At 35.6% G+C, this 63,516-nt stretch overlaps 1 protein-coding gene across 2 annotated transcripts; it reads right to left on the bottom strand.

The window, feature by feature from the left end:
• Positions 1 to 34,277: 34,277 nt before the first annotated feature.
• Positions 34,278 to 37,907, bottom strand: LOC113496149. Of its 2 annotated transcripts, none has more exons than XM_026875278.1 (4): positions 37,155 to 37,907; positions 36,239 to 36,505; positions 35,376 to 35,511; positions 34,278 to 34,873 (listed from the first exon to the last, which is right to left on the bottom strand). In XM_026875278.1, exons 1-4 carry the CDS (start codon positions 37,244 to 37,246, stop codon positions 34,715 to 34,717), a joined length of 654 nt encoding a protein of 217 aa, XP_026731079.1. In that variant the 5' UTR covers positions 37,247 to 37,907; the 3' UTR covers positions 34,278 to 34,714. The 2 variants fall into 2 exon arrangements, with proteins under 2 accessions (XP_026731079.1, XP_026731080.1); XM_026875279.1 differs by having other exon boundaries at positions 36,239 to 36,475; positions 37,155 to 37,904.
• Between the last annotated feature and the right edge of the window lie 25,609 nt (positions 37,908 to 63,516).

The raw sequence follows: 63,516 nt of genomic DNA on the forward strand, positions 1-63,516 counted from the left end.
AACGGATGATACCGTCAAAGAGTAAGTATCTCACAGAGGCGAGATATCATGTGACCGAACAACAGAACAAAACATCTGAAGCGTGTATTTTCAATGACGGCGTCAGCACGGTAAGATGTTGATAATTAAGTAAAGTTGACATTTTTGGTAATTTACCGAAGAGGAATTGGTAAAGTATTGCCCTTTGCAATTAACCTGCAATTAAGATAAAAATTGATGTATGGTAAAATCTCAAACACACTTAATCATATCACATCATCGCCCTCATCGTCAGCCCATATTCGTCCACTGCTGGACAAAGGCCTGCCCAACTGCACGCCATCGAGATCTATTTTCGGCTGGTCGCATCCAGCTCCCGCCAGACATCATGTCACACTTAATCCATAATGCACATAGCAAAAGTTTCGAAAAAGTGCACAATTAAGTGTTTAAAGTTTTGCCTCTGTGAGGTACTTAGTCTATGGCATAGCAAAGCTGTTTATGTTTATAACAATGAATGGACAAATTGACCTGATGGTAAGGTCAAGGGTTATTGGGGTAATAGTATTACGAAAATGATTTGTGTCGGTAGCTGACCAACATGACCTATGTGTGTTTGTATGAAACGTGAGTGCAATTGAAGGTTTGAAACAGATAACAAAAACTGTCGGTGCTAAGGAATTGTTGCGATGTTTCTTCTTCAAAGCCAAAAAGTTAGGAAGCAGTAAAGTTAGTAAGCGAGTGCATGTTGTCTATGAAATTAAGCTAATTTGAGACTGCACGGAGTGGTTGAGGTCACCTTGCCAAACCTACTGTGTGCGATTTGTCGGGGGTTTGATCCCCTCGTAGACAAGCGTTTGTGTGATCCACGAAACCTCCTGAATGTAGGTGTCTTTAAGCATGTGACTGGAACGTCTGCAAAACTGTCGCAAGTTGTTTAAAAATATACTTACTGTTTCGTGAGTTCTTCATCTCGAGCTTACAGACGAATTTTGACTTTAAGTTCGGCAAAGCTTTGAAATCTTATTTCATTTCTCAAGAATTTCCAACCTTGGGGTAGGACCTCGACAAAAATTAAAGTAATTATTCAAAGTGTAAACAAAGTTCCTAAGCATCATAGGTGAGGCTACAGAGATAGCCGACATCCCGCACATTCATGGTCGTTTGCGACACAAGACACAACCAAATGTCAAACTAAGGTCAAAGGTAATAATTGTAAACATTTAACGTACATATCTTATTGATTTATGCAGGAATCCAGTGATGGGCTTGTAGCGAACAATAGTTCGTATAACAATAGCGTTATTTAAATTGAGTGAGAAAGTAAGGAGACTATTCGCTAATGTAATTCTATTGTAGGCTGGTAATCGCTTGCTTTTATAATAATAGAGATTTATTAAGACAATTGTGGTCACACCTACGTTGTTTGCGAGTTGAATGTTGTTTTTTATCCTTTTGTCTTACATATTGTTATCAAAAGCGAGAAGATAAACTTAACAGACAAAATAAATCACTGACTTAAATTTTCGGAGTTGGGACATTTTTATTATGTAACTAGCTGACCCAGCAAACGTTGTTTTGCTGTTTTTTTTTTCTAGTTGTAGTATTTTAATGCCACATTATTAAAAAAATAAAAACAAACAATTTCGTCCAAAAAATATTTTTTTTTTTGTGTGAGCAACCCTTATCACTTAGGAGTATGAAAAATATATGATATTCTATTCTCAGACCTACCCAATATGTATACAAAATTTCATAAAAATCGCTCGAACCGTTTCGGAGGAGTACGGTAACTAACATCGTGACACGGGAATTTTATATATTAGAAGATTAACTAAAAGTTTGTTACTGATTCGCTACTTTAAAACTCTTCGTACTACATGCATCCCAAATCACCGTTTTTGAATATCGATGTTATTGTTTCTTTTCGTAAATATTATAACTAGAATGATTGCTAGGTAGTCTGTTCAACGCTATAAAGAAAGCAATACCACTTAATTACACAGATGATAAACATTTTCATTCATGTCATCCAAATGAGAACCCCAATCAATCTAACATTAACAAACTGCATTCTTCCTCCTGCCAATTTTTTTACATTTTCATATTATACCCTAGCAAAACACTATCCATACATATATCCCATACATCCATACATACAATATGTAAAGCTAGCAAATGAACGTGGCCGCGGCGAGGCAATGGGTCAGTGAGTCACGACGCTTCCTACAGGAAAGGGCAGACGTCATCCAACATGTATGTAAATAGAGATGTTAATACCGATATGTATAAAAAAAACATTTTGTTTATACTGAGCAAAACGTACAATATGTTTCTTCATTGCTGTAGTACTTTGTCAAAGATTCTAGTGCAGTATAAAGAAAATTTAGATTTTCTTGTTAGCTGCTTTTAATTTTTTTGTGTTTTTGCTGTTTCCAATTAGAATTTTAATACAAACAAAATAAATAACGGCTTACTCACGCGTGTTCATCGGGATTGTCTGACTTATTTTTTAGACAAGATAGGGCAACCTGCACGAAGTTTAATACAGGACAGGTTTAAATCGAATTTTATCTTTAACACGTAATTTGACAATGACACAAAAACCAACCCATACGCACCAAATATCACAAATGGAAACGAACTTGCCAAAACTAAGTCTCTTCCTCTAAACAGATTTACACTTATTAAGGACGGAAGACCAAAGCAATGTAGCTCACAAGTTTATGATAATCAAAATGCATTTAATTTCGCCTTTATTACAATAGTCATAAAACGGAAATTCATTTGTTTAATGAGTCTAATAAGTTGGGAAGCTCCTCCGGTCGGCAGTCCACGCGCTGTCCGCACGTTCATTGAGCTCTTCCCATGACATTATCCGTACACCCTACTTTGATTTCACTTATAACTGAATATCGCATTATGTAAATACAATCGTATTACAAAGCAGTAGGGTATACTTTTGCTTGGTGGACTTTTGTGTATAAAATGTTTGGAAATGGAGCTTAAAATAGCGCATCTGAGGCACCGATGGCCCTAGAGATGGACCTCGCGTTTTATTTCCACCAAGGAAGACACGACTTTAGTACGATGCATGGGGGAAAATATGGCCCCAAGTCCGTTCAACCGTATTTCACTGGGGTCGTGGTGGGTCACTTGCGCGGACATTATTAAACTGTTACTCGTAGAGAATCGTGAGACGTGACTTATGCAGATGTTTAACTAGTAGTTTGACTGATAGTTTCACGTGTATGCAGTGGTCGTTTCGCATGTGAATCTTCCTAGCACGATCCGCCGTGGAATTAGTGAGAAAGTTTTGTTTTGACCGTATTTGGATGGTGCTAGTTCTGTTTCCTTGGTCGGTACTAACAGTTATCTAAAGCTTTGGTGTTAAGTTCGAACTCCAAGGCTTATTAGCCAAAAATAGATAGTGAATTTATAAATACACGGCTATGCTGCAGATAATATTGGATAGTCTAAATATCAACTGTGCGTAGTATACTTCATGTTTTAGTAAAGCATTTGGTGTCTGTTTTTGGTACGGAAGGCTTAAATATCAAACACTTTTTCGTAGTCGAGTCCACGATCACAAAAATAAGGGCAGATGAACAATGAGAATTATCTAACGACGGAGACAATGTTTTCCGGGCCAAGAAAAAACAGCGAAGCGAACCCGGCGCGCTTGATGTATGAAGAATTCAATTTATACACTTTTTGCAAGTAAATCAGGAAGCCAAAGTGTAACTGTAAAAGGCGAAATGTGGGAAAATTGGCGGGAACAATGAGAGAGATGGTTGTTTTTTCGGTTGAAAGAACGCTAGTCGTTACGTGTGCGGGCGCATACACCAGCGATATGAGAAGGTAGGGTTGTACGATGCGAAGTTAACTGTTGTTGACTTGATCTGGATCAGTTGTGATTATTGAGGTAGACTTTGGTTTGCATTGTACCGTGTGATTAAAATGTTTAATTCGTGTTTATTCAATCACCATTGAAGAAACGAAGAATCTTTTAAAGCACTTTTAAAAAAGGCAATTTGTAAAAGATTCTTAAATCCTCTAACCCCAAATCCCAATAAGATATTTTAAACAAGAATGATTTATCGGCACATAAACGATAGAAATACCGAATGTGAGTTTAATGCCGTGACTTCGACGTAATCACAGACACAAATGCTATATGGTAATCATGTAATGGTAATTTAAATTTGATTTACACAGACTATCAACATTTGTTTGAAATTCACGATTAACTTAGCATTTAAACTTTTGGTGGATTCTATGATCGAGCCTCACTTGTAATGACAATTTTAACTGACTTCTAAAAAGGGAGGCTTATCAGTTCGAACGTACTGCTATCATTGTCACATGTTTTTTTTTTATATCACTCATTTCTATATAACATTAAGTTGCTTCAGCAACTATTTGATTCAAATTATCACCCTGAATCATAAATGACAGTTTGACAGAAGTCACATTACGATTTTGTTTCACCTTTATAATTATCAATGGAAGTGAAGAAGACATCACTTCATACAGTGACTTTTACTGCTTTATTCTGGAATACGAGCGTAAACCCAGATCAAGTAACTCCAGTTAGCGTGACGGTGCCACCGCCGCTCCGTATAGTTTTTCACGAGGAAAAGCGCACAATGCTACACACAAGAAGCTGAGAAAGCACTCATTACTGAGTGGACAGTTATTGTTGGGCGATCATCACACGCCGCTTTCCTCATTCCGTGGTTTTAATTGTCTTGTTTGGATGATAGCAGCCTTTGTCTAGCCCTTCCTTGTTCCCTAGTCCTTTATCCCATGCGACGGTTTGCAAGAAAGTAGGATGATGCGTCTACTGATTTTCCTTTATAAGATTTATTTTTTACTTTCGTAGTTATGCTTTAACTGTGGTATGGTTTTTAATTGGAAAATGTACATTTATTTTTAAGTTCATTCTAAACTTCATTTTTGTTAGATTTCTAATTTATTTCAGGTGTAGAAAGCAGATAGAAAAAATAAGTCTTAGATCACTCAAATTCAAATCAAATATGTTCATTAGCATACCTACAGTAACGATAATAACTAAGAAATCTAAGAACACAAACCAAATAGTACATTACGACCTTTTTGCAGAGAATTAATCAATTCATACACGTCACTCATACGACTGTCATCACCATTGCAAGTCAATGTCAAAATCTGACGTTCCTAAAATCTGTCGCCGACGTCATCGGACCTTGCTGATACATCCGTCAGTCAGCATCCTTGACTTGTCATCATCAGACCAAAGGTTATTAGAGTTGGAGTTATGAAACAGATTATTTAGATGCTGAGAGGTGACTTTTTGGAATCGTTTGAATTAATTCTATGACTTGTTAAAACCATACTCAAGCAAAGTGTAACGCGTTGCAAGAAAATATTAAACACGACAACGAACGAATTTTTGATTCGGGTTATTTGCCGCATTTTGTATGTACCATATTATGTACAATATAAGTTTTATAACTAAGATCTACCCTTTTTTTAAAGAGACAAGCCGGTCACACGTGCCCATCACTGCACCTTCATCAGATGTAGTGAATAGGATTAGATCATAGGACCACATTTGTCTTGTCTGTCTAGACCTTAGTACCGATAATGTATTGTTTTCACTAGGGTCTAGACAAAACGGTTGTATACACCAGAAAGAGATCCTTAAAAATAAAGTTCACAAAGATCCACAAACAATTAGATTGACCTTGTCAGTCACTTATCCGTACAATTCAAATGAACAGCATCAACTATTACGGAGTGACATTCGTCCTAACTGCTGACCTATGTCTAGTTCGTGATATGTCTCCAACTGGCCGGACACGTCGCCCACACAGAGGTTACACACATCCGCTATTGATCGAATGTTTCATACCAATGGTTTACGAAGCAAAATTTTATGTACCTAGGTTTTATAAATCAAAAAAATAGACGTGGTTGTTTTTCAATATTTAGGTTGCGTTTCCAACAGGTACCAAGTGTTTTTTTTTTAATTAGAGTAAATTCTTCTTTCTGTCTGTACACTGTACACTGTACATGAAGCGCAATCCCCAAAGAAATCCTTAGGTATATCGCTTATGTTTTATTATCTTGGTGTGAAATATATTTGTTTCATTTTCATTGACCATTTTATTTACATACAATATAATTAAAATACTTAAAAAATAATCTAAAGCATATAAACAAATCCTTATCTTACTCTATTTAAAAAAAAATGATAGCTTTTTGTTGGTCAATCTTTGAGGCATTTAAGTTCTTCCCTTGTAACTGCTTCCATTACATGACTAAAGCCATATCTATTCTATTTCTTGGTTCCAATAAACAATGCCTAATAATATTCGTGAATGCCAACAGCCGGACGCAGCCGAATCCGCCGTCCGCGGCCGTGTGAAACTACCGCAGAGGTTTGACATTTTCATGCGCCGGCGCAGTCGTTTCGTGTCGATATACGTCTCCCATCACGAACTGTCAATAGGAAAATAGTCATTTTAAGGTTATATGCTTAGTATTATATGTAATTTAGTGTTTATATAATTATGTTCTTTGTTGGTATTAAAATAAGTCACACATTTGCGCGTCACCATAAATCCTAGCTTCTTTCAGTTTTCATTGTCAATCTTTGTGACAAATTATAGGAGATTTACCAATAACAGTTAGGCACAGCTAAAGTCCACATAGAGGACGATCCAATTCTCTTAAAAACTTAATCATTTCCAACAATTAACGTGAGAAAATTAACCAGAATACCTTGACAAAGATATCTTAGCCACTAAACCTGTCTTAGATACAAATCAGTATTAATTAAATTGAAACTAGCCACTTACCGACCATTTAACCCCTTCTACCCTGTACTATGAACTATCAATGTAGTACTGTTACCATTGTAAGAGCGAGATAGCACTATATACGGCGTACAGTGCCATCTCGTTTCCACATCGATAATAATCTTCTTAAAGGTCTTCATAGTCTCGCAGAAGCATTACAAATTAGATCTCGATTATAAGTACTAACAAATCACGGCGCTCAAAACGTGTTTATTAACGTCAATTTGTAACCAACTTCGTGCGCGTACGCAACCAATTACTGCGAATTTTTCGAATAATACTCGGACAAAGTGTGAACGTGCCCTATATAGAGCGTCCCTTTTACTTTCAAGACTTCGATCTATGTATTTAAATTGATTGTACTGTTCGTCGTTTCTTTAGTTTGTTCATAAGTGGGATACTTACAGGTATGATTGTATCAAATGTAATGAATGTTTGGAAATAACAGATTTCCTCAAAATTAATATGAAATATGCCAACCTGTAACAAAAATTATAATAATAAAGAACTTATATAGAAAATGAAACCTTGGTCCACGTCAAGTAATTTAACGAAACTACTACACGATTCCGATACAACTTTCAAAATACTGTTGTTGAATAAATTAAACAAAAATTTTGGTCGCTCAATCAACTATGTCTAACTGCTAGACCTAGGCCACTCCCAAGTTGCGTTGCAACACCTACCGAATAAAAGAATCCATTAGAGTAAGCAACGTTGGTTCCTCAAATCCACTGTAGATGCAATCTCAGGTAATAACAAGTCAACGTCTATACTTTGTTTTAATTGGTGTTAGAATGGCTGTCGTGATCAGAGAACATTTAATTTCTTCAATAAACCTTATGTTCTGATGTCGTGATCAATTTCGGAGGAGACAAGCGTTTTGTTGTAACGTCTTGTAAGAAATATATAGTGTTGCCTAATTTAATATATTGTATTTCTAAGCAACTATACAAATCTATGTCTATTTGGAAATGTCCCTAGGTACAACTGTAATTTGGCACTCGCCAATACCTAAGAAATAGTCATTTTATTCGAATCACTGGATGACGTATAAATATTAGCAATTGTCGATAGATATCTCAATAATAACTTTGGTATGGATTAGTAAAGCACAAAACAACACTTGCAAACATTCAAGTAAATAACTTTCTGGTATTTTTGTCACCTATATACGAGTACATAATTATTTTCAGATTGATCATCACTTCAAATTACCTCTCTTTGTCCTTCAGTTAAGATTGCCCCTGTATTAGCCACCGTCCAAACGGTTCTTACTGTTGACACTAGCCTTTTCCCACAATGCATGAAAACTGAAAACATAATAGTATCCTGAGGCCACACCATTATATATTCGTGGAAGCTATTTGTACAAGTCATTAGGCGAGTGATGCGCCTCTGATATTTTGTCGTCCGCTGCGCTTGCGACACCCGCTGACACGGCGACTGCTCAGGCTACTAACTGTAGTTTAGAAAACTGGGAGTTTATTTTGAACTAAGTCAGTTTAATGGGCGTTTATCAAAAATATGCATTTGGAAATACAGTGCTACCCAATTTTATAATAGTAAACTTTTGTGTAACTGAATTAAACTACATTATATGTACCTATACATAATACGATCCTTTATTACGATTCCTTATGTTCATGTAAAATTCTATTCTATTAAATTCAGTCAGCTTGAAAGTCGAGTAAGATATGGTTTACCGATGTAGTGCGGTATCTCTTATGATTCGATGTTGGTAAGTATTATTATCTGGTTTTATCTATTAGCAGTCTTGAGAACTTTTGATAATTTGCTCTTGAATGCAAGGGCAAAGAGAGCTTTCCCAAGTATGAGCAAATCGCTTTCATGAACTAGCTAATCTTTATAGAGCTGTCTTCGCTTCGCATTCACATTGGTTAGCACGGATGTTTTTTTCTCTATCAATGATTTTTTTAATCTGTCTCTATACTATAAACCAAAAGTTTAACTTCTCACAGTGCTACTCATCTCTGAAGGGCTCCGCGGGCGGCGAGTTCGTGTGGTCGTGCCCACAGCCAGATTAAACTATTGCATTGCACCTCACCGACATTTCGGTCGCCATGGTAACCGAAAACACACGACTTTCCGTCACACCTCAATTAACCAAAAAGAAACCGTAAATTTAAGAACGTAAAGTTCAGTTTTGGTTATACTGAAGATGTTCTAAGTAAGTTTTCTTCGTGAGTTTATGAAATAGGTCGGTGGTGCGGGTCCTGTCGGCCGATCGTACGAATTTATGCTCGCTCGCTACAACTGGTTAGGCGTGAAGAATATGAGCATGTTGCTATGATTTAAGTACCCATTTTTCTGCTTACGATACATAAACCACTTCGAAAATTGACGTAAAATGTGCCAATAGATGATTATTGACTCTATAAGTGAGACATAGATCATGGAATCGCAGGTTGCAACCCTAAAAAAGAGCAAAAAAACACATAATCATCCAATAACGCTCATTGAACCCAAAATATTCATTTTTATTCGGTTACTATTGCTTTATGGTTTAAACCTTTGTATTGGTTCACAAAGGTTTAAACCATAAAGCAATAGTAACCGAAAAGAACAAAACAATCAGTGTGGGGCAGTTAAATAAAATACAATTGAAATCAAGACGATCCACATACATGTTAATATGTAAAAAAGTATTAACAAACCTACTAACAAAAAATCAATATCAAAAACATCGCTTCAAACAGTTCAAACATATAAAGCTAACCTAATTTCCAAATCCTAATGCAAAAATATCGCAACCTTTTAAAACGATTGAATAGAGCATCCAATTATAACTGTGAGAACAAAGATACAGAGACTATACAATTGAAGATCATCTTAGTATTCTGCACTTTAGCGCCTATAATTGAGCGAATTTATATATATCGCGAAAATTGCACCTCCCGAGCATTTCATCGACAATCGTGGATTGTATGCAAGCGGGTTAGGATGGTATGTTTTGGTGCAATTATGTGTGTTTGTAGAGTTGTTAATACCGCTGTGATTTGTTCGGTGTGTTGAGGTAAATGGGGAAATAATTTGGGAAGAGTTTTTTGTAGTGCATTGTGAGTTATAGTTTTATAATAATAGGTGCGATGCTGATGGTTGAGACGCAGGTTATTTTAATTTATCAAGTGCTATAATATAAAGTAAATTATTGCCCAATATGTTGCATTTTATTGACACAAAAAATGTTTGAATCAGAATAGTATTAAATAGTAATTTCATAAAGGCCAATTTATGTGTGTATGTTTCTTACTTTTTCACAAAAAAAATGCTTAAAATCAAAAGTCAACCAGTTAAAGTTACAAATTAAAATATGGTTACTAATTGAGATATTATCAACCAACTGTACGAAAAGTACTAAATCGATATCAAAAAGTTTTACCTACTTACCTAACACACCTAGACCATTCCAAACACACCAGCACTCATCTCTATAGATGTCCAATCGTGACCAAGCCCGCTAATGTGTGTAGCCGGCGTAGTACGACCGCAATGAAGATAGCACTGCCACTATTAATTCATTGCGCCTCGCCGCGAACACGCCGACACTCATTATCTCCGGCTTCCTATAGGTGTTCACACCAAGTCCCACGGATGAAGATAAAATCTTATTTTAATTTAATTATTTATATATTATTTTATAAATAAAATTTAATTTTAATCGGTTTTTAAAAATAAGTTTATCTAAATAAACTATTTTAATGAATAACTGGCTTCTTAATTTGTTGCTTCACTGAGAATAGTTCGACAGTCATTATTTGAAGCTTCTAACCCCAAAGTATAAACACCCTGTAAGTCCTGTAGGTTCAATTGGCTACTAAAATATTTATGTACAAATCCGAATCATTGAAAATTGCACCCTAGAATACCTAAAAATTTTACGGTGAAGCATTATATGTAATAAAAAAAAACATTTTTATAAAGCATACAAAATAACTGATTATTTTTCTTTGAGTGAATAATCTTTTACACAACTACCTAAACTAAAACATAAATTCATCAAATCATCCAATATTATTAACTACGAATAATATCGCATTCATTACATAAAATTTAGAGTTACGTAAAATATCGTTACACGAAGTTTGATAAGGTAGTTTTTGCATCAGGGTTCAGTAACACTTCGGTATCTTAAGCGGGCTAAGACGGACGATGGAATGCCCAGATCACAGCGCTGGCGATTTAAACACGATCCGCTGAAATGTATGACTACTTACCTAGGTTAGGCAGGTTACACACCTCAACAAATAAATATAAGACTGTAAGATGTTCAAATAAAATAGAAGAAAGTGGAACATGTGAAAAAAGGAAAGTTCAATTCAAGTAAGTAAAGATAAATTTTCAACTGACGTGTATGTTTTCAGTTTTATTAAGAGGCTTATAAAGAGCTGAGGGATTGACACTCATCTTTATTTTTATGCCTTATTTGTTGAATCAGTCACATAACTAGATCTTTAACCTAAGCGCTTCAATTTTACGCCGCTATTTTTTTTGTTTAAGCAATCCTCATAGACAAACGCCTCCTCGGGGGAGAGAACGGCTAGTGTCAGACTCTTTCTGACTTAACCTATACCGCCGTGAAACGTCTCTCGAATTTAGTCGGTGCGCGGCAATGCATAGCAATTCATCACGCACACTTTACCCCCTTTTAACTTTACCCCTGAATGAAAAGAGTAATGCTGCTTAGGCTGCAATCGCCATGTCTGGAACCGGCCTAACAAGTACATTTAAATTAATATTTCGCATTAGGTCTGTAATCACCAGTACCGTACATATTTATGGGGCGTATGGGAGTCGTGATCGTCGACGGGCTAAGTGCGAACCATCATTGGGGAACTGATAGCTAGCCGGACTTTGGCTAAGTAGCTCTGATTTTAGAATTTATTTACTGTGTATTAAGTAGTACTTAATTGCCAACGAATATATCTTTTAGTGTTTCTTTGGGTGTAAGTTCAGCGGACGCTTGATGGTAGATGTTCATACTAGATTTGTATGGTTCAAAGTTTCTGAAAAAATGATGGTTTTTCATTCACTTTCTTCATTTTTCATTCTTTCTTTAATAAAGTTCGGTTTGTAGTAACTGCGTCTTGTTCTGAAAAGTATTGTATCGGCATACTTCCAATTTTATATACGAGGTCCATGGAGTTATACAGATATCCATGGAGGTAGACGAAAACTAAGACTAGAAAAAAAGAATCCAAGTCAAGGATATAAAGACTTTACCAACATCTTTATGAACTTGATTGTTATTTTGCATTAAAACCCAAGAAAAGATTAAAAGATTTTTTGAATGAAATAAACCTAATTTAACTTCAAAACAAATTTCACCGCTAAACCAACAAGCAAAACTCAAACATTGAATAATAACCCTGATTGATTTATACGCGTCAAGATGGCGTGCGTGCGCCGGCGCCGGTCGGACACACGATAATTTTCAATAAACACGCCTCCATTAAATTACTCATCTCTCTTAGGATGGAGATTATCGAAGGGTATCAGTGTCAAGGGAAAGTCGAAAGGATATGCGTCGATGTGTGAGTGCGCGATATTCGTATGCGCTTGCGCCTACGCGTGTTATCGTTTCAATCAAGTATTGGTGTAGGATTGGCTTTGGCGGTTTGTTTACATAGGAAATTGAATGATGGTTGGAAGTTATATCGTTGCTGTATTGTATGAAATGGTTAAGCATTTTTGTAAATAAAATTTATAACCTCTGTTCTACCCATTGCACCCTGTTGAAAATATATTTTAGTTTTCTTTTAATAATCATTCCATGTGTGATAGAATTAATTTCATTTAGAAACTTCAAAGCAAAACATCTGAGGTATTATCTATACTAATTATTAAATTATTTTTGTGTTGAATAGACCATTCCTCAATTAAGGTTTTAGGCTATATACCATCACGCTGCGACTAATAGGAGCGAAGATACAATAGAAAATGTGAAAAAAAAAAAACAGGGAAAATTATTCATCTTCGAGGGCTTCCGTTCAAAAATTCCTAACTTATATCTTCTAACCACGCGGACGAAGTCGCGGGCAACAGCTAGTTTTTTGCAAATAAAAGTGCAAACTAACATAAAACCGACCTCAAATCTTAAGCAACCATTCCTAAACTTACAAAACCTCATATACACAAACGAACAGTTCCTAATAATTAGTCAAATGGGTATAAACAAGACGAATGGCGCGCAAGTCGAGCGTGCGTCCACTCACGCGCACGGCACCGCGCATGCGCGACCTCCCACCCCTCGCGTCTTGCAGCGTCGAGCGTCGCGATGCCAATTTGTTAGTCCCATCTAGAACTTTCCATGAAGTTTGGTAAGCTGAATATGTTTTATGATTTAGTTAAGTGTACGTTTGTGACACGTTTTTAAGGGTAATAAGTGAAGGTACCTAAGATTGTTCTTTACTAAATGAGATAGGAGTTAGAAATTTAATTTTGAGAGCTTTTGTATCTATACCACGTTTTTTTTATCTAGCGAAAAGGAAAGAAAAGCTACGTAACCAAAAATGCTAAAATGCTATGTAACTAACTAAAATTCTGTCCATGTCGCTAACTACTTATATCTAAATTCTAAAATTCCCTGTTCCTACATTGTATTACAAAACCACTCAATCTAACATATTTATAAAGTCACACAATCTAGACAACTTCTACAACTTCCTTACCATACAAAAAGCTGCAAATAACACGCTATGAATCATTTCCTCTCCGTGAAAATTAAAGTAATGGATTCATGCGTGGGCGCAGTGTTTGAGCGAGCGCGGCGGTCGGCATTGTGAGGCTGTACGCCCATCACGGGTCGTATGCAGTGTACTGGTATACCCGACTATTGAGTACGGATGTTAATTTTCTGGCTGAAAATTAAAAAAAAAAAGTAAAGAAAATATATCAATTCTATTCAAACTTGTGAAAAAAAACAATAACTCTATCTGTCTTGCCGCTACGGCAGAATGGAAAAAAAATCAACGAAGAATATTTTTTTTTTACATAACCGTTTTGTACATTGTCCAAAACAAAATGTTTTTTAAGGAACACATGTTTATTTATATTAAATTTAATCACTATCACACCCATAAACCAAAGCCAGCCATAAACCAAAACAGCAACATTATATCCTACATATACTATACTTCTTATACCACTATCATAGCCCTCCTAAACCAGTCTTCCAACAATAGGGTATACCCAGAGCTCGGAGACAGTGTGTCTCAGCCCGCTCATTTGTCCACAGTAATTACCATGCACAAATTGGTCCCGGTATAATTTATACAGGCTGGAGCAAGACTTAGGTATTATACATTTTGTCAGGGAAAGTGTTTAAACTATATTAAACGTTAAAGTTAGGTTCGGCGAGAATTTTTGGAAGGATAAAATGTAGAGAACTAGCCATGTTCTGTGAAACGTATTTATACATATCAGGTATAAATACGTTTGACAAGAATTAAATACATTTGAATTTTGATTTTATTAGACGGTTTGGATAGCCGAGTGGTATTAAACACTACTTTGCGCGACGTGTTGCAGGTTTGATCCCCGAGTAGAACAAACGTGTGTAATCTTGAAGGAAAGACTTGATTAAGGGACGGGATTAATTGACGAGATTAAGTTTGAATAAATAAATAAAAATATACTAAAAACACAAAATCATGCATTAAAACAGCAAAAATCTACCAAGTATAAGCCCAATGGTCATTACATCACAGACAAAAAAAAAAACACCTTCATATTTAACAATTGCCTAACATTGAATCAAGTAAAAGGTTATCCCAGCCCAACGTTTAACCGATACTTAAAACTGTAATTTTTTACCGAAAACATTTCATTATCTCCTGACATTTTTACCAATATTACTAAACTACTCCCACGCAGGCATTGTTCCTTTCAATCATAAGTATGGTTCTATTATTTGCACCTCAAATTCTCTTTTCACCAAAAACCTAACCTTAGTCACTACACATTAGATTCAAATTACCCTGCAGTATAGTTACAGAACAGTAAAAGCAACGCAGTCGATCTATTGCAAACATTTTGAGTTGATTTGCAAATTTTGAAACTGTGAGTCATAGGAGTAGGTAGCGATTTATAAATAGACCCTATAATAGATTTTATCGTCTAATTTATCACGCCATGGTGTAATTCAATAACCATTGACTACTTAAGTGGATGTTAAGTAGGAAGATATGAATGTATTACTGGGGGTCTACCAACATTTCTTTAAGTAAAACAGTGTCAGATGTGCGAAAGAGACATAGCTCTACATTCTGTAGCGCGCTATCCCGCATGCTCAGATGTCACTTGTCTCGCTTCAACCAGTGGTAGGTCCTCTGGTCACACTTACCGATTTACTTGAACCTATAAAGTTGAACTACAGACAGTTTTATTGGTATTATGCCTGTTTTATTGGTTTTTGATACATTCGGTTGAAATTGACAGTACATTGGGAGCATGTTGAGTAACGAATTCTGAATCGCTCTTGAATAACTGTTCTGAGCGGATTTCAATTTTCCTTGGTCCTTCCTTATATTGTGAATAATACTAAACATGCAAGAAAAACGCACTTCTAAATCAATACTATAAATAAATAAATAAATGTGGACAACATCACATACATTGTTCTGAACCCTGAAGAAGAACTTACCGAAGTAAGTTGCTGAAGCACTTGTGTTATGGAATTCAGATACAACGAAGGTACCACAAACACCCAGACCCGAGACAATGTAGAAAATGTGAATTTTTACATTGACCCGAACGGGGATCGAACCCGGGACCTCAGAGCTAGCGACACCTTGAAACCGCTGCGTACGCCACTCGACCACGGAGGTCGTCAATACTAATAGTAAGTTAACAATCTGTATTTGTTTTATTGAATGCCAAAAGCTATAACTCTATTTCGAGGCTAAAACAAAGAATTACGCTTACTAGCTAATCAAAGAATTTCATAAAAAACGAATGGTTTAAAAAAATAAAACCATTTTTGAACTACTCTCACATTAATTAATTTAATCCTCTGGTCGGGACAAACATTCAAGTCACGTGCACAAAGACACCCAGTTTCAGGACTACGGACTACGGAAGACTCGAACCCGCAACGTCGCGCTCAGTGCGTTTGGCGTGATGACCTCAACCACTCGACTATCCGTGCAGTCAAGAAATCATTTATTTAAGTACAGTCACAAACAAAACTGTTTATCATCTCATTATGTAGAGTAAGTAGCAAGTACAGTTATTGACAGTAACGAGTGTTTAAATGCTATCGTTGTCACAGACCGTGGTCAGATTATCTACCTGCACAAAACAAAGTAGATTTTTGCAGTTGTGGAAAAGAGATGCCGCTCTTCGCCGTGTACTGTTGTCACGCTTCTACGTTGCATCCTCTTGACTTTAAGATGTGATGGGAGGTATCTAGATAATACTTTGAAAATATTGCGCTTGCGCATATGAATATCCAATGGCTTAAAGGTACATATATATTTTCCGGATGATGGTTCTAAACGTTGATATCATTATTAGTAATTTTGATATAATGTTGTGAAGTCTGTATGCTTCAATATTTATTAATGGCTGTAGTTTATAATTTGTTTTACTGATAATAAGCTCTCAAAAAATAGTCTTATATAAACTTTAAACCCTCTTTTTCTAATTTATATAGCCTTGTTTCAGTTTCTTAAAACTATTTTCATAAATATACAAACAGTTCTCGAACTGCAGCAAAAGAAAAGTTATTGCAAATCTTTATAATGATATTAAACAAAAGAAAACTATTCAACACATCCAACTCAGTTTTCTTTCATTTCCATCCCACCTCCATTTCCCATATGAAAGAAACGCGCATCAAAATCAAAACGTATCCATTTCCCAGTGAGATTGTCCCGGTTGAGCAAGATGACCATCTGCCATCAGTGACCTCAGGACGGTCATTTATAAACACGACCATGGGAACTAAGAGATAACACATCGCACGTACCGCCACGATTAGAATACGTACGTTTGCTCGCAATTACCTTAATTCAGTTTCAGGTAATGAGTTATTGAAAGATTTACAGCACCTAAAATCTTTCATGTTTAGACTAGAGTTATATCTCCTATTGAACGTTTATTGAATTTAAATTAAAGAGAAAATACTGAGCCTACCCTTAAATTCGGAAATAATTCATTCATTTCAGCATAGGTTTACGATAAACGGTAATTTACTGCCTAATTAATTACTGAAAATTAAAAGAAATATTTGAATCAGAAAGCCTGTAGGTACTAATGGTAAAACGAAAATTACATTAATTGGATACGAAACAATAACAACAAAAAAAATCAACAATGAAAAGGAACACATTTCTAAATTACTACCAGAAACACTAGATTATTTTATTCACACCATTCACGATAAACCAGCTACATTCACCGAACCAGTAGCTAAGCAAAAATACAGTATAATATAGCATGAGCTATATCTAACAGCCTCTGTAAACAGTATTCGCAACACGTAGCGGTCTGCTAATAACGATAGCTGTACATTATCCTTAAACAATGACATAGTCCTAGTAAAAATTGACAAGAGCGTGCGCTCGCGCATGACACGTGTTATCTAGGATCGCGACGTGTGCGCGAGTGAGACGCTGATAGCATCTGTTCTCAGGCTCCGTGCGCCGCGCGGGATAGCTTACCACTTCCGAGCATCCTTGTCTTGGCGAAGATTGGAAGACCGCTAATATAGGCAGTTTAGGAAAAAAAGTCTCCTATAGGACGTAATGAGGTACAGAAAAAATTACACTACAAACAGCATTTATTCAGTCAATCTACAAAAAAAAAGGTTCTTCTGGTATATAATGTTTGTTGACGGTTACTTTGCTCAAAATATGTGTAATAACTTCCCTTGTTAAACAATTAGTAGATAACAAAAGGGAAATTGATTGATACTAAGCATCCCGAACAACACTATTATATTCCAATTAATCTATCTAAAACATGCATATAACCAATCTACTATCAATTTTTACTTAACAGGGTAAGCAAAAGGTCATCTCCTATATTTTTACAACCTAACCCGGCAGTAATTTCCCCTATAACTGAACAATAAAGTAATCCCGACAACCAGTCAGGTTGACAACGTCCTACGGAGTACAATATCATTAAGTTGTTCGAACCACGTCGCGATGACGGACAGACAACCGGCTTTCACGATGTCAACCCACATCTTGGTTAACGTGACAATACAACGATTGTACGACGCAATACATAAGAATAGAATACCTAGGGCCTAGTGACAGTTATGGCTGAGTGTGTTTCTTGGCGAAAGCCAGGGCTCGAGTTTCGAAATTTTTAGAGACAGGAGGCCTTATCCCCTTGAACTTTCTCAGCCCTGGAGACGGCAGAAAAGTATCTCACTCACAGTACTCACATATTCGCCTTTCCCTTGTACTAGGGACCACAGGCATTCGATTAAAATTACCGCGACCCTCGACAGAGACAAAATGTTAAATGAGCGATTTTTTCTTCTTTCCACCAATTGAGAGGCACGCGAAAGAATCGTGCGCGGGGGAAACCTCGGAGACCCGGAGAAGACTAATATTATGACAGTTGTCGAATTGAACCGCCTCTACACACCATAAAGTGAGCTGTCACCTTTTTCCATACAACTTTTACACACTATGCTTATTAAATACTTATTGTTTATTTAAATATTTACGATTGTTATAAATAGCCAAGGAGTATTAAGGGATAGCAAGACACGAAATAATAAGTCTTAAAGAAAACACCTTCTTGTATTCTGTACAAACAGTATTTAAAACCCGCCACCGCTCATAATTTGCAAATCTAAAACTAGTTTATTACTTCGTTCCTTTTTCTTAGATCACGAGTTTCTACGTTTTTATTATGTTAATAAGTACGTAATCCTTGTGAGCATTATAAAACACTAATTGAATGTACTGCATTTACATACGTGTAATAAACAGGCTATAAATAAGAGGTTATCTGTAGTTTTTAACAACTATAATTCGACAATTCGACCAATATATAATTATTTGTAAATATTTACATCGGAACATGCAAATGTGGAATCTTTTGTCTTACGTGAATATGATGTGAATAAGCAGGTTTTTAAGATTTTCATGACCCAAGTTATCTTTGCAAGATTCTAGAATAGTTAATTTCAAATTACAGTTAGACCAAAACATTTATGTCCAGAATCGATCCCACGACACAACGAAGATATTCCGTTAACGTGTTGTCTTTAAGCCAACCTAGATAAAAATATTCTTAAAAAGTTTGTTACAATGTAAACTGCCTTTATCCTTAACTCAATTCTGTTTAAAAATGGAACAGTAAACATGTTCGTCAACTATCCCCCTCAAAACACGTCATTGATAAAAATACTCGTCATACAATTGTCACAAATCTACATAACAATGTAACATAACATTGACCTGAGTCTCATGTTGACCTTTAACCCTCACACTGGTGACCTATCCAGCCTTTGGGACGTGTGTACGCTGGCATCCTTAAACATTATTCTTCAACACACATGACAAAAGAGTTCTTTACATTTGAATTGTCATACTGGGTGTTCGAATCGGATTTGTTCGGGATAATTTTAGACTGTGGTCGATAATATTGTGTTTGGTATTATGTGAATGAGTTATGGATCTCGTTTGCCCTTTGCCCTTAGATTTGCGTCAGTCCACGGAATAATTATGTCGTAGCTGTGTCTCTTGTTCATTACCATTAGTATAGCGGAAATGAATTGTGATGTACGATGGAAAATTATTGGTCGATGCAATTTTTGTTGTTTTGATTCCGCTTTGCTGTTTGGAGATAGGACATATTAAAAAAGTGTCATAACTATAACAGCCTGTATTTGTCCCGATGGTAGGAACAGCCTCTTCCTAAATTCGAAAGTTTTGAGCCTTAACAAGGAAGGAAGTTCGGAAGTCTGGTCCAATTTTTTCAACGCTTTTTGGTGTAAGTAAGTATGCATATATGTATGTAGTATAACTTTGAAAAATGTCTGCTTACCTGCGTTAGGATCAAACCGGCACCTCCTCTATACAAATCCATACATCAAACCGCACTCCCACTATATTATAAATTTATAAACATACAGATAAATAATGTAGACTTGGAATCACTCATTTTGAACAACAGCATTCAGCATTTGTTTAAATAAGTTAATTATGTTGACATCCCTAGATATGGTAAGTATAATATATTCATATTAAATATTCATTGGCCTAGCCTTTTCCCAACTATGTTGGGGTCGGCTACCAGTCCAACCGGTTTCAGCTAAGTACCAGTGTTTTACAAGGAGCGACTGCCTATCTGACCTCCTCAACCCAGTTACCTGGGCAACACGATACCCCTTGGTTAGACTGGCTGTCAGACTTTTTCAAGCTTCTGACTACCTGTAACGACTGTCAAATATGTAGGAATAACAGCCGGGACCCACAATTTAACGTGCCTTCCGAAACACGGAGGAACTCGTTATGACAAAGATGGTCACCCATCTACGGACCAACCGCATCAAGCATAGCTTAACCTGTGATCGAATCACTTATGCGGTTATAGCTTAGCCACGAGCTCCTCTTCATATTAAATATATAAGATTAAAAGTATTTATTACGTAGGTAGACTTTCACCACAAAATTAAATAACAAAGGAAAATCAAACAGTGTATCCAATAAAACGCATCGGAACTGATTACAAAGGGAAAGTGAGAAACGCATTTATATTTTACGACATCCAGGCCCCAGTGTAACCTTAACATGCTATAAACATTTATTTTATACCCATCTATTATTATAAACAAAACTTATTACAGAGAAAACAATGAAAAACGAAGATAGTTAAATAAAAAAGGAATTGATTTTCTAACCGTTGCCTGACGTTAGGCAAAATGTTTTGCAAACATAAGGATGTATTATAATGATTCGGATTTTGGTTAAGTATTTAAAAAGCAGCTTATGGCATAGCATCAACAATTTCATCACCATCAACCATATTCCATGAACATTTGTCATCATACGTCACATTTTTAATTTCTGAATTCAACTCGTATTACGTTCCAATTTTTTTTAATCAATTCTACAAACTACTTGTCGTTAAATAAATAAAAAATAAATATTATTTAAATTTCCACATATTATATTCGAATAGCCGAAGTAAATTCCTTGTAAAATTCTAGTAAACATAAAAGTAGACCCTAACCACTTATGTCAATAAATCACAAGGCAATTCCTCAAACCGTTTCCTTATTCCGTTCCATCTTGAGAATCGCAATAATATTATTATATTACGATAATAGGGAATAATAATCGGGTGGTGACCGCAGCAAGCAGAATAATAAGCATTCACCTTGCACACAATAGCGGCCTGAAAATATATTATGTCATTGTGGGGCTAAAGCCAATGTGGTGTTAACGGGAGTTTTAATAATTTGGTTCTGTTGACTGAGATTACTTGATTCGGGTATCGTTTTGACGAGATGAGGGAGATCAAAGACGAAGACAGAACAGAAAAAGAAGAAAAGGTGGAAGGTGAAATATGTATCCGCATTTTTTAGACGTATTTTCGGTCACCCTGTCATTGCACCACGGTGTGCAAATGCAATGCAATTAGTTGGACTTGCCATCACAGGTTGGATTGTTTTTTATTTGTGGCTTAAAAATTTCTATATCAGGTAACGTTGCGTTCCAGGTAGTCACACGTTACGACCGAAAAAGAAATAAGTCACATTAAACTAAGCTTAAGTTAAACTGCGTTTAAATTGTACGTGTAACCGCACCACCATTTTTAAACCGGGAAATGTTTATGTATGAAGGTGTCAAAACACTTCGTCGGACACAAATTGCCGACGACCCTCTATGGGCATCTATTTGAATAGCTTTTGGCTCAGCTACGATACAATGGTCGCTAACCCATGACCGCCTCCTTTCTGGATCAGATAGTTCCTATTCTGATAGCCTTCTATGAAGATTTATTGGTAAACTACTGCTTATTGAATTTTAATGGCACTAAGTCTATTGTACTCTATACAGCCGTATTAGCAGAAAGATTCCCTTGTTACTACAATATTATTCAAAACTATGAGAACGTTCAAAGGTCAATAGTTTCGTGAGACGAGTTTTAAAATGAATCGGATAGGATCCCGATGGCAATTTGTGTTATTGGGTTCGGTAACAATGATAAATCTGAGGCTAGTTAAATGTCAGCGGTCAGTTATGAATTGTAACAAGTGTACTGATCCTATCACGATCGTGTCAAAGTACGTACAAAGGTTTTATTTTGCACAGACCTTTGCAGAAAAAGATGGCGAAATATTGACAAAGTACTTTATTTCTAATGCTTTTGTAATAGTAACATAGTTCTGTTATTATTATAATCGACTTTACTTATGGAAATATTAGATGTATTATTTAGTTTAAGGTCAATGTCAACTGTTTTTTTTTATATTGTTCCGTTACCAGCGGGTGAAAATAAAATCCTATTATTGAGGCTCCGCTTTGATAGCTGGAGTGTATTCCTATAATAATATAATTAAATATCGAAGTTAAGCAACGATTGGTACGGCCAAAATTTGATTACACTTTTTTAAATAAGCCCGTTTGAACGAAACATTCAACAGCAGTTGAAGACCTGTTCAAAAATGTTTCATCTTTCGTCATACCGTAGCGAAATACCGAAACTATCAAATCAAACAGGTAGTACATCCAAACGGAATCCAACAACAGTAGTTTTGACGGAGCAAACTCTCAATCCGGTATTAAATCTGTAATAAATAACAAGTACCTTCAGTAACGTCTTAATATGGTAAGGCTTACAATTCCAATGATTCGGAATGTAACATCCTTAGCACGAATTACCCGGTGTACCGCGCTTCGTGGCATTTCAGGTTTATTTTAACAAGCTTTCGTACTTATTAACTAAGTCAAGAACTTGAGGTCCAAATAATTTAGAAGTGTTTCGTAAGTATATCGACACTGAATCGAAGAGAATGTAAAATATTTTTTTTTTCTTAAATGATGTTTGATGTGACTGAAATATGACACTTTTTTATATAGCCTCTGTCAGATCCGAAAGGCCTTACCTTTTTCGTCTAGACTCTTTACTTACTTTTGCGATTTGTGCTATTTAATAATAACTGTAAATGATAAACGTCAAAAGTGAATTGAGAATGTTACATTTTTTTCATTGTGACATGGTAATGTGTTGAATGGTACAATCTTCTGTAACAAGTCTCTTATTGCGTTATATCATCAATATTGAAATATGTATTCAATTCATCTTGTTCCGATTCTCAATAACAAAAAGAGTAATTTATTTGATTTGACCCTTAGTGAAACTGACGCTAGTTACGAGTACAAAATAATAGTAACAAGACAATAAATCATTCCTGTTAACACCTCTTTACTAACTGTCACTAAAAGAGTATATTAAAAGCCCATATAGATAGAAAGATGTACAATTGGATTTGAACATATCTCCCTATAGCTCACTCAAAATGTAAATAAGAGAAAGAATATTTTACTATAGTATGACACACCTTGCTGTAATAACAATCAAAAATAGCGCAAAAAAAACAGAATAAATGGCATATTTTAAGATACCTTAAATTTTAATGTTATAATCATGTCATACAATGTTATAATCATATGCATAGGCTACAGAAAAACATATAAAATATATACCATGGTTTTTATCACATAACAATTTATTGTAACAGTTAATATTGAAGAGGTAAGTTATACTACATACTATCTACGTCCACACCAACGACATTCTTAACATACTTCCCAAGTTTTCAGGCAGAGTTGTCTCCAGATAGGCATCAGGGAGCTAAGCGAGTCAACTTGCGGAGATACACCGATATTGTTCCGATCCAGCTATAGGTCAAGCGGCCGGCGCGGGCGCACAAATGTCACTGTCCCACTCGAGATGGGATAGTTTTATGCGAGGTGCTGTTAGCTCAAAGATTTATTGATGTTTTGCTTTTGTTTATAGTTTTGATAGTTGTAAGTTATTGTAGGGTTTAAGTACTCGATTGCTTGTTGTGTTGATTTGGAAAAAGATTTGTAGTATAATGCTGTTCGTTGCTTATTGATTGGTAAGATAGTTTTTTTCTACCAATCCATAATTTTGACAAACGACATAATAAGAAGGATATCAAAATATGGAAGATAGAAGGCAAATATGGAAGGCCATATAAGTAATAAAAATTTTCACGGTAGAATTTTACGGCAGTGTCTTTTTTTAAAGCACTTGAGACAATCATTTTGTAAACTCACCTTCAAAAACCTCTAAAAATAAAAACAGATATTCGTTTGTACTACAACAATAATCGTTTAGACAAACCACTTCAACATAGAAACTAACCTACGATCCCGCATCGAATAAAATATCTTAAAAATCATCGCTTTCCTAAAACCTCAAACATAAAACGGGGATTGTGCAAGCGAGGCATCTTCGCAAAGGTTGAGCGCTGACCGATAACGACTGCGGCCTTCTGCGGCCCGAGCGATTCGCTTGCACCACGCCATGGGGTTACTATGGGAACGAACTCTCTCGCCGAGACACGAAATGTGTTAGATAAATTAATGTTGCAATTTGTTGTAATGTTTATTAGTTTTAATACTTGGATGCGGCTTAGAAACTCTTGTTCGAAATCTTAATCTTATGGCAAAATATTCTTTACCTGATATCTGAATTTAGGACATTCGTGAAAGGGATTTTTTGTTGTTGGTATGCCTAATTGTAATCAGGAAAGAAGGATATTTACGTTTTTCAGGTTTGTTATAAGTTTTTTTTCTAAAGGCGTGGTTACCAAATTAAGTTTATACACTCAGAAGTACTTCTATCAAAATAGGTTTCTGTAAAATATTTGTAAGTTTCGATTTATTGGATTTTAGACAACTTTCGCTATAAGTTCACTTTCCTTTGTACAGAACTGGACTAAACAGTATTAGTACTTATTAAAACCAATCTATTTACAACAATGAAATCAAAACGACAAACCGAGAATGAAAGATCTCAATCTTTGAATCTAGATATGATATCTGTCTGATTAAAAGCCTTCATTAAGACCAGAATCGAATGATACATAAATACCGCCTAATGTGGTCGTATCGATAAATTGCCCGAGTGTGTTAATAAATAGTTCTTAACAAAGCTTTACATTAGACTTAATGGCTAGACCAAAATTTGAACGGCTTCAATAGCAAATCATAGTCCTTTAAAACGTATAAACAGCCGTTGAATATTCATAGTGTTATAATAAGACGAGTGTTATTCGATTGTTAGACCTGGACTACACGGGTGGCAAACTTAAGTGCTAGAAGAGAACCTAGATTATAAGGGTTTATGGTTATTGTTGTGTAAAAACCGAAGTCTTTAAAATTCAAACAGATTTGTGAAAATTTCATGATCAAGTACCTACATATATGTATATGCCGAAAAAAAATTTTAAACTTAAAACTAGATTTTGTACTCTATAGTCAAAACGTTTATTGCATTCCACAATGTGAATGTAAGTGGTCGGTACATAAGGATATACATTCGTTTTGGAGCATCGTGAGCCGTGTCATACATAGACATACTTGTTCAAGGCATACTTAACAATCTCAATGAACAAAAAACCTGTCATAATATTCTGTCAATATTGAGCAAGAAACTCACTTTTTAACCGTCGTTACGCATTATTTTAAGTATGTTCCCACCTTAAAGGTTCGGCGAGCGTCCTGCAGGACAATCACGTGGGCGCCGAGTCGTAAGCCCCGCGATTATGTACGCCCGCTATACAATGGCGAACGGTATGGATGTTGCTCTACTTTCGTATTAATATAGTTGGAAACAAAAAGTCTGAAATCAACGGATCCTTAACTTGTAAAGAAATGTAGAGTTCATTTGTCTTTAAGAGTCAGTTGAAGATAGATTTCCTAAGTAATTATTTTTTATGTTAAAATGGTATAAAGTAAAAGTGGAAATACTTTCTATTTCCTTGAATTCTCATTTCAAAAAAGGTATTATTATAATATCTTTCGTGAAGCGCATTCGTAATTATTTATTAAATAATTGTTGAAAATTGAACTCACTCACGTGTATTTATCGGGATAACCCGACTAATTTTGGGCCCAACTAGAGTCTTTAATCATGAGTAAATACTCGTAAGTACACCGTTGATTATTAAAAAATCTATGCCAAGTAGAGCTACTTACCAACCGCATCACTCGCCATAGTCCGCTCCATAATTGATACAGGCCGATGCTAAAAACCAATAGCAAGCCACAAATGATTTAGTACCGGCTAATGCGCATGTACAGTGACTTTATTAACATTTATTATGGTAATGACTGCTTGAATAATGTTTTAATATGCGTTTGTGAGCCTGTGAGGTATGGATGTGCGTGGGCTGATGTCCGGATGACCCGGGATGAGTTGATGGCTCGGTGATGGGTGATGGGGACAAAAGGTTGTCTGTATGTGTTGTGTGATAATCAATGGCTACCCTTTGAATATCACCATGTTGTATAGTAAATATCTGAAAGTAAAAATTTAGGCATCTGAATTTTTGGCAATATGAATTTTATTCTTATACGAGGGCCCTTAGTCCTATTATAGTGATAAAACTGTATATTAAAATTGGAAAAAGGTATTTAAACATACATCTTAAAGACCAAAAAATAATTATCTTAGAAAACAAATATGCGATACTTGGTAGAGTTTTACAGAAACCGAAATTGTTCAAAAAGTTATTACATACGAAACCAACACAACCACTAAAATTTCTCACCATTCAACGAAACACAACTCACTAAATAGTTGTTGACATACATTTCCAGGTGGTCAAATTATCCAAAATTGCATACAAATGTTGTAGTGACCACCTCGTTGTTTTCAGCAATAAGTGACAATAACCATTGATCACTCGGATTTATAGTAGAGCCGGCCTTAGATCATGGCATTGTCTGAATTCCAGCATTAAATACATTACGAACGATGATTACAGTGTCGACAAGTGGGGCTAAGAAGTTATAGAGCGTACATTTGATAATGTAGAGTTTGTATCGTGAAAATGTGCAATAATGTTCGAGATTTTGCGTAACAATGGAATGTAGAGTCTGTAAAAAATTGCAAAACCGAATGGTACAAATGCAGTCATCACCCTGAAGATTTTCCGTTCAACCTTTTATTAATAAAGTGTCTATTAGTAGCGACATAATATCATTTTTAAGTAATTCTAGAACTTACGACGTTGAAGGCATCAGCTAGAGTCTGTAAATTGACTGTGGTAATTGATCGTGTCTTGATACTTTTAAAAGTGGTAATTTTAAATTCAATAAAAAAAATGTTACTACAAACATGAAACACATAATTAGTACAAAAAACATACCTATAGCTTCAACCTTTATCTAAAGAGCAACTCTAACACATTCTAAACCCACCAATCCTCTTAATTCTGAATGATAATTCATTCATACAACATTGTCCTGTGTTGCACAACCAACAATTAGTATATAGTTGTGCCCTGACAGAGCTCGCGATTCGTATAACACCGATTAATATATTGTACGTGTCTCTACATTAATAACCGCATTGTTTGTCTGTCTGCCCACAGTGCCCACTGGCCACTGGGTTCGCTAAATATTACATTAATATTAATAATATTGGAGTATTTCGTGGGAATTTAGACGTATTTGTCGGGGTTGTAAGGTGTCAAGGTGTGTTGCGTGTTTTGTGTTTTAAAGTATTGAACAACAGCAACATTTCAATAATATATTTTCTTCTAAAATCACACCTATCTCCACCACTGACGGTTATAAAATTGTAATTGTGGCAGCGTGACAGTGCATAGAATGGTGTCTCTCTCTTATGACTGCAACAATATCATTTTAAGACAGCGGTAGGCAGTAGGCTCTAAAGCTTTTAGCTGTTAACAAATTGGTAAATTCCTGTTTAACATGTTTTTTTTTTTCTTTATTTCAATGTTCTTTGAAAACCAACTACATCTAACAATAAGCTCGCTAGCTTGATTTGCACTAAGTATAAACTATGAAGTAATTATATCATCTCTGTATACCACGGAACACATTTGTTTTTGCATAAGTCCTTCGATGGCTAGTCGTGACTCGAGACACATCCGCGCTGTGATCATGTCACGCCGGACCTCTTGTCCCTAACTATACATGAATGAGGAGTATCTTGTTAAAATGATATCAAAGTTTAGCAACGATATAGAATATTGCTAACATCTCAGCTAGATAGATACAACGAGAATCAAAATGATGCTCTTGTGGAGACATGACCTAGTAAGTGCTTATTTTACTTTGCATGGCGTCACAAACTGTAAAGTATTTGTACCTATGGCTTAAAGCTTAAACATATTTATAAAACAACCAAATATAACAATAAAAATATTATGTACTTTACGGGTTTTTGTTTTTTTTTTGTAATAATACCTAACCGGACTCCTTAATCAAGAGCTGATAAGCCGAGTCAGGCTAAATCCCCCTTACGAAAGCAAAGAAGAATCTGTGGCAACCGATGGACAGACAGAGGGACAAACGGACAGATAGCGTACTATCGTTATCACACATATTTTTACACACATCAAAAAGGACACCAAACACAATCTAAATAACATTTAACTAGATATACCAAGTACAGTACTCTAAAGTAGGACCAAACTCCCCACACGGCATGAATTTCAAACAAAGCGAAACGTGGTCTTGCGAAGTCACCACCGTTTCTGGAGTAGTTCAAAAGTTGTGGTTTAAAGAACTTTTCAATCAGGCCCGTATACGAGATCAGAGGGTCGTTCGCGGCCTAGCGACTGCCCGCTGGAGCTGTATGCATGGAGACGGATTTTGTATGTGAATATGAGAAATTCTTTTTGAAAATACTTTTTGATTGATTTTTTTTATATTTTTAAGGGATCCTTAATCAATATAGATTAACAGCAATGTAGGAACAATGTATAAAATAAAGCTCTTTCCAAATAATGCTCTGGTCGTTAATAATTGTTGCCAGAAGATTTTTCATTTGAGCAAAAGAAAAAAATCTGTATTTATTATTTATGTAAAGGCTGTTTTAGATCCCACTACTGGGCAAAAGGCTCCCCATTGCTCTTCCAGACCTCTCTATCTTTTGCAATTTCTGGCCACTGATCTGATCAAATGTATTAATGTTCTCATGTTTTAAAATTCCGAATAAAGCATTTACATAGTTCATATTACAATCTCCAAACATTACACACATCAGGGCTCACCAACCTTCGGTTAAACACAAAATTCGAATCCACACTTACGAGCCCCTTCAAACTAGCGGTAACTAAGATCTTAAGTCGAAAAACTTGGTCGTGTGAGCGAGCTAGCGTCGAGATAAGTGAATTTATTATCTGCCAGTACCCACCGGGTCACGCTTTGTGTTAGCGTGTAGTTGGACACTGCCCGTATGTGGTGGAGATTTAACAACACTTTGTACACACTGATTAGATTTGCCAGGGGTTGTGAACTGTTTTCTTTTTTTTGGTGGGTGGGTGGTAAATTTTAACAGATGTTTGGTGATTGATTTCAGATTTAGGTGTAGCTCTTCCAAGAACGTTTTTATTAAACTTATATTTTTATTCCATTAGCGTTGTAATTGTAAATCGAATAAGACTTAACGATTTGGTAGATCTTTGTATGCATGTAAAGCAAGTAATGGCTCAAATTTATCTAGCTAGTTTTAACTGTTATAACCGAAAAATATATTTAAAACAGCTCTGTTATTCATAAAAATCATATCAAAATATAAACAAAGATTCAGAAAAACTCAAAATGCGTCCAATTTCCTCGTTCAAACAGAAATAACCGTTGATCATAAACGCATCAGCGGTGGAAGCGATCAGCAAATATTTAGCGAAGACTTGCAACCGAATTCCGGCTATTTATTGTATGAGTAAAAATACATACATATTTCGGACGATGTTAATGCACTTTGTGTCACAAACAGTGGGTGCACTTACTTGAAAAACAAAAAAAAAAGATGAAAAAGAATTTTACTCAAAATAAAACCTAAAAATAACCAACTATATTTCAGACATCTAAACCGTTTAATGTATCACTGCGTAAAAATGTTTTTCTCCCCTGACCTCATTGTGTTATGCGACAGACAAGACACTTTACTAGACCCTGCTACTATAACGATATATAGGAGAATACTAAAACAGTTATCAATTTAAGCTTCTTAACTTTCATGAGTAAGGTTTCATGCTGTTTCTATCATTTTAAGAAAACTATAAAATAAATAAGTGTTTTACATGATTATACTTACAGCCCCAAATGCAACAGCTAGTAATAATATGTATTATCTTCACTATAATTGTCCTATAACATTGCATTTTTTTAAGAGTATTTATTAGCCTACGTTTAATCAATTTTCCCAACAATACGCGATCAATTAAGCAGCTAATTATCCACAGCCTGTATATAAGTGTGAGAGCGGCGGCGCGGCGGTCACTTGGCGCCGCGCCAACAAAAAACGGCGCGTACGCAAATATCGTCTGTTTGTCCGACCGGCCGTCCGCCGGTCAAGTCGGCCAACAAACCCGACAGTATTCGAGTTACTCATTCCTTTTGATACTGTTTAGGACAGGGTATCAAACAACGATCAATTATGTTAATTAAGAATATTTAAAAATGTTTTAGAATTGATTTCTAAAACTATGGTAATTTTAAACACCGTTTGCCTCAAAAAATAATAGAAAAGAAAATTAATCGTTAAGAAAATTGCGCAGTACGTAAAAATTTGAGTTAAAATGTCGTTTCATTGTTTGATTCATAATATTTTCCACAAAATTTACCAATTTAAAACCTCAATCGAACTATCCTTAACTGCATTTTGTGTTATAAAATATTTCAACATTTAACAATTCGAGATTCATCATTGGCCTAGCCTTTTCCCAACTATATTGGGGTCGGCTACCAGTCTAACCGTTTTCAGCTAAGTACCAGTGTTTTACAAGGAGCGACTGCCTATCTGACCTCCTCAACCCAGTTACCTGGGCAACACGATACCCCTTGGTTAGACTGGTTGTCAGACTTTTTCAAGCTTCTTAATAACAGCCGGGACCCACAATTTAACGTGCCTTCCGAAACACGGTGGAACTCGTTATGACAAAGATAGTCACCCATCTACGGACCAACCGCGTCAAGCATAGCTTAACCTGTGATCGATTCACTTATGCGGTTATAGCTTAGCCACGAGCTCCTCTCAACAATTAGAGATTGAAGGTGAGTATTTAAGAAGGACTGCCCTAATATAAGTCATAAACGTCAAGCAAAAACTTACTTTAAAAACCCTTGATTAAAGAGTTTTTTTACAAACATTTTACATGAAAATTAACATTTCTTTAAATATAATCCCATACTGAAATGCAGATACCATGTTCATCGTGAGCGTCCGATTGGGTTGCACTCTTTGTGTTCAGTCTGTTTGTGAAACCAAATGTCTTGGTATTGCACCCGTCGCCTTCTTATATAGCTTTATTAGTTTTTGTTCTGTCTGAAACGTCTATATTAGATTTAGAATAAACGCTTGTCTTTTAGAATTCAGCTGTCTGCAATGGTAATTGAATTGCTGAGTCCTAAGTGGAATACGTATTGGCGATATAGACTAAAATTTGTTGTAACACTTTTTTATCAACATCATTCTATTGATTAACGGGATAACTTTATGAGAAGTGACCTGGTCCTTTTTTTAGACACATGAGGCCATGTTGAGGTTTTATCTAAATTGAGATAGGGGCCTATCGAACACTACACTATGTTAGCAGACATGGACTAACAGAGGTACAAAATTATTGCCAATTGTAAAGATAATTTGGGCTAACCTACAATCATGTAAAATATTAGCGATTCCTTAACAAACTATGGAATATTATTGTACCTGGGTTTCAGCAAATTATTACATTTTTCATACCAATATTGAAAAACTGAGCGTGTAAATGTTGAATACTTTACCTCATTTATTCTTCCATGTTTAACAAAATAACCGTTACTACGATGACTAGGCATTACCAAACAGCCACAAATGTCACGGTCACAGACATAATGCGCAATATTTTCTATCATAAAGTAAAACGGTCAATATGAGAATCAATGAAGAGATGATTGCGCATAATTTTATTGATCCAAATCAGCGTGGATCATTGATCATTCGGTCAATAATGCATATTAAACTTGTCACTATTCGCTAGTGATGTTTCTGTTTGCTAGTTATCGATATCGAGAAACATGATGCAATTAAGATTATTTGACATATTTTTAAGACGATTTTGACGTACTTAATCATTGTGTGTCGTCTATGTTTGCGCTTTTCTAGAACAGGAGTGGATGGTAGATACCCCATCACATTATACATGAAAGTTCTTAACAAGGTTTGTGTATGTTGGACCTGCTTCCCCATGTAGAAATGGACTAAATCTCTTCCTATGAAGTTATCCCGTGAATGAGAAGGGATACATAAAAGTAAGAAGTTAGTATAGAGTAGGTACAATATCAACATTACCTCATAATGTGAAACGATCCCCCTTAACTTTTCTAACATATTTTTTGCCAAAGTTTAAATGGTAAATCAAGTGACACGAGAATTATAAAATACCGGGCTATTTGCCAATAAATCAATAATATCGATAACTTCGCCCACGTACCTACCACACGCATCACTAGTGTAGTGTTGTGCAAATCTCAGTGTTGACCGATGGTGCGTGCTAAATGAGTCGATCGATCATTGCCTCCGAGCCATTGTGAAGCGGTCCAGGTGCGACTTCTCGTTTTTAGCTCACTTACCGATATGCGTCACGATACGCATTTTATATTTCCGTAAGAAGCACGTGCGAATAGGATATAAATGTTCTAAAACACTTTTTGGAAGTTGATAGTTTAAATTTTGTGATTGATTTACTCAAAGTTGGCCTTTTTTCAGTAATTGGACCTTCTAGACCAGTAAAATTAAATTAAAAAAATAATGAAACGTATAAAATATTAGCTGACCCGGCAAACTAATTGTACCGCCTAAAAAAGTAAGTATATAGAGAAATAATTTACAATAACATATTATTGCGACAATAAATTGAGATGTGTCACGTTAATTCAAAGTACGGTTGAAAAATCGATTAAAATCGGATGTTCATGAGTTCATCGCAGACAAAATCTTGATTCTTAATAAATCTATCTAAGTAATCTCAAGAATAAGAAATAACTAAATAGCAAAGAACTAAACACAACTCTCAACCTACTTCGGATCCAAAACATCAACAGAAAAATCTCGGAGGTAACAATGTCCTAAAAGAAACAACATGTTGACTTTCAAATCAAACATCTCACCCTCGAACATTGTTTGACCGAACTTCACACGACCCAAATCGCGGCTAACACGCGTTCCCCTGTTTATAACCAATAAAAATCACACACAAGTCCAGCCCGGATATCGAGTTTTCTCACCCTAAAAATTTAACATTACCAACTTTTCCTTCAACCCTAATCAAACGAAAAAGTCCCTTATATCTAAAGCATCAAAGTCCTAATCAACGGTATAGGTTATGTGGTTTTATTCATCGTCAATTCAAGTGATTTGGTCCATATGTTGAGAACAAGTGAGCCGGCTTCTTAACTGGACACCCCAAATTGAGGGTATTTCGAGGGGAAATTGTCTGGTTTATTGGAATTTCCTATGGTTTTCACACGTGGTGAGTGCCTTAGGGGTTGAAGTGTGATATCCGAAATATGCTTGGGTGTATTGGCCAGTGATGAGGGTTTAAAACAATAAGAATTTACGAGGTATTGGAGGACAGGATGTTTTGGTCGCACTTTATTGGTGAATTCAAGTATTATGGATGGTCACAATATTTTTAAAGAAGGTGTGTACGGTTGTTATAATAATTGACACACAGTCAAAATAGACAATATTAAAAAATACCCCGTACTACATTATTCCATACTGTTATAAAGATGTTATTGAGTAGGTAGACCGGCAAATCACCAGTAGAACTGTAAGTTTACTTCCAAAAGGAGACAAATTCTAAGCTAATTTAATAGGTATCCAAATATTATTTCGTCATAAAAAAATGTGCCTGTAATATATCATACCTCAATAACTCATTTGATTCTCACATCGGCGCCCCCTGGCGGGCGGAAGCGGCTCAATTGGGCGGAAAGGCGGCTTGACCGCGGAGGTCGAGTGACCCTTCCCTTGCGCCTTTCAATCATAAGGCCTTTTATAAGGGCGGCTTTGAGAAGCCCCTTTGAAGGAATTTTGAGAACTTTTGTACAATTATGTGGCTTTGGGAATTAGCCGGTGTGGGTTACAAAGAAACCTGACGTGTATTTTTCAATCTTGTAGACCCTCACGAGCTAATTACGAAAATTGCTAGCTCAATAATCGTCATGGGATTAAAAAAATATGTGTCAGTAAAAATTTAATACAAACTTCAAAAAATATATTTCACTTTACAAAAACAGCATAAAATATATTCACCACAAATTTCACGTCGACTCACACAATCCTATGCTTGTACTTCGTAAATTTCTCAAAACCATGATTTCACACGAGACTTGATGATGATAGTTAATCTTATACGATAAGCTGAATGTTTACGTCAGCCCCCGCCATGAGATCTCCCATATCCTACAGCAATCCAAAACCGAAGCACGTGGCAAAATGGGAACAGGAAAAATGTTGGAGATAGTGCGTACAAATGATATCAAGAGGATAATTGGCAAGGGCTTTAACAAACTTGATCAACCTTTATTAGAAGCCAAAAATAAATAGAATGTTGAAAATTTTGAAGACGGGGATGTCCGCAAGAGTGTGTTGGGTGGCTCATGGCAGGGCGTCTCGGTTTATACGAAGGCTACTTTGACAACAGTCTGCAGTACCAGCAGAACAGTGACGAAGAAGAGTATTGTGGGTGGTATCGATTTAGTGGACTTGCTGGCTGCGGTTAACGAGCGTGGCGCTATGACAGGCATCGCAAACGCCTGGTTATTGCAACGGTTTAACTGGAAACAGAAACAAATACTTATAATTAATATTGATAGCATTCCACAAAGAGGGCTCGAGTGATGAAGCTGGTAACAATAGGGATTATGACTGGGTACAAAAAGTAAAAATCTATTAAATTCCTCAGTTAGGTAATTAAAAATATTAAACACGTATTTTAATCTGTTTCTGAATAACAAAAATCGACGAAGATAAACTGCTTTAAAGTTTAAGGGAGGTTGCTGCTTGTATTATCCCCATTCCAGACCGATCGGCCACATTACATTCTATGCCTCAGTATTAAAGAAAGCATAACATTTCAACAGAATATTAAATCCAATTAAGGACATACAATGATACTAAAAATATATCATTTGAATGATTGCTCGATGCAAAAATATCTCTAAAAATACAAGTGTATTCTAGTTTCAGAGGTAGGGTAATATTAAATTCTATCATTTACCTATAACCTTTTTTTGATGAATAAACTATTATAATTATTATAAGGACAGCATATTGTACCTCGCAGCATGTCGTCTCCGGTGATCCGACGCAGCCGGATCGACAGCCTCGCACAACCGCTTCGTACGACGTGCCCTTTGATATCACCGATGTGAAACATTTGTCCTCTGCACTGTGACACGTTATCGTGTGTACTCTGCAAGTATTAATTAAATTCATAGTACAAATATTCAAGATATAAAAGATAGATTGAACAGGACTTTCAAAGAAAGTCGAGGACTGTAAGACTCATAGTAGGTGCTGCATACCAACTCGTTAGCAAAAAAAAATCATTTCATTGATAAATTCCTTTTTGGGTTCGTGAGTGAAGGACAAGAAACTTTCGTAGTTTCGCACTAATAGAAATTGATCAAATTATCCAGAAATCTTTATCACATTAAAGATAGTATTTTCTTTCAAAATGAATGTACCTTTCATCACGCACTATCTTGTTTTTCCAATTATGGGATGCCCTAAGATAACACCAATATTAAACAGAGTTAGTGTTCTTTTTGTCAGAAATCAATTAATTGTACTGAACTAAAATATAAAAACCATAGTGGTTTCTTAGGTTTACGCGAATGTTAGACATTGAAATGAAACTACTTTTACGGATTTTATCGCGGTTTAATTTTAGATTTTTAGACGGTAGAATTTTAGACCATGATACCTGCAAAGGTTTCGAAACGTCGGGAACTAAAATCTAAAATTAAACCGCGATAAAATCCGTAAAAATAGTTTCATTTCAATATAAAAACCATTTAATTGTGAGAGCAACGACTATCTCTTCATTATAGCACTACGACAGGCCTCAGTTGACAATATTTTCTACTTTACCAATACGAAAAATAAAGGCAGTTGCCAAATCATAGTTTCATTATTACCTGTATTTAGTAGGATCCAAGCATGCTCTCAACGGCGTCTCCGCCTTATAAGCACACACATAACACTCGAGGGGCCGTTTCTTCACCGTCCGCGTCACTGTGATTGCCTTTGGCGTCGGGACGATGGGCGGCGGTCGCCTCATCACTGTCACTCTCTCTCCCTTGTCTGCTGCGCCGGGATCATCATCTTCCTCTTCTTCGTCATCATCATCATCTTCTTCACCCTCATCTCCCCTTCTACTTGAAAGTTGAAGGTTGTATCTATTACTTGAAACATGAGATTTGTGTCTATTACTTATACAGTGGAATTTAAATGTACATAAGTATTTTTTATGGATTAGTGGATTGTGTTGTGGTGGTCTCACGAAGGTGCTTGTTCAATTCCAACTCATGTAAACAGCAATATGCCTTCTTCAAAAACAATATGTACTTTACTGATTATGCTAAGACACCACTGACAAACGGTGAAGGAAAATATCGAGAGGAAACCTGGATTCCAAATATTTGAAAGTACTGATTTAATTTTACTGTGATTTTTGTCATGAAAATCTTGAAAGAAGTCTAAACTAAATTGTTTCAATACCAACACTGAACTGAAAGAGTCTAACAGAGAATTATTTCGATATTTGAGTCTCTAAGACCTTAAAAATCTCAATTTGTGTTTGAGTATTTACTTCACCACAGAAAATCTATTTTATCTTTAAAATATTTAATTCAATTTAAGTTTTATGCCTACCTGGTGGGATCAGCGTGTGTTATCTTATGACAGCTAATCACTTTCATTGATGATTGTCTATTACAAATGAGTGTCAATACTACTGACATCAGCTGTTGTTGCTACCGCATATTTACCACCTGTTTATCAAGATTCTTGTTCTAGATCTCTTAAAGACGGTACATTATGTATAATACTTACTCTTCGTCTTCCTCTTCGTCTAATTTTGAGCCGGTTTTCGCCGGCAGAAGCAGCAGCATTGCCAGCACAACGCAATACCTCCACCGAACCATTTCACCACTTACAAAACAACCTGGTCAAAACTAAACACCCACTACGCACACCCACACACTGGATTTGTCATTTTCCTGTTTTTAATTACCGAAAAAAATATTATGATGTCTGAAGAGTTAGGTGATCAAAATTTTGTATTTGACAGCTCATTACATCAGATTTTCGTGTTTGGAATTTTTTCTTTGTTTTCTTCTGGCTTTATCTATGCTTTTTTATTTGGCCTCTTTGTGTTTCTGTTGGATTCTTCTCACGTGATTAGGACTAAGAAGTAAAACATGCATTTAATAATATTTATACATAATTATTACTTTTAACCTATTTACCTTAGCGTATATCAATTTAAAATGCTTTAGAAATAACTTACACGAAATACTATTTAAACAAATGTACAAAACCAAACTCTTTAAAACAATGAAGTTTCACGTTGCTTGTTGTAGCGCTTACAGCACCGTTCTCAGACATCTATTGGTAGATAACGGAACTAGCTACTCGCGGATAGGTGGCGCTTTTACAACTAGCTGAGTTAGCCACGGAAGAGACGTTTACGAATATATTTTAATGGTACCTTTTCTCAGTTTTTGTTATACCTTTCTTAAACTAAAGGGGTGTAAAAACAAGACAAGACTAAGCAAATTATTTAGCTTAGCTAATAGAATAAGATCTTTGTAATATATTTTAAGCAATTTTTTTTGGCTTTGTCTTTAAACCCTTAAATAATTTTAAGGCTGCATTTTTTTTTAATAATTCTTAATAACAATTGATTTTTCTCACTACTTATATTTTCGTTGGTTCATTATTCGTTAATTAACTATCCGAATGAGAAAATAAATCCTATTCGCTTTATAATACGATTGCAGAACGCAGGTATTTCGCATTTGATTAAAAAAAAGGAATTTTCTTCCTGCTAAAAATATGTTGATTCTAAGTCGCGGTTTTACTTGACTAGTCGTGAACTTGAAGTAACTGATTGTTAAACTACCGCGACCTTTAACTGAGATCCTAACAACATATTCCTTGATAAAACTGTGATTATGAGATATAATTATATTTATTAACTTAAGGTTACTACTGCTTCCTCTCTCCTAAGTTTTTGCTATGCCCGACAGGGTCCATAATGTTTCGGTATCATTAAATTTTTAAATCATTGATTATTGAGTTTTACTGAAATCAACTCAAAATAAAAGCTAAATTTCGTCTTTCGAAATGAATCACAGTGGCGGTCGTATAGATTAGGTAAATGTTAAGGAAAAAGGAAGGTTTTTCATTGTCTAATAACAGCTATTTTGTGTTGGAAAAGGAAAGATCTAGTGTACATTTGTAGGTAATTAAAAAAAATGAATTCAATCTGAAAGTAGGTACCTACGTCGTAAAGAAACAATATTTAGTAAGCCAGATCTTTGTTTCCAGCGCACCAGTCTTAAAAGAAGACACTGTATTCTTATAGTCAAATCAAGTGAGTAGTTAATTCTATTGAATTCATTCGAAACATACACAGGACATTCGGCAATATTTAAATTCTTGATTTTCCTTATCTATATCTATACTAATATATAAAGCTGAAGAGTTTGTTTGTTTGAACGCGCTAATCTCAGGAACTACTGGTCCAAATGAAAAATTCTTTTTGTGTTGAATAGACCATTCATCGAAGAAGGCTTTAGGCTATAAATCATCACCACCAACCAACGCTGCGACTAATAGGAGCGAAGATGCAATGGAAAATGTGAAAAAAACAGGGCATGTATAAATCAACTTATATCTTCTACCCACGGGGACGAAGTCGCGGGCAACAGCTAGTATAGAATAATATTAACTGTACTGCTAAGAATTTTCTTTTGAATTTAGGTATTTTTAAAAGCTAACTCAATTAAAATGATAAACTTTTTTAGGCACTTCTGCATATAATAGAAATGTGGTAAATCTTACTTTTCGCCTGCGACAACTTCAGGCAGTAACTTTTGAAAATACCACTAGTTACCATGACAATAGTTATTTTGTAAATTCAATCTACACTTTTAAATGGACAAGAGATCGGTATTTCTTTTTTTATTAAGCTCAATTTAAAGTAATACGGTAATCAATATTTTATTATTTTAAAATAACCGCAGTAAGATAGTTTCCCAAAATAGAAAATTGGCAGTTACAATTTAACATATCTTTTTTGGTATACTGATTAATCTTATCTTGGTTTAGCCAGTCGGGCTGGGATGTGAGTTAAAGTGCGGCTATAATAAGAATTATCCTTTTGCCAATAAGAGAATATAAGTATCAGCTTAAACTATTTTAATACGTGGTTGTATCCCCAGAATGTTTCAAACAGGAATGGTTGGCCAGGAATAAAGCTGTTATCTTTTATACCCTTTGGTTTACAGCTCTTTTATGATGGGGCACCATAAAAATGCATGTGTTTAGTGACACCGCGGCATCCACACGGCCGTCCTAATAACCTTTCCATCTGCGATGCGCCATGAATAAGTGAACAGCAAAGCTTAATGTAACTCTTTCATGAACGCACACACGTGTGCAGGCGCCCTTTGCGTGGCGCACGCTGCAGCGCACCGCTTATCGGCCGCACAAAGCACCGGGCAACCGCAATCCCCGACGCTCAGCCCCGAATACACGACCTCATTAAAAAATGAAACCTCACAAACATGCCATAAGCCCACAAAAACCCCCCAAGACTCGTCAAAGCGAAAAGCGCTACCTACCGGAGAGTAGCGGAACTACACCACTCGCGAAACCAACCTCTGTACTTTTTTAATTAGCCTCATACACCGACTGAATGCGTGAAATACGTTAGATTTTTTTTCTCATACGCGGTTAGTTTGGTAGCTTTGAGTAAAGTATGTTAATTCACAAGTAGCCTGCACTCGGGAGCTTTTTGAACTGTTTAAAAAAGGGGTTCCGTGGATAAGGCTTATTTGATAACTTTGAGCTTTGAGGGGTTAATTAGCGAAAAAGAGAGGAATGTGCACTTACATTTATAAATAAATGCAATCACGTATAAGTTATCAGACGGGTGCCAAAGGTGAGTATGGCGGGGTGCCGTGCCGTCGGCAGGTGACGTCACGAAGGAAGCGCCGCGGAACTCGGTAAGTCTTGCTCGAACTTCTTTTATCTCAGTCTAGGTTCGCTCAAAAAGTGCAAACTCTGTACAAAGTTCACTTTCGCCTTGTGAACTAATTTTTCGCTCGGTGTCAAGTTCATGGCTGGCGGGGCGGGGCGCCGGCGCGGGGCGCGGGCTGCGGGGCGCGCTATGATAAAATAAAATATTCATTATGATTGCTCAACGCGGCAATGTTCGCGGGAGCACGGATAGTCACGCTTCTGTATCTTGGCCGCTGACAATTTCTTGTTAGCAAGAAATTCGTCTCTTTTCAATATCTATGTCCCAATAAAACAAATGTTAAATTAAAACTTTCCCCAATACCATGTATTTGAAATGTTAGATACATTGCAGAAATCAAATGCAATATCATAGTTATAAAACAAATCAATTACAAAATTATTTTAAGCTAAGTACTTCTATTAATCCACAATCCTTCGAATGACATATTTAATGTGCAACAAAAAAACTTATTCACCTATTTCTCTTATCATTCATCACCTAAGCATCAATCGCATTATTGCTTACAATAAGAAAATCTCAAAAAAATATAAAAACACCAGTAGCCAATACAAAACCAGCACATTTCTTGAAAGAAGACTGAAAACTGACGTAAAAATGGTCCCGGACCTGCCTCAAATGAAAGTGGATCGTCTGCGGGGCTGGCCGAGTTTTTCTCCGGGTTTTTCCCTTAATTAGTCAGTTAATCCGGGGGGAGTACTCATTAACGTTCGACACTCGATTCTTGTTCGCTACACTTGTTGAGCGTCGTTTTTATCATAAATACGTTTGCTTGGATGTTTGTTTGTGTTTTTATGTGTGTGTGTTAATAGGTGTGTTGGAACGCGTGTTTTTGATTACCGTTTTAAAGCTGAAAAGCTGATACAAATTGCGCTTATATGGCGCTCTATTTTGTGTTAATTTTTCGGGAGTTTACCTCTATTTTCATTATTTTTTTAAGCTTGTTCTTTCAATCGTTAAGTGTTAAGTTTGAATTTCTGTTGCTATGATCTCTTTTATGTCCATTTTACAAAAACAGCTTAATTCTCATTTTACATTAAAGTGTACCGAAAAATACCTTCATCCACTAAACACAAAAGTAATTAGCGAATATAAGTAATTACATAATTTTTAATTAAAAAAGTTTTGACATGATATTCTGTAAAGGCACGTAATCTCCATACGTTAGCTTCATAGATTAAGACTTTAATAATTCACGGGAAGGAACATTTTATATTCATGATCTACCTCAAAATTTTCATGTATATCGTAATGAGGATTTAAATTTTTATGCCTTACCGCATCAATCTGCGTACACAATTTCCGTTTCTAAACAAGAAGGCAATTATTTTACGAAATTCAATGTGTACAAACCCTTGCCAACGTCTAACTAAACATTTCCTAATTTTGAATCTTCAACTACGTAGTAACTAACGTCGGCAAATGAGACTCACACGCTGAAACCGGCCAACGTTAGGTGACCTATCACTACCAACCAGACCCTCCTAATGGCTTGCTGAAATATATGGGTCGGGGAGGGTGGGGAGGTCTTGCTTACTTGGTGTTGTCATGTACATAGTACATGGTGCTGTCAGCTTAACATCCAACTTATTAGACGTTTCGGAAATTCGGTTTCGCCCCGCAAGCACCACGGGCTATGCTGGTAGGGAAGTGTACTCGGTTGTATTATCGAATATCGACTAACATACATTAAATTATAATGTCAATTCCTGTGATAGCAAAAAATCTTTTAACATTTTGGACATAGTTCTAGCTATCTTAGCATGCTACGTCGTTTGCCATTTACCACATTTTAATAAGGTCATTTTTACATTTAATTTCGCACTTACTGCAATTGTGTATGTATCCATGAGTATCTAAAACCACCATAGCTACTAAAGCGACATACCATACTACCACATAACAAACCAACACCTCAAAACCAAAACCTTTCAGCATCTTGTCGATAGAGCATCCTCACTATCTGATATCCAGTTGGTAATGCAAACGTTTGTAACCCGTCGGTCCGCGCCCCGCCCGGGGCAAATACGTTGGGTAAATAACCCTCCATCTATGCCCGTACTGTATGGAACACGCGATTTACTTCTGACTCTCTATTTTATGCTTCTGCAAGTGATTTTTGGATATACAGCTTTCTATTTTTGTTTTGGAGTCGTGATTTGTTATTTTTGTTGATACATTTTATTTGATTCTGGTATCGGAATATAATTTTAAATGAATTGGTTCCAATCGGAAACTAACTCTGATAAGATTCAAGCTTTTAGTGCACAGGTTAACTTACTAATAAGTTAATCTGAGCTGATCGTTATGCAACTCAAAGATATTAATTTTGGCCAAAATTTTTGTCTTCCAACAAACGTCCACTCTTCTCAAAAGAGTAAAATGTAAAAGACTTTATCTTCAGCGTAATCTATAGACCCTTGTTATAACCTAACATTATCGCTGACAGAATATTAGCAGATAAACTAAACCCGAACTACAGATAACATTAGATTACATCACAATGTATGCCCCAAACTCACATGTACGAGACGAGATCTCAGGGTTGAATTCGGCACATCACACAAGCCTTCAGTGGACGGAATGCGAAACGGCTGGCTGTTTGTTTGTGGGTGGATGGCTCTGGCGAAATTCCGCCTTTGTTGCTTACCCACCCGCTTGGGTGCGGTCTTAGGTGAAAACAGTAGCGGGGAATATTAACTGGAAGTGGGAATATTCTTGATATCTTTAAGTTATTCTTCTTCACAGCTAGAGCACTTAGGAAGCGGTAGTGTGGGCGATACGGGGGGCTGTCTGTGTAACTTTGACCTTCAATAAGCGCTACTTTGTAGCCTAGTTTGAATAAATGGATTTTGATTTTGATTGAGGGTATTAACAATTTCAAGCGATTACCCAAAGCTACTAGGTAGCAAATTTTGACAGTCAAGATTTCAATGGATAACACATTTTCTGGTGCTCAATAATAATTTTCCAAAACGCCTTCCTAGTCGACTTAAACTAAGCAAAGCTTGTACAAAAACATCTGTCCTGGATTGCTCGAACTCACAACCTCTTTTATAGCAGTCAGGATCACTAACCACTAGACCAACAGTCCAGTCAAAAAAAGGTGATAAAACATCTTATAATATATTTCTTTATTTTATTGCTTCTCCGCTTTATTTCATACCTTGGGACACGTCAAACGTTAGAATTTGGTGGGCAATAGGTACATACGAGGCTTTGTTACCCTTACATAATGTATTCAGTCGCGGACTTGTCTGCAAGCTGGGTATATAACCGCACGCCATGTACCACGCCGGCTTATGTACTAATTTATTGCTTTGTTGTATTATAAACATACTGTGTTGCATATTAACTTAGTTGCGGGTTGTAGGTTAATTAAGGATAATATTTCTGGAGATATTTTTTGTGCATTTTGGTATCATGGAATCTACTGACAAAAAGAAGACAGCGCTTTATACCAAACGTAACGGCGTCTCTCTTCGATAGTGCCATGTCTCTCTCTGGCTTTAAAATCATAATCAAAAATATAATCAAGATTTTTTCGAATAGGCCCTTTTCCAGGCCGTTCTAAACCTTACAGTAATGACTCTATGCACACGGTTCCAAAATGTCATATGCCTATGGATAAAAACCAGCTAGAAACTCCATTAGAAAATTCCAAAAGTAGTGGTAGTAGTTAGTTTGGTGGTATGACGGTAGTTACTGGCAATAGTGTTCTTGATAGAGGCAATAGCTTAGTAGAGACTAACGCAGATTTAGATCTGTCGAATGCTAAGTACCGAGATAAGGCTATTTAACTTGGCGTCTTCCTCGAATCTGTGGCTCAAACAACTGATGACGTAACTTCGTTGTTAGAATATTTACTCGTTACGTTTCTGTTATACGCTACCCTCAAACCTTTAGGCATTATACATACTAACAAGAATCTTATTAGTGTTATTTTCAAGCCGTTATTAACTAAAGAAAATTTGTAATAGATAAAAAAAACTTTGTTAAATACATCATCTGAGTGTTTGGTCGTCTTTTGATAGATCCAAAAACTACAGTTTTTATAAAACAACTACCTACACTTTAAACAATAACATTTCAATTGTTTCCTGTATTTATTCTAAGAGTTTACTACGATTAAACGAAAGCTTTCAAACTATAATTTATGTATTAATTTGCGACAAACAGCGTTCCCCTCTCACTAAACATCAAAGGCTCGTCAAAATTACAGAAGGCCGTTACGTCGATAGTTTGAGGTACGGAGTAATTTCTATCATCTGACAAATACAATCTATTCTCACATCACTCGATATTTTTACTGACAGGCGTTGTTTTGTCAGATTAAATTCTAGTCATATTAAATGTATGTAAATGTTTAGCTTACAGGAGTAATTACCATTGATAAATACCACAAAACGTATAATTACATCCAGAAACATCAAAGAAATTTATAGCAACTGCAATTCACTATATTCCATATATTTAGGAAGTTAAAAGAGGTCTTGGTTTATCTTTATGTCTTGAAACACAGTTTTTTCTTTTTTAAAAAGAAACGACCAAAACAAAATTATGAACAAGACAAATATACCACTGAATTGGTCGTTTGTTTATTCAATGTGTTATTATGAAAAGACACCAAAACTTGAAATCCTTTTTAAGAACCTAAACAAATGGAATACCTATAAGCAAAATTGCTTATTTTATTTTCTGATTCTTGATGACTGAAATCACTATGCAAGATGATTACATAAAATACTATACAAATTCTGCTACGCAAGTTCCACATGAATTTACAAACCATTCGACTTTCGAATCTCTAGCGGTTTCAATAATAGACCCCCAGTAAAGAACTATTGCTCTCAAAGTGAATTGGAATAGCTCTCACAACTTTAACGTGCGCTGTACGTATGTGAATGACGAATGAACCGATTATGAAGACGATTGAAACTATTCCTATGATATATTGGAAATTCATTGCTTAGTTTCGAGCTTGCATTTGCAATCGTGGAATATGTAACTGTTGAAATGCATTTTGATTTCAATTTTTTTGATGATACAGTTGAGATTTAATAGAATAACGTTGTATTTAAATTATCCTACTCATATCATAAACTCGGAAGCTTGTAAGTATGGATGTTTGTTCCTCTTTCGAGCAAAAACCGCTAAACTGATTTAGACGACATAGATAGTTTATAACCAGGATAAACACATAGGTTAGTTTCTATCCCAATTTCATGTTCCCGTATGATTATATTCGATTAATAAAACTTACACTAATCTTTTTTATTTACGCATGGTTGATATGAAATTCGGTCTCAGCTCGGAGTATGTGGCCTAACACACCCTTGACTAACTATTTCACGAAATAATGGATTGGTTTTGACGTAATGTTTAATTAATATTCATAATCTTCCTATTAAGAAATACCCTAATTATACCATAGGTATTCTATAAAATCCGCCTAACACTCACATAACACACACACACAATATATACTTACATACAAACCAACACATAACATATACATAACATTATGTAAGGCCCCAACTAAATTGAGCACACGTAACGAACCGGGGAGGTTGGGGTGAAATAGAAGCGTACCGAACTTGCTTAGATAATGTGCATACATTAAACTAGGACTAAACTAACGCGCGTCGTATCTTGATGAAGGAACTTGCCTCGCCCGCGGTCTAATTATAGGGGAGATTCGGCAAAAACTGTCTCTTTGATGTGAACGTGATGTGGGGAAATTTAATTAAGCTGGTATTATGATCGGAGTTAGGAGAAAAGATAAGATGATATGCCCCTGGTTACTGATTGGAAACTATAATTTGTGTTTATGTATAAATGTAAAATATAGCAAATTAAATTTCAAGATTTATATAGACTCCTTTCATATTTTGAACCTTAACCACATTAAATAAAAGTCTTTAAACCAGTGAATTCTGGAAAATAAAAATGGGACTTCGTGTACTCGTCATGAGCAATTTTCTTTGTTGGACCTATTTTTATTGATTTTTTTTCGTTAAAAAATGAAATATTATATCTCTCTAGTAATATTACCTAAAATCGGAATCTGTGTAAACTCCTGAAAATAACTTATTAAATTGATAACATTTTGGTGTCAACACGTTCTAGTTATGTAGTTTTAAAGCTAAAATATAAAAATATTACAACCGACATTCCAATTTTACAACTTTGTGTAATATATTTTCAATATCTGTAAAGTTAAAGTGTTGACAAACATTTGGAGACACAATGTATACGAATGTTTATGCGTTTTAAAACTTCGAATGACAAGAAGTTTAGTTTTAGGGTTCCTTACTCAAAGGGTAAAAACGGAATCCTATTGAGGCCACGCTATCTGCCCGTCCGTCTATGACCAGGCTGTTTCTCATGAAGCATACGGTTTGATGTTTGTTTCAATTGCCTTTAGTATACGAACTACCTTGTCTCGCAACCATTGTTTGTTTCATACAATATTAACAGCCCGATTCCTTTACTTATAATGGCCGATGTACGAATAGCAATTGGATAAAATTTGAAACAATTCCTTTTTTCTTAAGAATTTTGCCAACACAATAATTGGAAATTCACTGTATTGACCGGGAGTAGACCGCCCTGTACTGAGCTTCCAAGTATTGTGTTGGAAAAATGCTTAGAATATAACGAATAGTGCCAATTTAATCCAATTGCCATTAATTTATCGGCCATTGTAAATAGCAGAATTTGGTCCCAGGCCAGTATATGACAGGATTAAATATCTATATACCAATATCTTTACTTAAAAATCAAACCTATGGATGTTACCGTTCACAAGATATCCGTGCCGGATAACCGGCGTATTTACCTGTGCTGATCCGGATTACGTGGCATAAGTCAGTTCGCCCATACATCGGCGACGAGCAAGCCAACCATATTTTACATAATTTAAAAATTTGTTGAAAATTCTTATTAAACGTGTTCGTAATATGTGAATCTAGGTCATTCATATTACTTAGTATGAATTACTAGCATAGTATGTATATAGAAGACTGACACTAATAATTAATTAACGAATATTTATAAATTACGTCATTTGATATTGAGATTTTGCTATTTAACGTAATACCCAACCGGTTAGTCATTACGACGTAATTTTAAAAGATCTTTTCTCATCTCTACACAAATATTTTTGAGAATTAATAATTTCAAAGCGAACGAGTATCTGTAATCCACTGTAATACATTATTCGTGTTACTGCGATTCAAAAAATATATCTATTTTTTATTTTGTTTTGATTCTAGTTGTAAATAAATATTCAATTGAATAAGAAAAATATGGGAAGTTTAAAAAAAACGTTAAATGAAATCATAACAATATACTTATTTACAAATGCGTAGTAAGTTCTAGTAATCTAGTTCGTGTATGTACCCTACAGGAAAAATATAAATAAAGAATACCAATCAGGAATATTAATGAATACACTATACACAACTACACTACACAATTCATCTCTTACCCAAAAACATATTGTTTGTCATCAATTCTATCACACAAACAAGACAACAGTACATTCACTAAGTTCAGTGCTCGGAATAGTATTTATCAATCATATTTTGGCACTATTTGTCTCCTGACAGAGGTATAAGTCAACATAATGGAATGACACTTCTTCATATCACAAGGTCTTGAAAGGATTTCTGTTTTGACAACTTCTGATTGTGTCTGTGTGTAAATGTACTTACCTTTTTTTTACCAAAACCCATACGATTATAGAACAATAGAAAACAATAAGGTTCTGCACAAATAGGTAACGTAGGCAAATTTCGTAACAACCATTACTGAACTTCGATCTTTATTTTTAGACTTTTGTTTTAGCGGCAACTGAATTTTAACTGTCAAGCTATACAGCCTGATGACGGTAGAAAGGACAGACTAATTAAAAAACAGACTACGAAGCCTTTGGATAGGGAAACTTTAAAACGGTTCACTTTTAGCAACAAATCTTGTGAACACACAAGACAAGTATACGAGTATCATAAAACCAGGAAAGCCAAAAGAAAAGTTGATCACAAAACTATCGCAACATAACATTGAAACATCTTAACACTAGAAATGTTCACATTAATCAAAACCCCTAATTACCGAGTTCGCGGTTTATGGTGCAGTAAAACTTGGGCAGTTATCGCATGAAGCAGGTAACTTATGCTGGGGTAAGCGACAGCTTGAATGTATTGCTGTAGTTTTTGGCACGTCGGCTTTCTACGGGTTAATACGGCTATGTTTATAGTGGAGGGCATATATCATGTACCAAGAGTAGGGTTGGGTTCGTGTGCAGATGTAGGAATATAGTTGACATTGTTATTTTGTTGCTGCCTAGTCGATTTCCAGATTCTAAGGTTGAAAATTCGATTTCTCATAAATAGAGAGATAGATCGTAGGGGTTTTGGAGCGGTCAATGCATTTAACCTAAGTGAAAACTTTAAACGCTTCGCATGACTTGGGGCGAGACCTTACAAGCCGCCAGTCAAAGCTAAGAAAAAAACTAAAAACACAATACAACAACGAAACAGGTAAGACAGACAATTTTGTTTAAGACTGTTAAAGGCAACATGACACCTGAATCTCATGGCTGTGGGTCTTAACAAGAATTTGGAGAGTTAATACATTTGAACATTGATCAAGACGCATCACCGAATACATGTTTCGTTACACTTATACAACCTACACCATACGAAGACGTGTAACCGAAGCTCACAAACAACATTAGGTAGTAGAAAATTAAACATACGCAAACACTACAGCATACTGAGCACAAATAAACAAACATCTCGACAAACGATCACATGTCTCCCTCAAGACAAATAGGTACTTCTTACCCCATCCTCCCCCTTTAACCCCGTCCATCTCAAAACGCTGACAGTTGGTATTCACCTGCGGGGAAACCGGGGTACATCGCCCCGACTGTAAATTCAGGGAATGTCTTTGGTACTGTGTATTTAAGCTTAAATTGAGTAGAACATAAATATTGTATAACTAGTGATTGGGTGTAATGATTTGCGTGATAGTAATCTTTTGGTGTTATTTGATGGTCTGTGAGATAAGAAATTATCTGAGTTGTTGTTTTTTTATGTTATTTCGTATCACACAACTTTGATAATTTTCCGACAAGAAAACTGAGAAAAATATACCTGTTGATAATATATTGATAGCGGTTTGAAATCAATTTATAATTCATTTTTGGAGTAATATTTAAAGTCAAAATTATACTTAGTTTATAACGTAAGCATTCTAATTAGATAAGATATAGAAATGTTTACTAGTTCATAGTTATAATACTTCAAATAAGATTTTAGTCAGGGTTTCTTATAGGATTTAATGAGCCTTTAGTGACATCTTTTGTCCAATAGTGACGTTATCGATAATCGAAGGACGTATCATGTTCGTACTACTAGATGGCGCCACAGACTGATTCACTGGTTTTATTTGGTTACTATTTCTGTATCGAATACTCGTACGTATCACTAACATTTTATTCCAGAGTCAGATATTCAACTTAACAAATACCTACGCCTAAATCATCTTTTATAACAGTATTTCCATACTGGTCTACACTACAGTCTACGCTGCTACGCTGCCGTAGCAACAAATTTCGTGGAAACATTGCATAAATTGGTAGTAATTTAATAGCTTATTAATGATTTAAACGTCTACATATTTAAATCCAGTAGCTTTAAAACATTTTGGACGTTAGTTTTGCGATTTATAACACTTCAATACAAACATTAACAGGAAAAAACGTTTTGACTTGAACTCCAGTAAAATGTATTAACAACGCCTTCCAAATCCTCACTAAACAACGGAATGGCCAAGATAACTTAAACGAAACCAATGCGTATAATGTAAGTTTTAGATATAGCGTCGTTTCGATCCAAACTATTCTTAGGAGATAGAAAACAAGGAATAGCTAAGATAGATCTATTGTCTTTGAAATGCGTGCTTCCCAAAATCCTTGTGGAGTGTTCCCCACGGTCTAGCGGGTTTCCATCAGCGGTGATTGATAAGCCGCGCCCCGTGGGATTGTCGTTACGTGGTCGTCACGTGACGCCTTAGAGAGGATAAGTGGCTCAGCTGAATGAGATTTGTATGGGTTTATGGATAAATTTATTTTTGTATTTGGAAGGTGATTCATTGAATGAATGTGAGACATGTAGTTGATAGTCTTAAGAAGTTAAAACCTCCTTTGAGACTATCTGCATAGATCTATTAAACAAGGTTGGCACGATGTGGAAGCTTATTGTTCCAATATTGTTAAAATTCAATTTTGGTTATTAAGTTCTAGCTAGAGACCTTTGTACAAATAACTGACTATCTAATAAAATCGACTCTTGAAGTTGCATTTTATTTTATAGCTAACAGGATTCTCAAAAATATTCAGCATAAAGTTACACTTTCCATTAACGATTCTCAATGTGACCTATCCTTGAAAGCTTCAGCCGTAACCCAATTTTACCCGTTTTATAACATAAATCCCGAGTAAAGGAGTCCACATAACGAATAGCACACGTATCCACTAAAGCTTACCTCTAACATTATTGATGACTAAAACAACCCTCCCCCTGCCGAGGGCCGCGCGGACCGAAATGCGAAGTGGGGTCAAACGCTAACGTTTACCCGCAACTCCAGAGTCCAAGATCTTAAACACCACATCCATTCAACAAAGAACTTTATTTTGAAGCTGTAAGATTGAAATTAGCTTGTTGTACCGTGTCCTTAAAGTCTCACGTCGACGCTAAACTAAGAGGGTGTTAGAGGGTTAAACCCCCTAGGTGGTTGGGCAATTTCACCACGTTAGGCTGTGACGGTCGCCTGTAATTTTGGGCCTAATGCGACTATTCCTATTTCAAGTTACCCCTCGAGCTTAAGTATGGGCCTGACGCGGGAGATAAGGCCCCCTACATACCTTCCGAGTTGTATACTGGATAGGTGTAGTGAACAGTTAAATGGGACATAAGTGTACGGTACTTTTGGTGATGCGCACCGATAAGATTGAACGACTTTTGGTGACATTATTTTGGGTTACGTACGTTTTCATTAAGGCTTTGATGTCATTTTGAATGGAATTAAGTTGAGACTTAGTTGCTGAAATATTGTTTTCATTTAATTCATAATTATACATTGTATACTGCAGAAATAAATTGCGTGTCCTTCAAATTACATAAAGAAGCAGAGCAGAGCATTTTTTTCGATTCATTTTGAACGAATGAATCACTTAAAGTCGATGTAAAAACTAATAAATAAACATGTTTGACGTCCAAAGGGGATATTCTGCAAAAAATTAAGAAGCGCAAAAATGCTTTCAAGGTTAGATTCAGGTTTCTAATTATGTAAGTAACATAATTAGAAACCTGAATCTAACCAGAACTGTCAAAAGCAATAGTTACGAAACTTCTAAACACACGTAATTTCCCTTACTAATGCAAAACTGTCGTCCAACACAAGCACACACACCACCACGCTAATTGTTGTCGAGAAAGGTCTAAACAAAGATAAGTACAATCAGAATAGTGCTTTATAACATACGAATATCGACCTTATAGCCAAGTCGTAAAGGTTATAATGTGAAGCTCGTACTTTTGAGGTGTGTTCACACAAATAGATGGGACCCGAGTCGAATATAAATCGGTGCTGTAAAACTTTGTGCGAGTTAATTAATTGATATCGGATTACGCGGGACGTAGACGCCTTGTTTTGTAGCCAGTCACCAATAGACCTGCCCGTCAAAGTTTCATAGTTTGATTAGAATTAAATGGGCATTGTTTTAGTGAAAGTGAAATTTAGAATGGGTATTTTATTTATGCAGTAGAAAATTCTTTTTAGTAGAAAATAAAGGAACCGAAAAAACTGATTTTCATATAAGTCTTAATTTTGATACAGTAATGTTGACAACGGTTACTTTACTAAAATGAATTGATAATTTTAAGTTCAATTTGTACAAACAACTCGTAATTGGTAGAACATAAATGTACAAATTATGTATAGAACATGCTTAAAAATGTTTGTAATACTAAAATTAAACCTCTAAGTATTTCGCAGAGAATATAATTCTATCATTGTGATCAATTCACCTGGCCCACACAACAATCACCACACCTCAATGTCTGACAAAAACCAAAAATTAAACAACGTCCTTTGTTGGCGAAAACGCTAAATTGAGGAAATTTCCATCCATTCTCCAGCCAGGCGTCATCCGCGCCTAAACCCCGCTTCAATTTCAATAGCACCCCCTACATACTCCCTACACCCTTTAGGACGCCCCCACACCTATAGCCATCCTTGTCTGCCTCGCGTTTATCTTTCAAGAGAGACAGGGATGGAGCTACCTACAGGGCCGGTCCGAAAGTTAGACATATATTATTGTATTATACGATCGTAGGTGGCGCGGGGGTGAAGATTGATGCCACGGGGCGGCGGGGGGTAGTTTCGGCAACCCTATGGCTACGTAACGAAATTTGCGTCACGCACGGCTGTGTGCGTCGAGGTAACATGGCCTCATATTTCACGTGAAGGAAATTAGATGAAGGAATTAATTTTCAAGTTTTCAATATAGAAAGGAAAAATTGGTTGCCTATATGGTAAGTAAGGTTATTCTTGAGGCTTCGTAGCGAAATTAAAGGAGAGCAAGGCTTCTGTTATATTCCGTCCGTTTTGATGACACATGGAAATTACTTTTGAACTTGAAGGTTTGTTTCTGCTATTGATGTCGAATTTTTGTGTTGTACAGTTTTCCTTTGATTGTTAATCTCGCTAAGAATTTGAGGGCGTAGTAACAATATGGGAGTTTTTGAAAACATGTACAATATTGGTTGATTGAAGAATTATATTTTTTTAATTGTTTCTTTTTCATCTATATTTTCATTACATAAAAAAATCTGGAATTCAAACTTAGACATTCGTAATATTTTAATAATTAAGAGAAAAATTGAATAAATGGCATAAATAAAGGCCCCATAATATATTATGTCCTTTTTGTGACGTCAACTTCTTATAAAGTGTAATTATTGTCCGATTCTCGTAGGCGTGTGATTGATGAACACATTTTTTAAATTTATTGGATAACTTATTCACGTGATTCGGGTTGGATATGAAAAAAAAATCAAGAAGCTGATATGGCAGTATTAAGTGAACCAATAAATATTTGTTTTCTCTATTCTATATTATCTATATTGCTGCTAACAGGGTAATGTATACCTAGGATAAGGATGCATTTCTGTAACTGTATACATTTTTGCAATAAATAAATAAATAAATCTATTATAATATTGTACAAAGTAAACTAACATATAACTGTTTTTATTTAGGAAACACACTTTGACGGTGTCAAAAATTATTCAAATAATCTCTCGTGATAATTTTGTGCTATTAAAGAATATTAATAATTAGTTTCAAACTTTATGTATTGTCCAATATCTAGTTAACTACATGCCATTTTAAACATTAAAAAAAGATTTAAATTATACTTGTTTACCAAAAACCGATTAATCATTTCAAAATGTTTTACAATTTTAAATAACGTTAATCAAAAAACGAGTTGAAATTATTGACTCTTACTTATAGATCACATAATTATAATGATTATCAACTTCTCTTTATATTCACACCCATCCAAAACAAAGACCGCGTTCCATCGTTTACATTTACAAATAGATATTCATAAGAAACATGTAAAAAACAACGATAGCCAGTCTAGTCTAGACCATTCCATTTTCCCTTATCGTGTGTATTGAATGCACACTTCTATGTACAGACAGCAACAAAAACCAATTTACAAAAATAATAGATATTTTTAAATTTAAAAAAAGAGAATCTGACAAGTTTACCTTTGAGTTTTGGTGTCAAAATGTAAATTATCCGTCTTTTTTTTTTGTTGTCTTTTGAATTTTGTTACTGACTGTACTTCATGTTTCCCGTGCGGCTAAGTAACATTCTGGAATTGGATCGTAATGCGTTCGCCTAATGGAAATATTGTTAGGCACGTATTGTCACTGGTTTTTATATAGTATTGTTTTTTTTCTGTATGGTGTAAAATCGATAGATCGATAACGTAGGTAAATAAATTATATAATACCTAAATTAGCAAATTAGCGTTTGCTCAGTAACGACAATAAAACAAATACTTATACCGCAGGTCTGCTGCTAGAGCTGGATTTCTTGTGAAATAAGCAGAATGATTTGATTTTATGTTCTGATTGTAAATTATCTACTAAATAAGTGAGTAAAACAAATTGCCTGAGACTGAAACATAAGTGAATACATTATTTCACAAACATAGACACTATTCATCTTTATACATCTGTACACACACACTAAACAAACGCAACAACACATAAACGAATAATACCAGAAACAAAACACTAACGTCAAACAGCCCCACTTCTAAAGAAAATATGGGGCAAACATTTAAAACTGTGGAGGCGATAATTTAAAGATGAACAAAAATGATATCGTGAGTTCAAAGTCAGGAAACTCCATTGTACTAATTACGTGGCAGACGGCGTGTTTTCCCTTTCGCCGGCGGCGCGTTTTAATTATTTTTTTTTCAGCGTCTCGGCGTCTGGCGGGACTCGGGAAAAATTGACGATGGCATTATAGTGGATGTTTTTTTGTTTTTTTTTCGTTTTCCTTTTGCCGATTCGTATTGTGTTGATTGGTTGAGCCTTAAATTGGATATAGTTTTGTTTTTTAACAGTTTACAAAGGTTGCTAAAGCAAGTTCAGTTTATTTATTATGATCAATTAGGTGCATTCTAGTTCTACTGATTTATAATTCACGTTCAGATTTCCGTAAATTCAATTGATTCCAGATTTTGCCATTAAAAGTAATCGTTTGAAGATTTGAATTTGTGAAGGATACAAATGTTTAACTGTTTTTTTTTATAGTCATATATATTTTTTTTACATGACACATTTAACTGTTTCTTTTAAATACTGACAATACTGTAACATTATTCTTTTAATAAATAGAAGCATAACTCATTGTGTATGTCATTCTTATAATTTATGAAAGTAAAAGAATAATTATATATATGAGATACATCTCGACAGTAGTCTCACCGTCGTATCCTCCCATTTCTTTCGTCTGCTGTTACCGAAGTTCGCTCGCTCAATCTTTGATACTTTCTTCTTGCATTTTTTAGCTTGCCTTATTAATGAAAAGTAGGTTACTAACTTTGTACGCTTTAAGAATGAAAGTTACGGCCACGTTGCCGTAGGTCGATGAACTTTCGCGCTCAGCTGACTTTTGTTTTTGTCATTCGCGCCTTTTCTTACAGGATTTTTAAAATTTTGTTCAGGACTTTAACGTCAGGCTTTCATGAACTCTTATAAATGAACTTTACTTTAAAATCACTTGTAACAGAATTTGAGAAAACAAAATATTCTGAAAGAAACGTAGTTGGAGGGTCTTCTTAAAAATGCTAGACCTGCAATATACATTGTAAAAGTTTGCGTCAAATATTGTTGCCAACCAGGGTTAAAGCAAACTAAAGTGAACCTTAAAAGTAACATTTTAAGTTAATTATAAATAAATGCGTGGAAGTTGCAACAGTTTTCTAAGAAGAGCCTTTTTTTAAAGAATCGGATTTAGTTATATAAAATAAAGAGATAATTATTATTATAAATAAAGTAAATAAATAATCAATGATTAAAATAATTAAAGAACCAATTTACTTTCAACTTAAAGTCCTTAATTTGCCACCATCCCAATATATATTAAATAGTTACTATTCAAACACTTTTACACAAATATCAATCATCAAAAAAAGCTAACTCGATGCTTACCAACCAGACCGTAACAGTCACATCATTAATTATCTATTAAAAAATAATCCTTTTATACGTCACAACCCATTGGGAGACGACACGGGATTACCTGGACTAAAACCTATAAAAAAAAACAAACAAACAGTAGTACAATGGACCCCTGGTACAAGGTGGCTGACAGTTTTTTGTGGGTATAAAAAACTATGAATGAATGTATCTCTAACGACGACCTCCGTGGTCGAGTGGCGTACGTACCGGTTTCAAGGTGTCGCTAGCTCTGAGGTCCCGGGTTCGATCCCCGGTCGGGTCAATGTAAAAAATTCATTTTTCTACATTGTCTCGGGTCTTGGTGTTTGTGGTACCTTCGTTGTATCTGAATTCCATAACACAAGTGCTTTAGCAACTTACTTTGGGTTCAGAACAATGTATGTGATGTTGTCCGCATTTATTATTAAAAAAAAAAATCTCTACACTGTACTAACGCTTGGAGTATTTGAAATTTTATTTACGCTTAATATTTGTGTGTAATCAATGTTGTAGGGTTTATAAGAGACAGTTGTCTTTATAAGTGTGCATTTGAGAAACACACGAAGATTTTTTTTGTAAGGCGGAGAAATCCTCATGGATACCCGCTTCCTCAGAGGAGATAACGGGTTGTGTCAGACTCTTACTGGCTAAACCTGAACCGCCGTGATACGTTATCCGCCTTTTTGTGTTGGTCTATGGCAATGCGTTGCAATCTTCATACACCGACCGCGGTAAGCGAGTAATGCCTATCTAAAGTAAAACCAACTGTCAAATTATTTAAGTTTAAAATTCAATAAAAAATACACAATAAAATTATAATCCATTTTATATGCGCATTTTTTTCAACCCGAAGTCCACTTTGTGTTATTTTCCGTTAACCCTCAAATGCTAACCCCATAACTGTGGACCCTAAGGAAGTCCTTCACACACGCCTCGAGCGATGTGTCGACAAAATCTTCCTGAGAATGCATGCATAATAATCATCTTATAAAACTCTCCAAAACCTTCGATCTCGTATTACGTTCACAAAAAACCCTTAGGGTCACCCTTTTACTACCTGAGGGTAGATTTTTTATTCACACTTCCGTCAAAAACGCATATGCAAAAAGGACTGTTATTTTCTTTGATAGAGTATCGGAAATAATAATTATATGCATAATAGAATGGATTATAGGCCCCGGGATTTCTGTGTGTGACATTTTTTTTCTGTTCCCGTCACCTTGCCAGTGTCAGATGTTTTTTGAACTTTTTACTCGTTGAATACGTTTACAGATTTAATAATATGCATTTGTGCAAGCTGTATGTTGCATTTAACTAATTGATAAGCTGTTCGACAGGGTTACATTTTTGTGAAAGGCTTTTGTATCTTATTATGCAAATAATCTTTAGAAATAAAATGTTTTTTTATTTATGAATTTTATTTATTTATTCTTTTTTTATAATTTCATGCCAATCTACTGGTTAGCGGTTAGACGGTTAACCCTCAATCGCTGTAGGTGTGATTCTGACATGCCGTACATTTTATAAAACACTCGAGCTGAACTCGAACCCCGTGATCGCGCTCCAACAATGCAAGCCGGCCGGTATCTCGGCATGCCGCCTCTTGACTTCAATCAAGTAATTACTGCCCTATGGTCGAATACACCCTCGGCCCTTCAAATATTCAAAATGGCGGCCTGCTCTCCTTTCAATTTATGCAAACGATAAAATCTGTCGGGCTAAAGACATTGGTGGTATGTAAAACTATGTACTTATTGTGAAACTAGGGTTAAAGTTCTGATTGGATAGGCGTTGCTTTCTATTATTTGAATCTTCAAAATTAAAAAAAACGTTCATCGGTTATGTGTTTAGATAATGATTAATTAAAGCTCCAAGAAGCACCGTTTTGTGTTTGTAGATAATAAAGCGGAGTAAAATATTTGAATGTTCCACATAATTATTGTTATTTGAAAATCAATAACGTCAGTACAATCCATAAAAACATTACACCCTTGACACACCGCATATCCCGAATAACAATAGGATGCAGATTCTGATCCTCTAAAGATAAATAATACATTTTGATTTATAATAGACGTAAAAAAATACTCTTCATTTATTGAGAATGCATAAATAGACCCTATTATTCGATATCGCGAAGTGCAAAATATGGGTGTAACTTTTTTATATCCGTTCAATACGTGTCAGTGAACGGGTTGACTTACGAGGGACGATTTTTTTTCCACTATCAAATGCAGGGACATTCAAAATAGTTCAAAAATATTTAACGGATGTATTCAATGGTGATTTGATTTATTCCAATGACATGCAGATGTAAGAGTCCTCGTTAGATTTATTCGACTGCTGTTTTTCTATTGATTTCGAGTTACGCATGATTGGTCATGTCAATTGGCAGTTAGTGTTTTTTATTTGATATTCAGTCATGAGGGTTGAGAAATTTATATTGCTTTCTGTAATCACGTTCGCATCCCACCCGCATAGCGTTCCTATTATTAAAAATAAAATGTAACTGTTAAACCCGAGAATTTTGTATGCGAATCCGAAGCTTAGAAACGCAAATGCAGCTTTATCTAAATCCGGGTCTGATAAAGCCCCTAATCTACATAATAAAAAGAAGCGTCCGGAAACACAAATGCAGTGATAATGCCACAATGGCCGGAGAGACCGCGCCGCGCACCGGAAGGGTTGCTATTGTCTGTACTTACAACTTCAAATTAATGAGCGAGTGCAAAAAATGTTGCACAATCGTGACATACAATCTCTTGCTGTGGCTCTCAAAGTTTCACAGGTAGCCGGGCTTATGATGCCACACAAAGTAAAGTGCTATTTTACTATGAGCCACGCTGCAGTGTTGCTGACTGCACTGTAGCTGACTTTTTACAATGATTTAATTAAAATTACAAATATGCTAGGTATCAAGTCAAGTAGCTATTTATTTTATACTCACGCGCTGAAACAAATATTCAGATGACAAAAGCAATATAACGTTTGTTCAAAACAATAATAATAGCAGAACCAAAAACTGCTGGTATCCCTTAATAAAAATAAATAAGTAAAATAACGAAAATGTATTCCATATTTTATAGAAAACCAAAACTTTTCCAAAATAATCATGAACCAAGACAGCAATTGTTCAATAAACTTTAATACCCTCACAATTATTATAAAAAGGTTGAGCGCCGCTGTCCCAATCGGGCGCTACCTACTGATCTAATTTCCATGCGTACGCGCCGGTAGCGAAGGGGTTAGATTTATTCACAGTTACAATAGAACCGTGCATTTATTAACTTTTGAGTTCAACCAAGATTAGTATGTTTTTGATGTTTGCTATGTGAAGTCGGTTTCTGTGTGTGTAGTGATAATTATCAAGAAAATTGTGGATTTGTGTCCGATTTTTCGTGCAGGTGTGGTAAAGTAGACAAAATTTAATTACAAGTAAAAACATTTTTGTTTCTTGATTGTAACATCTCATATTATAATTTTAATGTTCGATTGCGTTAATTAAAGATGTTAAAAGTATTTAAAAATTTAAAATGAATGTTGGGTTTTCTGTGTTTACGAGTTGCGCAATGACATGTCTCATTCCCCCACCACTCAACTTTTGTAGTTTGAATATTTTGTTCACATTGTTCCATGATGATAAGAGAGAGCCTTTGTAACGTTGAAAGTTTAAAAAATATATAGATGATAAAAACTTTGTCTCTAAGAAGGTTCCCAAAACAAACCAAACTTTTTTTTCATAACCCACGGCCTTAAAAAGCATGTTATACCCAAAAATCCATTAACCACACGGAACATCATTCGCAGTTTACTACGTTAAAGGCAATTTTCGATAAATATCGTGAAAACAGCCTCCCAAGCCGACCCCATAACAGCCCTCTATAGCCTTTGGCATATATGTTTTTAGTACATCCTAACGACCGCCTCATCCCCAATAGCCGAGAGCTCTACAACCCTGTGACGTCATAAAACTCAAACCTTATATTTAACTTGTTTGGGGTGCAAGTAGATAGTCTCTTCAAGTGATATCACCCAAAAGCCCTGACAATGTCCCATTGCATAGAATACAAAACTTTAAATCTATACTAATATATAAAGCTGAAGAGTTTGTTTGTTTGAACGCGCTAATCTCAGGAACTACTGGTTCAAATTGAAAAATTATTTTTGTGTTGAATAGACCATTCACCGAGGAAGGTTTTAGGCTATATACCATCATGCTGCAACTGATAAGAGCGAAGATACAGTGGAAAATGCTGAAAAAGTAGGGCAGATATAAATTATAACTTATATCTTCTAACCACGCGGACGAAGTCGCGGGCAACAGCTAGTAGTATGATAAAAATCAATTCGACAAGTGACGTCACTATGACTTGTCAGTTGAGGCTGAGTAGGTAAGTTACGTTTCTCTAAAAGGTAAAACTGACGAATCGCTCCAGTGCTACAATGTTTTAAATTGACCAATAAGGAGGAGGATTGACATTCTCGTACATGATTCATTGACTTTACTTATGCGATGTTAAAATATTATCCGAGATTGGGTTAGAGCTGTGCAGTGAAAATCGTTACAATCATGATACTAAGCCAATCTCATCGTACTAAAAATGGATACTAAAGGATAAAGACTTGTTTGACGTTCTTAGAAATGATGTGGAACTTGTATAAGAATTCAGCCTTTGGAACCCTGCCTCTGATATGGGTAATAAAAGTTACATTTCTCTCTGTCCTCAAAGTAGACTTTGACACGGCACCATGTTCTAACAAAACAGGAGTGACATTTTGATATTGAGAAATCCGTTTTAAGATTCCATACCCAAAGGATGAAAATATAAACTTATTACTAAGGCCTTCTTCTGATCGTTGTAGCTATGCACTTGAAATTTTCAGAGGGCAAGTTATACAGACATCTATTCGATAGGTGATATTTTTTCCTAATTTGTTTTTCTTAGCCTATTTGTACGCATCTTCAGTGTTTCGAGCCCGACGCTTATTTTGACTGCTATTTATTTTATGATGGGTTATTTTTCGGTAATCTCTCAAATAGGTTAATTCGATTACAGCAGCATCTACATCAATTTAAACAAGGTTTTTTAGTATTTTCCTATAACATATCATCGACTTAAGACCTACCGATGTTAGGTACATCTAAAATGGTTTCATACGAAAATTAATAACGTAGTGTGAGCACAACACGTATTGTAGCGAACGGTACATAAACCGTATCTGAAAGCTTAGGACGCCATTTCACCGGGGCACTTCCTGTTAACATAAATCCACCCCTATTTTGGAGCTTGGAGCGAACGCAAATGCTTTAAGAAAGATATGAAGATGTATTCGCAATAAAGATTTTTTCTTCAATAAATTAATAGGAGAGTTCTTGGACGTTATTTTAGTTCCAATTTATGAGTCAGGACTTGTTCAAAAATACAAATTGGACTCTACTCATAATCAAGTAAAGTCTTTTAGTATAAAGTTATTACGCTTAAGCAGCAGATAAACCAGAAAATAAAACAACCAAACGAAAATGGATAAAAGTGCTTTAAATTACAGTTTCAAAATTTAATACCATTGCGCAATACTTTGGTTCGATGGTTATGATAAAATATACTCTACAAAATCTGTAACCATCTCCGTAGCACTCTCTATTCTGCAAAGCCCAGCGCATAAACCAAACAAGTGCGTCCCAAGATGATGTTCGGCCGAAATATCCAATAACCATAGTTTTACGGGGGTCCCTTTCGTATGGAAAATCGATCATCGCCCCTCCCTTACCCCTTACCCCTGATGGATTACCCCGTCATCCAGCGTGATGGAATAAAAAGAAAACATTAGACTCACCAGTTTTCTCCGGGGAAAGCCTTCCTCTAAGATATTTTTATTTTCCTGAAGGGGCACGTCAGGCCTGATTTTTGTTTAGACATTAATCTTTAATGTGTGTGTGGTGCTTTTTATGGATATTATATGATGGTTGTTTGAATAAATACTTATTTTGTACGGAGTATCGACGAGTTCTTGTTCTTCTTAGTGATGAGTCAATATTACCAAATCAATTAAGCATGTAATGACGACGCGTTATTCGGAGTTTGGAATTCAATGTTAGTCCATATATGTCTCAGTTAACTTTTTTCTCTCTTCATGCAACTTATTAAATCTAATAAGAACAAATACTAAGAAATATTTATACATTGGAATGAAAATCATGTCCCAAACATGTAATATTCAAACGCCCAAAAATTCACTTCATCTCCCAGAAACGCGCAGCCATTCCGAAATGTAATGTCCAACGTACATAGCGGGCACATAGCCGTAGGCGGGGTGTCACCCCAGATACAGGGTGATTTACCTCGGGTCTCCGAGACCCTTATCAGGCCTCGTTATGACCATGTGAGGGAGAAGTTATTGTAGGGTTAGGGAGGGAGGGAGAGGCACGCTCAAGACGAGCACTTTGAAGGGACATAATATGTTATTATTTTAGAGTGCACGATGTGATGTTTGCTTTCGATTTTCTTTTCTTTTGAGCAGGATCGTTAGGCGTACTCGTATGCACGGTTACGCATAAACGAGTAATGGTTTTTAAAGTTTGTTTTGTTTTTATATTACATGAAATTCAATTCGATTTTTTTTACGAGTTTTGAATTCAGCCAGAACGCTGCAGATTTAATGTTACCGGGCCAGTAGGAGGTACTAGGTATACTATACAGACTTTTTATAACGACAGTTTCTTATTTTGCATCAAATCTTGACATCTTTTTTTACTCAAAACGCTATTAGAGTCAGATTTTCTGAACCGTGGCCCCAAAAATAATTTTAATTTTAATATAATAATGAGAAATACGAAACTATAGAAAAAAATGGACAATTATTACGAAAAACTCTCACAAGTCTTTCTACAAGCTAACATGGACAAACTACAAACTAAAATTGACATCAAAATATCTTACATATTATATACCAACTAGCAAACTACCGAAACATAATAAATTTACGACGAAGGGGACAGTGAAACGGGACATAAATTCCTAATATTACCTATATTGAAACGGCTCGGATTGTAAAATTAAATTTTGCATGCAGAATGTCGGAGCTAGGGGAGTTTTATTCCGTAGGCGTATATAATTTTATTGCAAGGACCAATGGTTTGCAAAACATGATGAACGAACCGTACTTTTCATTATTAATGAATTTTATTGAATAGCGATCTGTCTGGGTTCGGGCTGTGCCTAAAAAGAAGACCGCAGTCAAATGACTTGGTAACCAAAATTAAGATACCTGATTTAGAATGTTTCTTTTTTTGTTTTGCTTTAAATTATTATTTAAATCCATTTGA

The sequence above is a fragment of the Trichoplusia ni genome, chromosome 7, assembly GCF_003590095.1.
Source record: "Trichoplusia ni isolate ovarian cell line Hi5 chromosome 7, tn1, whole genome shotgun sequence".
In the NCBI taxonomy this organism is placed as follows: Eukaryota; Metazoa; Arthropoda; class Insecta; order Lepidoptera; family Noctuidae; genus Trichoplusia; species Trichoplusia ni.

What these genes read in the sequence shown, in the direction of transcription:
- LOC113496149 (XM_026875278.1), bottom strand. Translation starts at nt 37,246, where the DNA reads ATGGTTCGGTGGAGGTATTGCGTTGTGCTGGCAATGCTGCTGCTTCTG. An exon ending in GACGAAGAGGAAGACGAAGA is followed by an intron (nt 36,506 to 37,154) that starts GTAAGTATTATA and finishes TCATGTTTCAAG; the next exon opens with TAATAGATACAACCTTCAAC. An exon ending in TTGGATCCTACTAAATACAG is followed by an intron (nt 35,512 to 36,238) that starts GTAATAATGAAA and finishes TAATACTTGCAG; the next exon opens with AGTACACACGATAACGTGTC.